This window comes from Marmota monax, unplaced genomic scaffold, assembly GCF_021218885.2.
Source record: "Marmota monax isolate L192 unplaced genomic scaffold, Marmota_monax_Labrador192_F-V1.1 WCK01_AAM20220418_F8-fsc00045, whole genome shotgun sequence".
Classification (NCBI taxonomy): domain Eukaryota; kingdom Metazoa; phylum Chordata; class Mammalia; order Rodentia; family Sciuridae; genus Marmota; species Marmota monax.
The window spans coordinates 3,508,612-3,580,700 of record NW_026692132.1 but is presented as its reverse complement, the minus strand read 5'-3'; positions in this window follow the sequence as shown (position 1 = coordinate 3,580,700).

Sequence of the window (72,089 nt, the reverse complement as noted above, 5' to 3'; positions counted from 1 at the left end):
AGGAAGAGCTAAAGACTCTCAGGAAAGATTTTGTCATGTTTGAAAATTGTGGCTAGAGCACAGTGAGAGCTGAATACAAAATTAGAGAGGTAAAGAGGAACACTTGGGGCCTTGTAGGAAAGAAAGAAGATGCTTGGCTTTATTCAGAGTACATGGAAGAGCCACTGGGGATTTTTTTTAAACTATGTTTCCTTCCTTTCTCTCCCTCTCTCTCTCTCTCTCTCTCTCTCTCTCTCTCTCTCTCTCTCTCTCTCTCTCTCTCTCTCTCTCCCCCTCATCTATCTGTCATATAATAAATTAAAGTATATTATCTGTTTGCTATCACAGAGATGATATGTTATTGTAGAGGTCATTCTTCACCTTTCTGTTTTCACATAACAATATGCTTCAGAAATCTAAGCCACTGGGGATTTTTTTAACTAGGGAAATGTCATGATCTGAGTAACACTTTTAAAATTTTTTACTCTGGCTGGGCATGGTGGCGCACACCTGTAATCTCAGTAGCTAGGGAGGTTGAGGCAGGAAGATCTCAAGTTCAAAGCCAACCTCAGCAAAAGTGAGGCACTAAGCAATTCAGATGAGACCCTGTCTCTAAATAAAATATGAAATAGGTCTGGGGATGTGACTCAGTGGTTGAGTGCTCCTGAGTTCAATCCCTGGTACCAAAAAAAAAAAATTGACTCCAGCTGCAAAAATGCATAGTATGTTATGTGGATTGTGGAGCATGGAGAATGAATAAAGAAGAACCTGGTCCTCAAAAAGCTCAGCATCCTCTTTCTCCTTCTCAGCAAATTCATTCTTGGTGCCACTCTAGTTGCCTTCTACTGTCATCTGAAAAGGGACATCCCTAGAGTCCAAATGAGCATCTGTCTTGCTTCTCTGCATCTGAAACACATAACAAGTTTTCTAATGCTATAAAGATGCCCAATAAACATTTGTGGGAGAGATGATTTGGCAAGGTTAGGTACCTTTATTAATAGGTCATCTTGCCCTGAAGAGCATGACTTTCTTTCCCTGATTAGTCAGTGTCAAGTGATGAAATATCCAGTGTGTGAAGTGTCAGAGGGATACCTTTGTATAATGCAATGACAACCTATATTCAGAGGTTTTTGCATTATCTCTTTGGAATGATGGGCAGCAATCTGGGTGGTGGAGGGCCCAGAAACTAATTCTTATATAAGGGCTAAGCACACTATGACGTTCATGCTCACAAAGATAAGACTTCGGGGAACAAGCCTGCTGATTCAAATACATAAGGCACCATCACATAGAAAAGAGAACATAATTATTTTATCTTGCTCCAGGGAAGAGTCAGGAGCAAGAAGTGTCCATATCAAGTAAAGAAAAATAATTTTCTACAGCTATCCAGTAATAATAGAATAGGTTCCCTTGTGAGATAATGAGCACTTTGTCCCCAGAGATACTCAAACAGAAATTAGATAATAATTTGTCAGGGATGCTGCAGAACTGATGCCTGGATTTTATGTAATGATAACGATAGCTACTGTTGTTTTAACACTTAGCCTGCACCAGACGTTATGCTAAGAGCTTTACCAATATTATCTCTTTTAATTTTGGTAACAACTCTATGTAGAAGAAATAATCTATTTCTTTTAGATTAAAAATTTCAGGCTTGGTAAAGTTAAGTGATTTTTACAAGGTCATATAAGTAGTAAGTGGAGGATCCTGAGTGGGCCCAGGTCTCACTGACTCTGAATCTTCTAATACAGCCCTCTGGGGGATGTATTATTCTTCCACTCCTCAAATGGTTACTAAGCATCAAATGGTTACTCAGCTTACACCGAGGGCACCATTGTGAACCATAGTCCCTACTCTATAAAAGCTTACCTTCTTGAGGATTTAATACTAATGCTGATGTCTATTGAATGACTATGCTACAGTTTCTATATTAAGTGATTTCTATGCATTATTTCATTTACTTGTTCCAAAACCTTTGTGGACTCTGACAGGCCCAGGAAACTCCTGAACCATGTCCTCTTCCCCAAGCCTCCCTAAAGGCCCAGTCATAGCATCTCATGCCACTCCGTCACCAAGGAAGAAGAGTGGTTCTCCAAGGCAAGGACATTTCCTGGCCAGCATTTCTGGGGATTAAAAGCTGGATGGAAAGGAAAGACTCTCTCTGCTTCTTCTCCCTCAAATGCTGAATGGAGATTACTGGGGTGGTTCCTCCTGAGAGAAGCTCCATTCATTCCTTTATCTCTTTGGCTACATCCAGTGATTTCTAATTCTTGCTTGGGTAAGACAGATCCCCAGGTTGCCTTGCACTGGTGCCAAGGCTGAGTCTAGTCCTTCTGGGATTTCAGTGGAAGTGGGCCAGTCAAAATCAAGGACTTGGACTGTTCAAAGCCATCCTGACTTTTTCTTCAAACCTGGCATACCATGATAATAAATTTCCTTTCAATTTTAAGAATTTTCTATTCTAATACTCTTTTAGTATAAGATGATTTTTTTTGCTAAGAATTCAGAAAGGGAAAGAGTCAGAAAAGCTTATTTATTTTGTTTTGATTACTGTGTTTGTCTTTGTGGAATTATTGAATGAGAGGAAGATTTGATTTTGTTTTGTTTTGTTTTCTTTATTGTCCTCCACAGAGAAGAATGTAATGCCTGTGATCTCTGCAAAGCCAAGGAGACTTAAGATTTGGATTTCTGATGAGGAAGCAACCTGAAAGCCTGTCTGATATTTATGTGTGACTACTGGCAAGGTGACACGATGACTACCAGGCCTCTTCTCTTTTCTGTGCTGTCCAGAGCCCCACATGGGCAGCTCTGCTCCCACGGCAGCACTGGTGGGAAATGCAGCAGAGAAGTGGTGCACTTATGGCACTGGAAAAGATAATCCTTCCAGACCATGAAAACCAAAGAACCAGTTTCCCCCAGTCTAGAGAGAACCTGGACCAGTGTATAACATCAAGAATGCCACTTGGTTATGTAGCAATATGTTGGATTATCTCAAGGATAAAATGGTATATTTTCCAAAAGGATAAAGAATATTTGGGAAGTAAGAGGCATGTGGGTTGTTCTGTGGAAGAGAATATAATCGGTATTTACTGAGTGACTATTCTCTGTCCATCATGTCTCTGTTTAGATAATCTGGAGTATGATCTGGATGAAGAAGACAGAGCTCATGTGATCAGTGACTGGCCAACATGGGACTTGAGCCCAGGTCTGTCTGACCTCAAAGCCCATGCTCTTTTGTCAGGCTACTGACAGTGGTAGAAATACTGAGTCACTGGGGCCAGATCAGAGGGAATAGCAATTAGTTCCTACCTAGATTAGTAGAGCTCTTCTGAGAAGAAAAAATTCAAGGAAGACCTGTTCTATAGTGAACGGTTTTGAAATTGCTTATCAAAATGTATCTTTTCCCTTTCTCCTTCTCCCCTTCCTCCCTTCCCTCCTTCGTTCCTCCTTCCTTCCTACAAATATGAAATGTCTTTCAACTATCACAGATGGTGCTGGGTGTTACAGCCAGAATGCAGATTAAAAGTTTCTTTAGATACTTAGTTTGGGGTTATCAAGGGTTGGGCAAGCAGAAGATAAACTATTTTATACTGTTCCGTGATTTTGTCAATATGTATTAAATTTGTAATATTTTCTAGGACATTCAGAAAAGATTATTGTTTCCACCAAGAGCAGTTATTTTTACATTGGCCAAGAAGACCTCTCCCTTTCTTTTGCTATCTCTTGGATGTTTTAGAATGTACAGAAGTCAGCAAAAACTGAGGTGTCTTTCCCTTTTATTCTCAAAGACGTTTTATCCTAAAAGGGCAGGGCCTGAAGGCCCTTGCAACCTGGGGTTGGGATTTCTGAGTTAGTGTTTCTTCAGCTGGTCCTGTTATCGATAAGCATGGAGCACTGGAGTCCCCAGCCCAAATCAAGCATCCACTGTGTTTTAGCTCTTATTTTCCATGCCCAAGTGGACTAATCAATAGTCTTTCAATCATAAGGGTGGGTGAATTGGGAAAGAAAGGACTTGCAAAGAATGAGGATACACCTACGTTATGAACTGTAGTTATTGAGAGCTGAGTGCAAGGCACTGTGAGACCCCCACTCCTGGACAAGGACACTCCTGGAGGAGACAAGCCATGAACATATAATGTCCTTCAAGAACACCAGGGGGACTTGGTTAGCATGCCCTCCACTTGCTCTTCTAACACTTCTGGGAATATCTGGAAGAACATAGGAATAGACTTGCCTTAGAGAATAGACTTGCCTTGACAAGTTTAATAAACATTAAGTAATGACAGTCCAATAGCAGTTACATGTGACTTCCTGGCCCTGTGAGGATTTATTGCCTTGCTCAGGATGATTACAGATATGATGGTGTCTTCTGCTCTCCAGCTTACCATGATTTACCTCTCTCTCTGGAAACTCATTGCCACTCAGAGTGACTGTGTGTCGTAATTACTTGTTACAAGTCATGTCATCTTCTTGCAAACTCTACAGATTAGCACAGAATACAAGCCAGCCACACATCCAGAGTATGCAAAAATGGAATTTCATTTTATAACAAGTAATTTTCTTGGCTCTGAGCCCTTAGGTCTGCCTAGAGCAAAGAACTTATTTGTGTATCTTCAATTCAGTTGAGTACATTTATCCAGTCTAATTAGGCTATCATTACATCTGTTACTATTTGAGTTCCTAAAGACCATTTCGTTTTTCACAGTCACTGTTCAAGTCAAAGCTCTCACTTTCTGAGCTTCCTTCCCTTCCCTCACCCCATTCCACTGTCCAAAAGCCAATCTACAGCTACAGTGAAGATAGTAAAGGCAGGTCACATCTTAGTGCTGATCAGGACTCAGTGACTGAATGTGGAACCTAGGGGAGGGAGGAGCAGTGAGATCTGGAACTTAGACTTGAATCAATGTGCCTTAAATAATTTTTCCAATAATAAACACAAAAGGCAAATATGAAACACACAGAAGAGGAAGAAGAACTTAAAATGGAAACATACACTGCACTTAGTTCAGGACACGGTGAGTCCGTAGTAGGGACAGACATTTTAGTATAACAGCAAGTCTGAGGTTCAGGAAAAAGTTAGGAATACAGATTTGCCTAGAAGGGATAGTGGGTGCAAGTGGAGTTGGATGTTTTTTGAGAGGAAATTGCTGAGAGAAGAAGAGAAAATCAAGCTAAGGCTGGGAATAGCATCACCACATGGGAGTAAAGAAAGAACTGAAGAGGACCATGTGTGTGTGTCAGGGCTGTCCCAGGAAGACAGGGGAAAGGAGAATTTTAGAATGTCTAGACCAATAGTAAAAGTGGACATTGTGCTGTGAATTAAGAAGAAAAATAAAGAAGGCGATACAACATCTTCATAGAAGAATAGGAGAGAGGGTCTGGAACAACATGGTGACATTAGATGTTTCTGTGTGTACCCACTATAGATTGCAAACAAAGTGATGAACCTGAAAGGTAACCACACAAAGGGAACAGATAGTGACACAAGCCCACAGAACTGTCAACAAGGCTTGGTGTGATGGTCCACATGCCTTAGATACAGCCAAGAAGGAAGCCCTGTTTCGAAGAGCCACTGATCCTGGACAGAATTCACCCTGATGGATCTGCAGATCCCAACGTGGGAGTTTCATGTTGCATTTAGAGAAGACAAAAACATCTTGTGACACTGTAGAATGACTGCTGTGGAAGTTTTATAGAAGGATCGGTTGGAAGGAATACAGAGATAATGAAGGAGACCACAGATCTGGCACACAGGAAGATAGTATGAGGAGTAGGCAGGAGCATTTCAATCCTGTGGACTTCTGCTCTGGCTTTCAATTTACTGACGATTAGGACCTGGGAATTTCACCTCTTAAAGATAGAGAATAAGATGGAGTTATTATTAATTTGAGTTTAATTCCTACCAACAAAGCACTAACTGGATGGGCAACCTCCCTTTTGCAATCACCCCTCTTCCCATCTTAGCCCAGGCAGTTTAAGCATCCTGGCCTCTCCTCCTGGGTGTTGGCTGGGCCAGTTAGAGCTGGTTGGGAGATGTTTGTTGGGATGATCTATAAGAAGGACTCATTTTCTGCTGGACTTAGAGCTTTGTGGATCACCACCTGGAGAAATCAGCATGGGAAAGCAGACCTGAGAGAAACATCTTTCTGATCATATTATTTGAACATGTCAATCAACATGCCACTTTAAGAAACATAAAATAGCTAGATTTTTTCAACTAAATGAGTCATTAAATTTTTTTTCTCAGGTTGGTTTTAATTGTCATTCCTATAATTTGTAACTGAATGAAACCTAAATAGCATGGCTTTTTAACTTGGTCTTTCTGATTCTGATTTTCTAGCCCATTTTCTATTATGAGATTGCTAAAGATGTCTTTCTGATCAATAAATGTAAAAATATCACTGCCATATTTAAACACCTCTCCAGGCTGCTTAGTAGTTATTGGATTAAGTTTAGCCTTTTTTTGGATATTATATAAAAATTAGTTATACCTGATGTCAAACTGGTCTTCTCTTATCACTTTCTTCCATCTCTCATAATTTTAGTTTAAAAAGATATTCTCATTTTGAAACATTTGTGTTTTTTTGCCCCCAAACTCATCTATTTTACCATGCTATTTTAATTTTTCATCCTAGTAGTTATTTTAACCTTCAGTTTATAATTTTGTATTTTGAGGTCATCTTTAATAGGGGTATTTTCCCCTGTGGGAGCCATATATAAGCCAGGCTGTAGACATTTCCTTCAATGGTTTTGTTAGGTTCTGCCAGTGTTTGGGAGGACTCATCAGTCTAGGACTTTCTTTTATGTTCATTTATTTGCTTAGTGTTCTTCACAATGGGGATGATTATTGGTTTTGACTGCACCTATTTATGAAGCATGGAGTTCTTTTTGGAGATGACTGTTTTCCACCCAAGCACTGTCTTTGTACATAGAAAGTTTTCTTTTTTCACCCCTCAGCTTGCAGGTAGAATTTTATTAGTTCCACTTTTATGGTCAGAGAAGTGTTTTGAAGATTTGGTTTTATGGAGGGATTTCTGTTCAAAATACCCTTTCTTTTGACTGACATAAGACCATGTTCCTTGTTACTTTATAAGCATTAAAGCCCTAGACCTCTGGCTTTAGGGCCAATAATACTTGTGTGATAACCCAAGAGCTATAGTAATATTGGAGCCTATGAATTCTCTAGCTCTAAACTCCTTTATTTCAGGCAGATGAAATAAAGCATGGCTATTTTCATGAAGATTTTTGTTTACCCTGGATTTCGTATATTTGCTTAATCTTTCTTTCTCAGTTGGAGGAGGCCTCTCTCATGTAACTTCTTTTTACCATATTCCACATCTTCAAACAGGTCATGTTATTCAGTTTTCTAATGTGCTATTAGAATTATTCATTCATCCATTCTATATTTTTTTTGCATATATACTTTGGGCCAGTTATCATTAATGGATTCAACATCAATTATTCACCTCCTACAAATAATTGATATTGATTTCATTTAGTTAGAAAGAAGATGAAGATGATAAAATTCTAAGTGAAAGATAATTAATTACTCTGTTATTCAGAGGGAGCAAAGTTTATTCCATAACTTAGGCCAAAAAGAAATGCCTTAGGTATTCTTCATGGAAGGAAGAATGACTTATCAGTGTGGGGCTTGTCTTTAATCATATTTTTTAAAACAAGATTTTAAAAATTAGATTATATTTTTTTGTATGCTGAGAATATAATAGAAAAATGAATATTTGTTAATGTATTTCTGCAAGGGCTAAAAACTACACCATCCATGTAATTAGCTGTTGGGCCACCTCTCTTGGTGTACAGATAAATTTGAGTACACAAGGATGTATGGATGATTTCACTTTTTTCAGTTAATGTTGCTTTGACTTCCTCCTGTCTCCATCATTCTTCTCCCTACCTAGAGGTTTCTCTGTTGCTATTGACTAAGTACAAGCTGTCTTCATACAGCAGCCTTTAAAAGTATTCAAAGGTAGTTACCATGATTCCCCAAGTTGTCTTCTCCTGTGTATACTACCCAAATAGTATATGATTACAGAATTAGAAACATGTTCCTGTCTGTTATTTCAGTAAGAGTTTGCCACCTGTGACATGAAAAAGGCATATGTTATTTTAAGTCCCATTTGAGAAACTGAGGTACTGAGAGGTTGAATGACTGGAAGAAAGCTATTGAAGGAGAGAGCTAGGATTTAGTTCTTCTTATTTGAATCCAAGTCAGGGCATATTCAACCATGTTTTCAGGAAATAAAAATTGTTGTGCAAATTATGGTATGTCTATCTTATAGAATATCATGCTATTGTTACAAACAATAATAACAGAGACTGATGCTTGTGGTATAACATTAGGAGTAAATACAAAATTACATATATGTCACGTAAAAATGAACATACCCGTGTGGGGATGAGGACTGGAAAGTGACACACAGAAATGAAAAGAATGTTTGTGTTAAGGGTTTTGTTTTTTTCTGGTTTCCTAAATTTTAATTAAAATAATGGTTTGGGGCTGGGGATATGGCTCAAGTAGAAGTGTACTTGCCTGGCATGCGTGAGGCACTGGGTTCGATCCTCAGCACCACATAAAAATAAAATAAAGATATTGTGTCCACCTAAAGCTAAAAAATAAATATTAAAACAAAAATAATAGTTTGTACCTAAAATAAAGACACTGGATGAAAATTACTTGACAATTTGACATATATACGATATACTAGTAAGCTGCAATTTCTCTTAAGACACACACACACACACACACACACACGGTGTCACCATAGCAGTTGCAGAAGTAACAAAAACTTAAATTGAACATGGAGTTTATAGAAGGCAGAGGGCAATTACTTGATCCTCAAAAAATGGGAGCTTATGAAATGCCAGCCTCATAATAGAGAAATCACCTAGATCAGAAAGAAACACTCAAGGGCTATCTTCCTTCTTGCAGACAAAGGGATATGAATGGGAAGGCCTGTCTGTGGATGGGATATGCCCATCTCTTAAGAAACACTAGAGGCTATTCAATCATTCTGGGTCCATGGAACAAAAGACTTCCCATCTAAAAATCTCTCAGCTGACCTTACTGGCAAAACTTTGGGTGCAAATTGTAAGTTGGCATTCTGACAGGACACAAATAGATGGCACACCCATTGGGTAATTTGAGGAGATTTGAAAACAGGGATAATTTTCAAAGGTGGGGCAGAGTTTAGAGAATCACAGGAGTGAGTGGCTATTGCAGTAGCGTGGGGCTAGTCAGAAAGGGGTGCTCTTATCACCCCCAGAATAGAGGGCCAGGAGCCCCTGAGGAGACGATTACCCTTTAGAGATATGACTTTTGCCTTCCCTAGGTGGGGGTGGGGGGGAGTTGGGTACTTTCCTTTACATCACTGTCAGTCAACAAGGTTTTGCTTCTTGGTGTAATCCTTAAAAGGAACAGAGCAGAATGAAGGGTGGAGAGTGGACATAGATGGTCAGAGGGAAGACAGGGCATGAAGGAGGTAGAGCAAGTTTCATCCTGGATCCTGCCTTTTTCATATTCTCTTCTAACTCCATGGACCAGCACTTAGAGGTACAGAAGAAACAGGAAAGACTACAAAGATCTGGAATCCAATACTGACATCTCTGAGACCTTAATGATAAAAGAGCTTAACTTCTCTGAATCTGTGGCCTTTGTTTATAGTAGTGAGTATGGAGTCTGGATCCAGACTACTAGAATTCAGATCTTGACTCTGCCACACACTATGTGATTTTGTATATTATTTTTTAAAAACTTATTTCCAAATAAAAACAAGGTGCTTCAAGAGTACTCAATGAATGTTAACAATTTTGTAAACAGTTTTTTAATACCTATTTCTTAGCTTTGTGATAATTCAACAAGATAAAACAGGAAAAGGTGTCATATTGTAGATCACCATATAAGGACACCAACGTCATAGGCTTCTACTTTCCCTTGCCTCTCCTTCTTTCTTTCATCCATTGAGCAAATCATTCTTGAGCCAGGCACTGTTCTAATCAGTGAGGAGCCATGGAGGAAAGTATATAAGGTCCTTGTGCTCCTGGAACCCACATGCAATGGGAACAGGTGGATAATAAGTAAACCACCAAATCAATGAAGAAGGTAAATTCTAGCAGTGGCAGGTGACAAGAAGAAAATAGAGCAGGGGACCTGGTAAGAGAGCAATAGTGGGCATTTGGGTATAGGAAAGACAGTTCTGCAAGTAGGAGAAATTTGACCTGAGATGTGAATGAGAAAAAAAAAATTATGGCACAGAAAGTTCCACGGTGGCAGTGGTGATAGTGATGGAAAGATCTAGGGCAAGAAAACAGAAGCACAAAATCTAACAAAGGAGCAAGCCATGGTGTACTCAAAGAATAGGGAGAAGACCATAATGTTTGGAGCCTGTTAGGGGCGGAGGTTGGAGGAGCAGGCAGGTGGTGCTACTGTAAAGTGGTAAGTAAAGGTGTGTCATGGTCTGAATTTGTTTCTTAAACTTACGTAGATGCTGTCAAGGTGGGGGTGAGGACTGATATGGTACAGGGAAAGCATCTTGCACTAGAACTGCTCTAGGTGTTCTGAGGAAAGAGTCATCACTGAGGGACGAGACATCAGGAAAAATGGTTCCCAAGAAGGGGGCTCTGGAGCTGGGCCTTAAAAAAAGAGGGAAATGACATATGCAGAGAGCTGGAAGAGGGACATCATCAGCAGTAGGTGAGGAGCATGTGGACACATATGAATGTGTACAAAGATTTGCAGAACAGAGAGCAATAATCAGGGCACCGATATCAAGGACACGTGCTTAGAGTTGACTCCCAAATCCAGGGACTAGATTTGCATGTCTGCATCTTACAGCCAATCCCTGACACGGTCTTATTGTGTACATGCCATGGATACAACAGTCACCTGGTTAAGCATTAAAATCTTAGGCTCTGGGACACAGTCCAGCTATATGTCCACTGGGTCTCTTGACCTCTCCTGCACCCTCAGTTGATCCCCAGAATGACCAGTCGTCATTCAGAAAAGAATGAATCATCACATTTCCCACAATGAAGATATCAGCTTGTGGTGAATGGTGGAACAGTACTTGGCATTTAAACCTGGTTCTGTCTTTTATTTAACATTTTTGACCTTTGGCAAACCAATTAACTTTCTCTAAAGCACAGTTTTCTCATTTGTAAAATGGAGACAAAATTACCACTCCCCACAACTGCTGGGAAAGCTCAATGACATAATGTGTACAGAGTTGTATTTCCTTTCTTGTACTTCTACAGCCTTCTACAGCCATTTACGGTCTGTAAGAAGATTTTGAAGTTTCAGATATCCCATGATTGTCAGTCAGAGCAGCAAGGCCAGAGAAGGCCAAGCATCACAACATCCAAGTGGGTTTCCTCTGGATTAAACCTAGCAGCCAAATAAGCTCCTCAGTCTGATATCCTCTCTGCGAGGTCAGACATCCAAAAGCAACATGCTTATTCTCCAAGGCAACAGCAGATGCTTAATTCAACAGAAGGGAGAGGACCAAATAGTTTAAAATAGAAAACGAGGTCAAAAAGTTCACTTTGGCCAGTGAATACTGACCTCTCACACACATTTTTAAATCCCTAAGTGTAGAATTGTTTTATTTCTGCAAACCTCTACTTCAGATGCAGTTTGTCCTCTCTGAATAGCCAGGCTGAGTGCTCCCATAAACGTACAGAATGATCAAATCTCCGTAAAGCAAATATTTTATGCATTTCAATAGAATATTTTTAGTTTGTTAGCCCCTGTTTGGATATTTGAGTGGATTCTCACTGCACAAAATGTTTCATTCCATCTCCAGCTCAGTGGGTTGCTACAGTGAAAGTGTTCATGATTAATTCTGTTCATAAACACACTAGAAAAAAAAGAGGAGGGGAGCCCTGTTGTATATTGGCATTTTAAATGCTGTGACTTTGATTCAATTTAATTATTTCCTCCCCATGGCTTTAAATTGAAGGGCTTCAAAATCAGAAGTTGCTTCTCATAAACTTAATTACTTTCTCCTGTTAAAAGAAAATGAACTCACAAACAAAAGGCTCCAAAGTGGAAGCAATGTGAGGAGAAAGAGAGAAAGGCACTGGATTGAGTGTCAGGAGCCCTGAGTTCCAGGCCTATCCCCTTAACTATGCTCTGCTAAGCTCTTCCTCAATGCCTTGGTCTCTTCATTATTAAAAATAGGACGGATAATCTCTAAAACCTTTTCCTCTGCTAAGAGGTTATGTTATACAACCGTGGCAACAAGATTGAGAGGTTGTTGCTCTCACCTAACACCATAAATCTTTCAGCAATCTGGAGTGCTAGAACAAGCAGCTAATCTGGTGCATTTACAACATATTGGCCACGAGCATGGGAAGCAGGGTTAGCCTCTCTGGGCTTTGATTTCTTTACCTTTGCAATGAGAATAATTGCATCCTCCCCCAGTTGCCTCTTAGAACTGTTGTGAGTATTGGAAATCAAAATAAGGTAATATATATAAAATAGCTAAGCCAAGGAGCACTCTAAAGAGGTTAGTATGTTGTGACTCTCTGCTTAGGAGTATGAGGTAGGGCTTGAATGGAGGTGGTGAAGGTGGTTCATAGGTTTCCAAGGATATGAGGCAAAATGGCAAATGGTGTTTTCTCTGCTGTAGACTGAAAAGGCACAGTAAAACAACTGAGACCTCTGTAGGAGCATCATCCACTGTGGACATCTGGGTAGGACCCAAAGCAGAGCAGACTCTGCCCCAATTTGCTGTATACAGTGAAAGTGCATCAGGGAAGAATGTGCTGCCCAATGGTCCTTGCCACCCTGAAACTCACACTGAAGAACCAAAGTAGTTTCCACAACATTCATATTGTTAAAATGTTCATACCATCCAAAGCAATCTACAGATCCAATGAAATCTCCATCAAAATTCCAATGTCAGTTTTCACATAAATGGGAAAAAAATCCTAAAATTCATATGAAACCACAAAAATCCTGAATAGCCAAAGCAAACTTGACCAAAAAAAGAACAAAACTGGAGGTATCACACTGTCAGATTTCAAAATATATTACAAAACCATAATAATGAAAATAGCATGGTACTTGCATAACAATAGACACATCTACTAAGGGAATAGGACAGAGAACCCAGAAACAAACCATAAACCCATGGACATTTAATTTTTGTCAACCAATTCTGCCTGTCAACCAATTCTACCAATGGTGGGCCAAGCTAAATGAAAATAAGTTCAGAAATTCTTTGTTATAATAGTAAAGAAGTAAAGATTTTAGGGAGATAGCAGTATTACAATTTGTTACCATTAGGCTCAAAAATACAAACAAACAAAATCCCCATACTCTAACTATGTCCTCCTGAGAGGATCCAGAAGATACCCTTCACCAAACCATTGTGCCCAGGAGAACACTTCATCATCCACTAGACTGCTTTATTATTCCTTCTAGACCATACAGGTTACCTGTCTTTTTAGTGGATACATATCTGATTTCTGGCCAGTGTCCCATGAATGGAAGTGTTGTGTGCCAGCTCTAAGTGTGACCAATAATTTGCTCCACATGTGACCCTTACCTTCTTTGGATACCTTGGAAGCCACATATTGAAGGTAAGAAGATAAAGGAAGTCAGAAGATAAAGGGAACCTGTGTGCCTGACATACTACTTTCTGGGAGTGGCCCACTAATCAGGGGCATCCACCTTGGTGGCAGGATATATATTATATAAAAGTTTACCTTAATAACATGGATTTAAGCAGAAAAAAATGGATTTATGTCATAGTTAAAATGTCCCCAAAGAGCAAAAACCTCTATTCAAATAATGTCAAGAACCCTAAGTAGTGTGCATGGATTAAATTTGTCCACATGATAACTATATTTGGTGGGCAATCCAGACTCAAAGCCACAGGAGTCTGATAGTTCATTCTGAATTTCTTTGAATAACCACATCATCTAGTCCTCAACACTGAGAAGAAAGCAGAGTCACAGAGATGAAGTGACTCACATCAACTTCAGTGCAATACAGTCAGGTCTAACTGATACTACCCCTCTGCTTTCTCTCTATGGAAGTTAGGTCAGAAATTTACACTATTTTTTAAAGCTGTGGAAGATTTTCTTAAAATAAAATCATACTAATAAAACCAATACATACTATGTATAAGCTCATCTATATGCACATATTATTTTATGATAACAGTAAAAGCTGTTCTATTTGGATGAAACAGGTGGAAGCATGCACCTCAACTTCTACCTTCTGAGAGTGGCCTTCTGCATTCCCAGAGACAGGCTGACTCCACCCAGCTTCTCAGCATTCTGAGAAGTACAGTTTGGCAACAAGGGTGGCTTTTTGTTTTCTAGCAACCAGTGCAAGAGGGAAACATGACTAATTACAAGAATAACAGCACCAATAAGATAAAAGCAATCGACTAATCAAGAGAAGTACAATGGAAGGTTACTCTGAATATTCTGAATTCCAGTTCTTTAGAAATATTTTTGGAAAAAGTTATTTAAATGCATATATAATTTATATACATATAAAGATTTATTTCTCAGAAATTATATTCTATAATGTATATTCCATGGAAACTATTTTGTGTGCATTATAAGAAGATCATTGTTCTTAACAACTCAAAAGGATTTTCTCAAATATCTACCAATGTATAAATAAATTAAGGCATATTGATAAATTGAATGATATAATATACAACAATGAAAACAAACTACAGCTGCATTTAGGAACATTGAATGAATCTTACATAAGTTGAACATAATAAAAAAAGTGAAAGAATATATACTGTGATGCTACAATATGTATGCATATAGAGAATTTAAAATTACATTGCTAATGAACATATACTAGGTTTAAAAGTATGAAGGGAAGCAAGAAAGTGGTCATTATAAGAATTAAGGTAATAGTTAACTTCATGGGTCAGGAGAGGTCTAAAAATTAAGGAGAAAGTGGAGTGAGGCTTCACAAGGCTGCTCATTTGCCAAACTCTACTATTTTATATATATTTTCAGTAAATTTTACTTCCCAAGTAAAAAATTGTGAGTGACTCACACATGCACAAAACTAATACCAATGAGAGAAGTCTTTGATGGATTTCCAAACAGATACTAGGGGTATTATGATGAATATCAAATATTCATCAGTATTGACTTTATATTAAGCAGCATTTTCTTTCCTCAGAGCTATTTCTTACAATGAACCTGATGGCACAACACCAAAGTACACTCTTCTAGCTAGTTTTGTTTAGGTTGAGATTAGATTTCACAGAATCTAGAGAAAGGGGGTTGCTGGGTTAACTTCCTATAGGAATTCTCAGATACCTGAATCTTGAAAGGTGTCCTGATGTGAATTCAAGATCAGGTCTCCCAACATGTTCTTAGGGTTAGCCTGCTTTCTGTTACCAGTCATGAGAGAGGATGGACCTCTTCCTCTGAACAATTGAAGCATAAAAAAGAACATGAGCCTGAAAAACTTCTAGTTTTGATTGAAGAGGTCTAAGAAAGTATCTGCAACCAGAGCCAAGATTTTACTCAGAAGCTAATTGAGTCTGCTGTAGTTCATAGAAAAATGGAAAGTTGAGACTCTACAGTTCTTGACCACAGACAAATCACTTACAGGATTTCTACACTTGAGAAATGCACTTCCTGGGATATTCTTCAAGACAAAAGAGTTGTCAAATGTTCATTTAAATATAGCAATGCAGTAACAACTCTGTGGTTATTAGCTCTGTAAGGCATCTTCTTAAAATGGTGCCTTTGGTTTTAGCATAGTTGTTCCAAAGTCTCTCTAAAGGGTGATCATTAAACTTTAGAGTCAGTGGTCCACTGAAACCACTGGTAGCCAAGATGATAAATCATGTCACCTGAATCTAAGAAAATCTTTAACTTTGTGCTTCTTGTTGCTGGTATTTGTGCATCCAGCTCCTCAAAAGAATATCAAGTTATTAACAGATACATTGAAAAGAAGGCCAAGGGCTAGGGATGGAGCTCAGTGACAGAATGTTTGCCTAGTATGGGGCCCTGGGTTCAATCCCTAGTACCAAGAAAATAAAAGGCGTGGAGAGACAGATCAGATTCATGCCACCAGAAATTGTTATCTGATCTGCCAAATGAATTTTCTTGCCATCAGTATCAAAAATGTAGACTGGTGCAGCTTTGGAGGCTGAGACAGCAGGATTGCAAGTTCAAAGCCAGCCTCAGAATGGCAAGGCCCTAAGCAACTCAGTGAGACCCTGTCTCTAAATAAAATACAAAATAGGGCTGGAGATGTGGCTTAATGGTTGAGTGAGTTCAATCCCTGAGTTCAATCTGAGTTCAATCCCTGGTACCAAAAAACAAGAATGTAGACCGGTGTAACTTTATTATGCATATCCATAAACAGACTAACTAATGGCAAATAGTGTAGTGAATACATGTAGCATAGTCCATAACTGAGTCTTTGTTACAGAATTAAAAACCCTTCAAGCATGTGTCCACACAACAGGCATTATGCAGTCTATGGGGGTTTTGCAGCCATGCATAAAGTCACCTCCCCCAAGAGCACAGCCCTAATCCTTCCACAATCCCACAGTGTCTGCCCTATCTAAGTTGACCAGGAGGACTTATCTGAATCCCTGAGTTGTTTCTACTTCTGAACAGTTTCTCATCCATGTATTCCATCATTTTATTTGGAGCTAATTCTGTATTTGACAAACTCCAGGAAGAGTTGAGAAGCCACGACTAGGGAAAAGCCCTTCCATTCACAGTACTCACCCAGACAATTTTTCTTTTTGCTGATTCCACTGTAATTCCCAGGTCTCACTTCCTTGTACATATGCCTTTTTAATGAATACTCTATTTTCTAGCTTCTGCCTCCTGCGCTCTTTCAGGTCATTGCTGGCATAGACTCACTTCTCTGGCTTTCAACCTGAGGCCTCTCCCTCAGACTTTGACTTCCTCCTGGTTTTAACACTTCATCTACGCTCCTGTGGCAGACACTCAGGCCCTGTGGCTTCCTACACCAGCCAGTTCACCCCCACCCACCCCGCCAGGTAAGTATAGTCACATCTATGTATCTATAGTGACTTAATTGCTGTGCTGCGGATCTGCAGTCGTTGTAGCTTTCATAGACAGTGACTTCTCTAAGGGCTGTATTATCATATTGATCTTTGAATTTTCCAGCACAATCCATGGCACAGAGTATCAAACTCATTTGTTAGCAGAATGATATAAAGAAATTTTTATTTACAATCTAGTAGTCCACTGATCAGTTGGCAGAGAAGGTCATCCAGATTGTTATTTCATTCACTTATTAAATTCTTTTTTTCCCCCCTCTATCATGTTCCCAGGTGATTCTGATATATACAGAGCTTGAGAAGCACTGCCTCAGTTCACTACTCTTCCCTTTTCTGTCCCTGTGGGCTTCAATTTATCCTGGTTCCTTGCAAGGCTCAGTCTAAAATAGTCACCTTTCTTGAAGTAGATCCTTGTAGAAATCCTACAAAATCACCAACAACCTGTAAGCTAGGTCGTTTGAAGACCTCTACAGTCATATGGAAATTATTATTCATAGGAGAAAGTTCTAAATTGCTTTCTCCAGTTTTAGTATTCTCTTCCCTTACACAGGACAAGTCAAATCAGGACTCTGGCTGACACAGAGCCTCTGAATGTGCTCTGGGGATCCTTGGGAATATTGTTGATCTAAGACTTTTGGTCTTCCTTGGCTCCAGGATTATCCTAATGCTTGTCACCTGCATGAATTGACTTTCTAAGAGACAGCTCTAGATTAAAATCCTGTTATTATTTCATACATTTATATTATAATAATTGTATTATTATAATATTAGTTCTAAGTTTGTGTTTTCTCATCTGAAAATTGGAAAAAAACCAATCATTTCTTAAAATCTAATGAGGATAAAATGAAATGTAATTATATAAAGTACTATTAAGTACAATATAGAAAAATGCATTTTTGTGTGTGTTTTTCACTCATTTTCTGTTGACTCTAGTACCAACTGGACCAAAGAAAAACAAAGTAAGAGAGCCTTGTGTGGGTGTGTGTATGGGGAGGTCTATGTACTAATAGCACAATCTCCTTCCTTATCTACACGTGCTCCTTGAAGTCCTCCTACCCCTACCCCAGCCCCACACATCAACCCCAACCAGCTTCTCTTGCAGCCAGAGGAATCCCCTACTTTATATGTAAGACTGGCAAAGATCATCTTCAAGGATCCTCCCAATTAGGAGATTTTCTAATTCCATGAATAAGTAAATTTACATCAAATTTTTTAGATGACAACAAAACTACTGTCCTCCTTTCCCATAGGCATTGATACTAAATGCTTTTGATACATGAAGGGCACTTCCCTTGGAAGTATCTTATGCTTAAAAACTGCTGTGTCTTAAAAGCTATGACTTACAAAGCCAAGTGTGTACTTGCAATAGTGCCTTAAAAACAACAGTCAGAAAGAGGAAGTGTTCCCAGTGTCCGTGGAGTGATTGGACACTTTAAGTATCAGAAGTCACTTACTAGTCATTAGTATTCTATGCGGAGGGTTAGTCTCTAGGGTCAAGGGCAGGGTAAGCAGGAATTTAAAAATTCTCCCTCTTTTTCACTTTCCAATTTTCTGTTCTTTGTCACTGGTGCACTTGGCACAGAGTGAATACTAGGTAAACCTTTGTCAGACTAGTGTACATGTTCTAAAATCAGGGACACAGTTCTTCATTAGTCAACAAAGGAAAAACTCTTGCTTAGAAGAATTAACATATTAGTGTTGTGTATATGAACAGGGACTTTGAAAGGATATTCTGCCTAACAAGATAATCAACACACATGGAGAGCAGCCCGTGGATAAGGCTGTCCTAAGGAGAACCATAACTTCTGAAGCTAAACTAGGGACATGGGCTGATACCAGATTTCTGATCTACTTCCATACATTAGATGAAACCTGCTCCAAAGCCCCCTTCTCTTCCAGCTGCTACACATGAACACCAACCTGAACTTCTGCCTATTCCACCTTCATTAACACAGCCTCTAAACCTAGTCCTTCCACCTGTTTGGGTTTCATTTTATCTCAGCTTCCCAGGAAATATATGCTGTCATCACTTGTACATTAAAACTGTTGTTTCATTTCACTCTCAAACATGTTTAGATAATTCTCATCGACAAAAACAAAACATTACCCCACAATCTCCTCAACTTGCATCCTCTTGCAGCCAGATTTCTAAAGAGTTCTCAACCCTCAGTGTTCCCACTTGTAACTTTAGTCCTCAGTATGGAGTGATCTGGTTGCTTCTTTTGTATCATTTAAATTTTTCTGCCTGTATATGTCTCCATTCTACCCATAAACAGATCCCATGAAGTCACCATTGACCCCTCTGTGATTGGCCCAATTATGACTTTCAGTCCTTCCTTCCTTTAACTCTTGCATCACTCAACACTGCAGACCAGCCCTACCTTTTCCTCTTGACTTCTATGACCCTACCTTCTCCCGATTTTCCATAGATCTATGGTCATTTCTTCTTTGTCTCCTCGGCCATCAGGCAGCAGAGTTCACCACTCTTCATTCCAGCACCTCCTTGTTTTTCCCTTCTGTATTTTCTCTAGGACTTGTACCTGGGCACTCATGTGGGAGCCTTAAAAATATTGATTCCCATTCCCTTAGGTTCTTTCCTTAATTGGTTTTGTGGGCAACCTCAGCATTGAGATTTTTAAAGGCCTCCCAGAAGATTTCAAAATGCAGCCAAAGTTGTGGACCACAGCCTGGGTGACATGGGCATCCCCCCAGGGCTTTCCATTACTGTCCTGATTCAGATGACTCAACATTTTTCATCTTCACTCCAGAAGCCCCTTTGGAGTTCCCAACCCAGACAATCTGCTGTTTGTTTGGCATTCCCACCTGGGTGTCTCGCAGGAGGCTTCACACCTTCCCAGGATTCTCTCCCATCACTTCACGCTCTCCCTTGCTCCTGACCTCCTTCACACCATCTTCCCAACTTCTAATTCCCTTTCATTTCAGAACCTCTGTCTCTGTAGTTTTCGCCACTGGGACTGTTCATACTTATCCCTCCTCTCTTTCTTAAGAGGCACTGCCAAGATTTATTGAGGAGAGGAAGAAATATATATTCAAGGGAGAACGGGAGCCACCTTGGGAGTGAGGAATGCATTTTTGGAGTTCCTGGGTCTTTTATTTATTTATTTATTATTAGTTCTTTTTAGTTATACATGACAGTAGAATTCATTTTGAGATAATTATACAAGCATGTACATCTATTCTGATTAGAACTCCATTCTTGTGGATTTATATGATGATGGGATTTGCTATGGTATATTTATATACGTACATAGGAAAATTATCTCAAATTCATCCCATTGTCTTTCCTTTTTTTATCCCCTCCCTTCTTTCATTCCCCATTTGTCCAATCCATTGAATTTTTATTCTTCCCCTCTCCCCACTTATTGTGGGTTAGCCTCCACATATCAGTGAAAACATTCAACCTTTGGCTTTTTGGAACCGTCTTATTTCTTGCAATTCTTATTTCTCAGGCTATTTCCATTTCTTCCAGGAAGCCTTCCTGGGTCCCTAGAAGTATGTACCATTATTTCAAAGCACTAATCACAATTATAATTTTAACATTTTTGCATGACTAGTCATTTAATGTTGTCTCCCCAACTGAGATAAAGCCCCATATTTTCTTTTGTTTATCACCCATATTTTGTGAAGTCTAAGATTCTGAGTATAAGAAAGACCTATCTTTTTTCTATATATTATTACTAAGCAAAAAATAGCACCAACAATTATAAAGTGACTATCTATTTTAAAAGAAATATGTATTTTAGATCTTAAAATGTAAAACAAAACAAAAAAGTGTGTGCCAATGAAATGAGATTGTGTGTCAAAGAGACACAGTAGTACTGGGGCTTCACAGAATGCCTAGTCCATAATAGACATGTCAATAGATGTTGAGAGCCACAGCCGAAGGGGCCCCAGCAAACTATTCCTTTACAAAGAAAAAAGAGATGGGCTGGGGTGTAGCTCAGTGGTAGAACACTTACCCAGAATGTGTGAGGCCATGGATTCAATCTCTGGCACTGAAAAAAAATGGAAAGAATCCTTGGAAATGGAGCTTCTGTTATGGTTCAAGGATTATAGGAATAATGGAAAGAATATTTAAAGTTGGAGAACCTAGACTTTGGATTCATGGATTACTTAAAGCTACCTCATAATTAAAGATGCTGCTTTTTAAAAAATAGACTTTACTTCTTAGAACAGTTTTAGACTCAAAGCAAAACTGAGCAGAAACTACAGAGTTCATACATAGATAGATAGAAAGATAGATAGAACATTTGTCACAATTATTGAAACTACACTGATACATATTGACACATCTTTATCACCCAAAGTTTATGGTTTACATTAGGGATTGTTGGCATTGTTTATTCTGTTTTTTGACAAATATATAGACATGTATACACCCTTATAGTATCCCACTGAGTAATTTCATTGCTCTAAAAATTCACTGTGTTCCTCCTACTCAGTTACTCCCATCCCCCAAAACCACTGCTTAATCTATTGTCTCCATAGTTTTGGCTTTTCCAGAATGTAACATGTTGGAATGTCATATAGTGGGAATCACATAATATGTAGCCATTTCAGGTTGGCTGCTTTCACATAGTAATAGACACTTAAGTTTCATTAATGTCTTTTCAAATCTTGATAGCTCAGTTCTTTTTAGTGCTGAATAAGTGGTCCATTTTTGGATGTACCATAGTTTATCCATTCACCCACTGAAGAACATCTTGGTTGCTTCCAAATTTTGGTAATTGTGAATATAGCTATTAACATCTATGTACATGTTTTTGCATGCACATAAGCTTGCTGCTGGATTGAGTGATAAGAGTAGTTAAACATAGTTTTTTTTAAAAAAAGATTGTTTTCTAAAATGGCTGTAGCATTTTGCATTCCCATCAGCAATTTTTATCCCCCTACATCTTTGCCAGCATTTAGTGTTGTCAGTGTTTTGGATTTTGGCTATTCTAACAGGTGTGTAGTGGTATCTCCTTGTTTTGATTTGCAATTCCCTAAGGATTTATGATGCTGAGCAACTTTTCAGAGTTACTACCTATATATTTTGTCTTTGGTGGAATTTCTGTTCAGATATTTTGCCTATTTTAAATTAGATTATTAATTTTGGAGAACAGTCTTTTATTGGATATGTCTTTTGCAAATGTTTTCTCCTAGCCTGTGGCATGTCTTTTCATTCTCTTGAGATGGTGAATTTTTTTTTATATTTATTTTTCAGTTTTCTGCAGACACAACATCTTTATTTTATTTTTATGTGGTGCTGAGGATCGAACCCAGCGCCCCGCACATGCCAGGTGAGCGCGTTACCGCTTGAGCCACATCCTCAGCCCTGAGATGGTGAATTTTGAAGCTTCCTTTGGGTGTACTTTCTGGAGGCTGGTTGAAAGGCATCTTATCCTCACCTCTTACACAGGATCTCTTAGAGAAGGAGCTTCTGTCAGCTGTTTACCTGTGTCTAAGTGCTCTTTTCTTTCTTGCAATAAGTGAGAGTAATTCTCATCAGATTTAAATTAGAGGAGACATTTTTCATTTCTGTGTCAAGAAGGGCAACACCTCAAAGGAAGTAGTTTAAGACAAACGCCCACAGCCCAGGAACTCAAATCAATGAAGTCTCACACCTCTGTGTAGGCCCTGGCTTATCACTCCAGCATGTTGCCATGTGCTCTTGACAGACCTGATGGATGGCTTGAGATAGACCCACTAGAGTTAGAACTTCCTCAGCATTCTTACCCCAGGCATCTTCTCTGTTTTGCTTATAATGGCAGACTCTCACCATTACAATGATTACCATTTGTCTCCTTTTAATTTCAACCCACATAGCTCAGCAAGAAATGGAAGAAAATGAGGCTTGAGGTTATTTCTATTTTAAAACAAGTAATATCTTGCTCCCCCAAAGCTGAAACCCCTATAGAAGGCATTTTCAAAAGAGAAAAGGCAAGTCTGTCCTCTTAGGAACTTCCAGAAATGAGAAATTTGTGTTAATATTGTTCTTCCAGAGTGGAGCACAAGAACTAAGCAGGTGTGGGGGATTTAAATACTTGTGGATAAAGTTTTTTTGTGTGATTTAATTAGTCTGATTGAAGCAAATTACCAGAAGTTTTGGCATTTACTTTTTCAAATATTAAAATGAAAATAAAATAGGTCAACTGTGTTTTGGGTTTTAGCTTTTTTCCTCCCTCTTTAGTGACCCATGCTGACTTTCTGCATTGAGAACAAAATGGAAGTTTCTCTGGGATTATTGGTGAATTTGACATGAGAATAAAAAAGCCCATGTTACTCTCTTTATGCAGTAAACAATGCATATTACAAGTTCTGCAGAAAATAAATGTCTTCTAAATAACTTATTTCTGTCCCTCCTTCTGTCCATCTTTTTTCTTTTTGCCTACAACATTGTGGCTTCATATACATATTTAATGAGTTTGCTTTCAAATATAAAGAAAAGTACAACTTTCAAGTAGACCTGCTAGACATTTGAAACATGCAAAAAAGGCAAAAAATCAAAAGGTAGAGATTTGAGACAGCCAGTGGGAGGACAGCCTGATTTAAGCAGGCTCCCAAGGTGCTTCTTTTTAAGTCATTTGTGAATAATTCTACTTCATTTTTATTCTTTCTGTTATTTTGAGAAAAAAGAAATTTGGCTCTTGATCAGTAGGGTTTTTAGTTTATTTGTTTTCCCCTAAACTAATAAGTATTAATCATACTTGTTTTATTTGGGGTGGGAGTAGAGGATAATTCATGGGAATTGCAGGTTTTTTACCCCTCAAGTATTGACCTATAATTACAAGACACTTTGCATTTCCAAAAGCTTTTCACCAAAGTCCTGTGAAGAACAGACTGACCTGGTGGGACTGACTTTCCACCTATGTCAGTTACCACTGGGCAAGGTTGTGCTGTGAAAACAAACAACCCCAATATATGATAGTTATTTTATTAAAGCAGCAGTTATTTTATTGTTCACAGTTGATACCCATTGTGGGTCACAAAAGCAATCTGCTCATCACAGATCCTCAGAGCCAGGCTGACAGAGGCGCCATCTTGACATTTGCTTTCATGGTGACGTGTACTGGGAGGACTGAAAGCATAACCATAAGGTCCCTCCCTTTCCACTGGTCAAAGCAACTCACAAGGACAAGTTTGATGTTATTGGTGGGATTTTGCAAACATCCCCCACAGAACGCATGAAATATTTCTGATCAATGATTATATAAGGACAACTTATAGGTAAGGAACTGAAGCTCAGAGACACTAATCAACCTACATGGGTAAGTAGAGGGGAGCTTTGTTTTCTTATATCAGTGTTAGATATTACTGAACCCTGTGTGCCTCCTGATTGCTCCCTCCCTTCTGAGTGATGCAGGGGACAACATCATCTGGTTCTTGAGTGTTATTCCTATCCTGTGTCTTATCAAATCCTTTTATTCTAATGTTAAAATCTTATAGCTTCTTAGATCCTGCAAGGCACAGAGGGGTCATGTGGTTATTGGGCTTAATGATGACTATAAATGTGCCTCTGGAGTTACATAACAGAGTAGGCAGCTGTCTCGTCTAATTTCAGAGAGCTGAAAAGACTCCATGAGAACACCTCCACCCCTGCTCCTTGATGCCTGAAGCTCCCCTAATAGCTACTATTTTTAATAACTTTCATTAATTGAGTTGCTTTGTGTCAGAAATTGTACTAAGTGTTTTACTTTTACAATCTCAATCCTACAAAGTGAGGAGCATTAGTGCCTCATTTAATGGATGAGCTTGATTAACTTTCCAAAGTGGAGCAGTCAATAAGAGATTAAGCCCTGTCCCTTCTGACCTCCAAACCTGTGCTTTTGACTCCATGCTTTATCGCTTCCCCAAACAGGGACAGGAAAGACTCTACATTCCATAATCACATATAAGACTTCCATGCAGAGACTCCTGGGAGAGGGACAAGGCCTTGGCCAAGTACAAATAAAGGCCTTCAAGGACAGTCCAGTCATAAAAGGGGAAGATTTAGGTACGATTAGAGAAGAACAAGACGAGGGATGCCATCTATGGGATGGGAGTAGGAAGAGGCAAGTTCCTTGTGTTATTTTCTTAACAAAGTAACAAAGCACTTCAAATTGGGTGCTTACACACCATTTATTGTCTCACTCTCATCACTGAAGGCTCCAAGTCCAAGGACAAAGTGTCAGCCGAGTTGGTTACATCTAAGGGCTGTGTTCTATGCCTCCCCCAGCTTCTGGTGGCCTCGGGTATTCCAGGGCACGTAGACGATATTCTCATTGTCTTCCCTCTATGCATGTCTGTGTCCAACTTTCCCCTTTTTATAAGGACAGTAATGGTAATTGATTAGGGACTCAACTCTGGGACAGTATGACCTCATCTAATCACATCTATAATCACATCTAAATATACCTTTACTTCCAAATAAAATCACATTCTGAGGTACTTGGGGTTCATACTTAAACATCTGAAATGTAGAGGTACATAATTTAGCCCATAATAATCTTCAAAGAGGAGCTCTCACATCTCTCCAACATTGGATTAGGATGCTGCTATAGCTTCCCCAGAGGCTGCCTGAAGAGGTGGTGTCCCAGCCTGTTAGAAATAAGGGGCTGCTGATATCCTGAGGATGGGGGCAGGTTCAGACCTCTGAGAGGCATGGTATTGTGGATATTGAAGCAACACAAGTCATTGAAGAAGTATGTGGTCCTGAAGGCCAGGCAAGTGGGAGCTTCTTCAAGTCCCTCCATCCTCCCCCTTGGGACTCTGCACCCCCTTTCTCCCCACCTTCCCTTTGCTCCCCAGAGCTAGGTCAGAAAGTCACAGCTCATAAATGCTTGCCTCATGCACTGCTTTCTACCAGAATCCAAGACCAGTAGTCTGCAATGAAAAGAAAAAAGACATTTCTAGTCTAGAACATTTTCTGCCATTTTAAAAAGCCATTTTGTTTCTTTTATAAAGTCCTTACATGTTATGGATGGTACCTCATCCCCAAAATAATTTCTTTTACATTTTATTTGGATAATTAACTGATTGGAAAATTGAAGATAAAATACCTAGGCAACATATCAGTATTCATGGAAGAGAATTTTTTTTCCATGCTGAATATATTTTCTGCTGAAAATCTCCTATCATGCTCCCTAAAGGCAGCATTATTTTGAAGCTACCATGGTTAGGGATATAATTAATTTCTGGGCAATAAGGGATAAAGAACTAAAAAAGAAAAAATCTTTCTGAGCTAGCTTATGCACCTTCATTTTCTTCCCAACCTTGGTATCTCATATGCCCTCCAAATATATAAGAGACTTATGGACAAATGGCTTTTAAAAAATGTACTTGATCTCTTTGGGCTCAAAAGATTTCATAGAAAACTGATGTATGCCAAAGCAATTGCACAAATTCTCCTTGACAGGTTAATTTTATAAAAGTATGATGTGCATGTGACTTTAGTGCCCTGGCACTGGGTCAAACCTTTATCCATTCTTACTGATAGAGGTTCATGATTCATGAGCAGTGTGGTGTGAGGGACTTGAACACTGGACCTCTGGACTCCAGCTTTCTCAACATAGAAGGTGGGGAGAAAGGATGTGGATGTCTTTTTAGTCAAGTACTAATATTTTGCAATTTATTATTCTTATCCATTACAAATGCAGTCAAATGACCGGTCTATTAAGTGAGGAAAGGCAATCAATTCTATTTTGTGTGTAACTAGATCTGCTCATAACTTTGCTGAGAATAGATTTGTTAAGACCAGCAGGGAAATTCTTATTGTCTAACTTGGTAGAAGGAGCCAGTTTAGCCAGAGGGGGTCCTCTTCATAGGGATGAGGTGTCTCTTAAAGATTGCAGAGCTGGCTGCTTGGACTAGTGACAAATGAGAGTCACAGCCAGAAGTAGAAGAGCTGTAACTTGAGCAGGAGGCTATTCCAGCCTGGGAGCCTGGCCAGGACCATGCAAGAGCCAAAAGAATAGGCCCCAAGTCACCTCAGCATTATAGAACATCTGAGTGCCCCATACCCAGGCAGCCAATGTGGCTCTCTGAAAAACTGTATCTTTTAAAAAAGGACTCTTAACTGTTTAGTTTGAAATAAGCTTAGACCTCTCAAGATATACACCTAGCTTTTTCTTCCCAGTTTATCGTCAGATGGCAGCTCTTAGTGGGGATTCCAACATCTATTGACCAAATAAATAAACTGTTTTCCCCTTGTTTATATGAGTTGTGCTGTTATTTTTGTGAGCATTAAAATTAAGAACTCCCACCACAGAGAGATAAGGTAGGTAAGTCTGGAGGGAAGAAGGGGATGCTCTACAAAACAGAAGAAAATAGACTTGACCTACCCCTCCTAGCCCTTTCAGTGTCCCAATGCCCTTCTGAAGTATAAAATTTAAAAACACTGGTTTAAAGCTACATGCCTTTGGCAGGTGTCAATCTTGTCTCCTTTATTTACTAGCTGTGTAGTCACAGGCATGTCACTCAACATCTCTAGCAAGATTATTGAGAGGCTTACATGGGAAAATGAATATATGTAAAGCACAAACAGAGGGCTGTGCACACAGGGGTGATCTACAAATGAAGTGGGATGACAGCATCAGATTGGGAATTATGAAAAGCGTCATGGTTGGTGCTTCTGCAAATTACATTTCACCCCCCTGGGGACCCGACTAGCTCCTAACCGATGTAACCAAATAGCTAGAACTATGGGGAAATCAATCCACTCTCTCAAGAATCTCAGTATTTTGTCCTCAAAGAGAAGTTTTCATTTTAAAAAAATGAATCCTACTATGTTAAATTTATAATGGGTAAACATTCCTGTGTCCAAGCAAATGTCCAGGTTTGAAAATAATTTCTCTGTCACTTCATTTCATGCTCTAACACTTCGCAGTGTGAATGAAATGATTATGTTGAACACCACCACTGAAATCTAATTTCCACCTTGGTGGAATTATTCTTACACCATTCACAAACTCTCTCAAGAGATAACCAGGCAACTAATACAAAACTCTCACTGCTCAGGCACAATGGAGATACCCAGGTAAGGTAATTCAGTTGTATTTTAAAGTAATTTACTAATGCTCAAGGGACTAGGGTGGACAGAACCCTGGAGAATGATGAATGTTTTAGCCTGGTTCTCTCACCAAGTAGCTCAGTTGGAACAAGCTCCATTATTCTTATTTATAGGATGGATTATAATATCAACTTCCCAGGAATTTGTGAGTTTTTAGTTACAAGCATTTCATTCAAGAAAGGAAGTTATAATCTGTAAACCTCTGTTGCTTGTTATTGCACTGGCCACAGAGATAGTCATTGACAGTGCATGATTTCTAAACACCATTGCTATTTAATATCTATAATTAATTTCTGGGCAATAAGGGACTCAGAATGAAAATGGTTTGGAAAGTAGTGGGGGGAAGTTACAGCTTTGGAGGGAGTCAGGGCTGAATAATACTGCCTGCCCTCTTAGACACTTTTTTTTTTCGGTCCTGGGAATTGAACTCAGGGGCACTTAACCACTGAGCCACATCCCCAGCCCTTTTTATATTTAATGTTGAGATAGGTTCTTGCTGAATTGCATAAGGCTTCACTAAGTTGCTGAGACTGGCTTTGAACTTGTAATACTCCTGCCTCAGGCTTCCCAGCCACTGGGATTACAGGCCTGTGCTATTGCACTGGCTCAGCACCACTCTTTACATATGCCCTGGAGTCATGTTTTACCTAGCTGAAGATGTCTTCAGTATACCTAGTTTGTACCTTGCTAGTTAAAGTGGTGACAACATAGCATGTTTGTCCATTACTCTATTTGTCAGCATGATAATCAGCATGAAATAGGTGTCCAAAATACATGCCAAATGAATGAATAAATTTACAGGTTATTCAACACTACATTTTCATGCTTTCCATTTTCTTCCTCAAATGGGCTGCTTCTCCCTTATTGTATATTTCATCCACAGTATCCCAAATACAAACATCTTGACTTTGTCTACCAACCTCTAGACAAGATCTATCCCTGGTACATCTGTCACAGCACTTTGTAATCTACATTAAAATACTATATTTAATTTTGTTACCAGTCTATCATTACTCACTTAAGAACATTTGCCTTTTATTTTCAGAACAGCACCTTGCAAGATATTATACTATTTTTCTTGTAAGGTATAATTTTTCATAATAACAAAAAGAATTCAAATCTTATCTCTATGTCTATGCCATAGCATCCCACCTGGACACTCTAACTGGTGGGGAGAGACTGGGAGTGTGTTAATGCTGGATTAACAGCCTAGACCTACCTCCTGCTCCTGTGTTTAAGCACATTAGTGTCTTAGAGGTCCTCCCTTTATTAGGTGGCATTAGTGAAGAAAGAGTTCTCTCAAGTAATATGGCCCCAAACTCATAAAAATGCAGCTGGTGCCACAATTAATAAATTGATTAAGCAATTATTCACAAAATCACATGGAAAGAATATAAGAGAAGAAATGAGAGACAGAGAAACAAAACCATTTTTTTTTTTAAAAATTACTGTCTTATTAGTTAGACAAAAAATGCTTTGAGGATTGTGTGAATAGATTGATTGCAGATGTCTGTTTAGACTTAGCTTCTTCTCTTCCTCAAACTTTTTTTTTTTTTTTTTAGTAAAGTAAGGGATGAAGTTGGTAATTGGTATGTTAGATCTACTGCTTCACTGGCCTTTCACGGTGTACATCAGAAAAGATGGAGATGAGGCTGACCTGCAGATTACCAGGGAGCCTCAGGATGCACGTGGACTTGTGGGAAGGGCAACCAAGTCACTGGCTCCGCTCACAGGGGTCAGCTTCAACAAAGGCTTAAGAAAGTGAATTATTTTGCCTGTTTCACAACACATGTCTTGCCATTCCCTCCCAGAAACCAAGGGAGGTGATATAGGGAAGGCTGGATGGTAGCTTAATTTGGAGAGTGGAAAGCAGCAACTCTGTAACTATTGTCTTCACTCTTGATTTGGAGATGCTTGGACTCAGAGGTTTTATCAGGTGGTCTTATCTTTGCTTTTGCTGGTTTCTAGAACCTTGGAATAAACCCTAGAAAAGTGCCTAGAGAGAATGTGGCTCTCTTGACATCTCCATACTAGGACTTTGCTTGGTTTCATATATTTCTACTCAGTACTTCATAAAAAGTACAGAAAGCATAAGAATCCTAGGTTGGACGATAAAACTATACTCAAGACACAAAAGGAGATTATGAAAACCTCTATAGTAAAAGGATATATAGGATATCACTGGACAGCAAGTAGACAGTCCAAAAATCAAAGGAAGAAAATGGTGGGTCAGTGTGAATTTGAAATAGCACCTAATCACAAGTTCCTGGCCTTCTGGCTTCCTGTACTGTAGTAGGCTTCCCCCCATCCCATAAGTACTGACTTCTCCCTTTAGACTATCATATTCTCAAGGGTGAGAAAAGTGCCTGAAATTGTATCATGTACGTGTCTGACACCTTTATTGTAGTCGGGATCTCTTACCAAATTCTCAGCTTCAACAGGAACAAATGTTCATGACTGCATCCCCATGGCCAGGCACACAGCTACAACAGATATATATTTTTAAATATCTATTTCTCTCTCTTTTTTTTTAGTTGTAATTGGACACAATGCCTTTACTTTATTTATTTATTTTTATGTGGCGCTGAGGATCGAAGCCAGGGCCTCACATGTGCTAGGTGAGTGCTCTACCACTGAGCCTCGGCCCCAGCCCCTACAATAGATATTTTTAAATGAATAAATTCATGTTTTCTGTTATAGCACATTGCCTAATCAAGTGCATATTCTTGGGAAAGGTCAAACTGAACCTGGAGCCCATCTCCAGGCTTTGAACCAGAGGATGATGATAATTAATGACGGGGCAACAGCTTAGGGGTGGGTCACCTTACTGAGCAGATCAAAATGACATTTCTCCAAGTCCTTCCTGTTGTCAATATTTTAAAATCTCCTTCAACATTTCCAGTGCCTCTTTTACATGTTACTCATCAAATTTGTGTTAGACAAGGCCACCAACTGCTTTCAAATTGATTTCCTTTTCCACACAGGTAGCTTCTTACACAATGCAATCAGGAGGAGGGAAGTCACAATCTACAGAAATGACTTCTCTCTGCTCTTTAGAAAGAAGCAATAGTCATCACAATAAACTACCAGGTCAGTTTTATTTCTTTCTGATCTTTGAAATACACCGAATAGAACAACAATGCAGGAAATTTAGAAAGCAAGGAGGGATTTCCCACTAAATTCTCAGCTGAGAAGAAGGATCATTTGGATGCTATTGCCAATAACATCTTATCTTGTCCCAGGTATTTGTCCAAAGTCTTGTTCTATATATGATAAGAAATAGATTTAGGCCCTATGACATTGTTTAGACTTTGATTTTTTATATTTTATTGTTTCCTTTTATCTCAAATTTAAAAGGACAGGTTAAAAATTATAGTAATTAGAGAGAATTTCAGCATAAACTTCTTTAAGACTCTCTTGAACTGTTTTTATCTAAACCATCAAGCCAGAATTTTGTAGAAAAAGGTCCATTTTTAGTAGCTAGAAATACATATCTCTCATAGCTCTGATCAGAAAAGCAATAAGTGAAAAGACCTGAATATCAATATATAATGTTGTCTTCATTTATTTTTCTGAAAGCAAAACCAATATATATAATAACTTATGGATCAAAGAGACAGCTGTCTGCTAATTACATCTCTCAGTTTCCCAGAAAAATATGTATTACACTGGTGAAATATAAGATGATAAAAGTTGACTTATATTTTCAAATGAGATAAAGATCTATAAAACAAAATTCTCTAATAAAATTATCAGTATTACTTCCATCTTTCAAGGGCCTTCTCAGAAGAGAACTTGATCCATGGAGGTTGGCTTAATACAGACCAAGCTCATTCATAAATTCCCCCCAATTGCCTACCAGCTCCATGAGTGCCTTATTCATCATTATATCCCTAGAACTAGTTATGATGCTTAGCATACACTATGTGAAAATGATCAAATGAATAATTTCCCATATCTTTGTTCATAGTCCTGCAACTGCCTAAAATAACTTCCTCAAATTTTCTACCAGCCCAAAGCAGACATTTCCCAATTTAATGCATGTCTTTTGTGAAGTCTTCCTGAGCACAATCATATTCCCACTTATTATGTCTTTGTTACTAATTTTTGTGGAACTCACTCTCTCCATTTTGGTTCTATTTATTGTCAAACATTGTTCTCTAATTACTTCTACCCAACTCAATTGCAACTCCTCTATTGACTGAAAACATTTATCATTCTACCCCTATGGGATTAATAATGCCACATGCTTAGTAGATATATCATAAACAGTGGTAACTTGAATGTAAATTAAACAAATATTCAAACAAAATGTACCAATAGTGAAATCTGGTATTAAATTGGGCCATAATCTCTTTGAAAAGATTCCCTCTCTCACTTAGTCACAAACTACTTCCTCCTCCTTTCCAAATCTAATTTTTTTGGGGGGTGGTATACAGGGGATTGAACTCAGGGACACTCAGCCATTGAGCCACATTCCCAGCCCTATTTTTTGTATTTTATTTAGAGACAGGGTCTCACTGAGTTGCTTAGTGCCTCGCTTTTGCTGAGGCTGGCGTTGAACTCACTTTCCTCCTGCCTCAGCCACCAGAGCCACTGGGATTACAGGTGTGCACCACCGTTCCCATCCCAATCTATTGTGTGTGTGTGTGTGTGTGTGTGTATGTATACATATACATATATATATATATATATATATATTTTCTTTATCAATTCATCTGCTGATGAACACCTAGGCTGGTTTCATAGTTTTGTTATTATAATTGTGCTGGTATAAACATGGGCATGCATCTATTTCTACAATTTGCTGACTTTAATTCTTTTGGATATATACTGAGGAGTGGCATAGCTACATCATTGAGAGCAGTTCCATTTTTATTCTTTTGAGGAACCTCCATATTTATTTTCAGAGTGGTTGTTCTAATTTATAATCCAACCAACAGTGTAAAAGTATTCCTTTTTCCCCACACACTCTCTTGCATTTATTATTGTTTGTATTTTTGATGAATGCCATTCTAACTGGAGTGAGATGAAATGTCAGTGTAGTTTTGATTTTTACAAATGTTGAACATTTTTTCATATATTTTATGGCCATTTGTATTTCTTCTTTTGAGAAATGTTTGTTTAGTTCATTTGCCTATTTATCTCTGCCTAATCTTCTAAATCATAAGGTCCTAATGTTCCTGTCAAGAGAAGTTAGGTATTGTTGACTTACTCTCAACCCTATTTCCTTATTCATGAAGTTAGTGAGCCAGCTTATCTGTCCAGGATGTCTGCCAGATGGGCTATAGATTCTACAGGAAGGTTGTGCTAAGGTTACCAAAAAAATAAGAATTCAATTTTAAGTGCTCAATAAAATAGTCAAACGCTGAAAACAAAGTACCATGTATAGGAAAGTGGTATTATTTTGTGTGTAATTGCAAATATTTGATTATCTGTGAGAAAATTTCAATGATTCTAATCTGTCATTGAAATTTAAGTTTTAAAAGATAAGTTATGATCCTATTTAGGGACCTGAGCAAGAAGAGTAAGCCGATTTAAGAGGACAATCCTGGGGAGTTGACTCAGCCTGTTTCCCCCAGTAGCTACAGAGGCTTCTATGTGAGTAGTTGACTTAGAGAATGATCTCAGGGAGTAGGAGGCAGAGACAAGGAAACAAAGCAGGGAGGGAGAGAAAAAAGATAGATGTTGAATTGACTACATTATGCTCCATCCTGTGGGGCCTGCTGAAAAACCTACAATCACCTGAGGAATGCAAGGGGATTTCAGTTGCCCATCAGCTCCTCCTTGTGTCCCCATACTTCCAGAGGGACTCTAGGGCAGGTAGCAAGAGTGGGAGGGCCCAAGGTAGGTGTTGTCAGATGTAACCTGCACCAGGCGGGTGAAAGCCTGTCTAGAAGTGGGTGCCACATCATGGGTGCAGGAAGAAGAGCAGTTTAGAAGACCTAAAGCTGTGCACAAGGATGGCTCTCCTCAGGGAACATTCTCTTTGCTACTAGCACTCGCAGTAGGTGAAAAGGACCCTAATGGTGTAAAGAGGCCTGGCCTCTGACAGGTGGGTTCACATCAGGTTCTGAAAGGGCTTCAGTGAGCTATGACCCAGACACAGAGCCTACTTAATTTTTTCTTCTTTTTTATAAATTCAGTTTGTTATACGCCTTTCTCCTTTCAGCTAAGGCATCAGCCCAGCTTAGAGAGGAGGTGATTCAGCATTGCTTACTTACAGCCTGACACCGACAGAATTTGTTATAATATCTCCTTGGAAACCATTCCTGTGTCTGAGCATCAGAGCACGCAGGCACCCACATACATCAGAGAGAGAGAAGAGCTCACAGGGATAACACAGGACAGAAATCAAATGCTCCAGTTCAAGTAACATTTACATACAACGCCTAACTAAAAGTTTTGGTATTTATTAATTTTTCTTCTAAATTCATCCTACCCATTTGATTATGTCCTTCATCTACTGAAAATTAATTTTAAAAATCCATCTAGACTTTTCACCCTAGGCAATTACATAGCAAATTTCAAATAAATATTTAAAGTAAAACAAATTTATCTTCCAGGGCAGTGCTTAGGAAAAATATTATTGTCAAATAAAATTTAGAGTTTATATATTCTTAATCAATGATAACAAGTAAACCCCAAGTATATAACATTAAAATCTTACGAATCTGAATCTTGTCTCGTAGTTCCCATGCCTAAATTTTAAGTTAACCGTACTTTGAAGCAAAAAAAGTGAAGGGCATTAGTCAAAGCCATTTCCAGCTGGTGGGAGAGTAATTGCTTCCTTGAAATAACTCGGTCAGAATATTATTATATGGTAGTAAATGGTGAAAACACTAATCTATAGCTTATAGTTTAAGCTTTTTGACTATGAGCCACATACTTCTCCCTAATGATAGGTAGTTCCTGCCCCTCACCATGTCAGAGTTGATTTGCTTCCTATCCATGCTAAGATCTGTTTCTCTATCCTTTCCTTTGCTTTTATATGGGTTGTCCATGATTTTCCAAGCAATGTTCTTTTAGCCGTGTAGTTTCTATTATTGGCTTCCTTATGATCAAAAGGTAATGGTTAGTAGTCACTGATATTAAGTAAATTTTTTAAAAAACAAAACTATTGAGAAGTTTGTGCATAGAAGTTAAGCACTTTACTGAAATCCACCTGCACTCCTAAAACACTGACTTGAAATTTAGTTTATTTTTTAAAGAAAATTTGTGTGTATTTGTGTGTATGTGTTTGTGTGTGTGCTACAGAAGAAATGCTTCTTAGCAAAAATGCTTTAACACCAAGCTGCTACCAAATTCTCCAGGTGCTGGGTTAAGCATTGTTAACATAAACTAATTCTCACAGTAACCTGGCAGGTAAAGCTTGTCACTGTCTTTCTGAAAGTGAGCACACCCAGGTTTACAATGCTAAGCAACTTTGACTAATAGGAAAGTTTTTGCAGATTGTTTGAGTCTCATATTCCAAAGTTCATACTCTTTCTGCAAAATTTAAAAAAGACAAAGAAGTTTAAATGGGGACAGGAGGAAAAAACAGCTGTTTTCAGAATAACCACTATTTAGGTCTCTGTACAGTTTTGGTTCATCCAAATGCAAAACACATTTTTCACAGAGAACTTTTCCCTTTAATTTCAAAAATTTACATAACTCATGAGGAATGCAATCTACAGATTTCTAATCTGTCTACCTGAACATCAAAATATCACATACTAGAAAAATTTGGGGGTCTGATATGCCTCTTGTCTTTTTAATCCTTGCTTGTTTTTCCTTAATCCCAAATTCCTTATCAATAAGAATTGATACTGAATTCCAAAAGATGTAAATTTGATTCAAAACCACCACCTGCAAAATTTGTAGTTTGTTATCATTAACATGTTTACTGCATTAGAATCACCAGGATACCAATGAACTAGGCTGGGGTTGATCCCCTTCCTGAACCTTTTCCCAACTATTTCTCTTTCCCACTGATAATAATACATGTTCATGGAATAAAATCCCACATCTGGAAAGGATCTTGAAAGAGCTTCATATCTTTAAATTTTAATGACATTATTATTCCTTTTTTACCAACATGGCACCTGGAGCTTAGAAAAAACCATGGTGGATGATATAGATGTGCCTAGTTGCCTTGAGCTACTTGGTTAGTAGGGTATTCAGGCACATGAGCATGCAATCACTGCACACCCTGGTGATTGATCTGATAGGAGAAGTTAAGGTGCTCTGAGTTGCAGAGGAAGATCACCTAACCCTGACCTGCTATTGGGGAGGGAAGGGGAAGTCTTCCTAGAGGATGAAACACTTCTAAGACTTAAAAGACAAATGGAGTACTAGGTGAAGAAGAAATATGGAAGAACAATTTGGAGGGAAGTAATTCAGAAAGAGGTAGGACATGAAGAGATGAGCTCTGAAAACAAAGCAAGGAAGTTTAATATAGAAGGTAAGGGCCCATTCCCTAGAGCATGGAGTCAAGGAAAATGGGTCTCACCTAGAGGAAGCATCCAGCACTGGCTGTGCCTAGCTGGTAAAAGCTCACTCAGAGGTCTGGTAGAATCAGCCCAGGCCCAAAAGCACTTTCAGAAAGTGCTGCAGCCCAAGAAGGCCATAACAGTCTTGACTAGTGTCTGCTATAACTAATCAAGGACTGCTCTGAGGCTTGCTAATTGGCTGCATATCATTTTGTAGGCCATGCAGAGTAAGGTACTTGAAAGTGCCTTTGGATGGTCAAAGTCAACTGATGATATATTTTTAGAATGAGCAGGGGGTAGTTGGAACCAGGGGTACTTGAAGAAGCAGAAGAGGACCACTGTAGCCCTCTTGGATTTCTAGAAGAAGGAATGTATTGGGGGGCTCAGAAAGGAAAATATGATTTTCAGGCCTTTTGGGGGGCAGTGAAAGACCTATTCCTAAACGCAAGCTGTAGAGGTATGTGCCATTTACTTCCAATGGCAGCTGTGAAGGGATTACCAGCTGGAGGAATCCTGTGACTTCCCCTGCAACTGTCTGATGGACTGTCTTACAGAATTAGGGGTTCACTGCCACTCACCTGCCAGCATGTGCATACGGGGGCAAGCAGTGGCCTGGGCCTCTTCTTTGGGCAGTGGGACTCAATGTGCCCACTCGAGTTCCACCTTATACTTAAAAACACAACCAAATCCAATATATCTACAACACAATTATTTTTTTTATGTAAAAGAGCAAAAACAAACATCTTTTATGGAAAAGAGAAGTTTGCAGATTAGCCAATCGTCCCAGATTTCCCCATAGTGGAACATGAGTTAACTTTGACATCTTGCCTAGTGCCACATACCACCATATAAACAAACAGATAAAGTACTATCTTTAGGCATTTGATATGTATGAGGCGCAAGCATTTTTATCTTTTTTGCGTTATTTAATCCCCACAATAACACTAGGGGCCAGATATTACTTCCCCATTTTATGGAAGAAGCAACCAAGGAAGAGAGAGGCTAAATAATTTGCCCTTGATCACAGCTGGAGAGAAGCTGAGGCAGGCAAGACAGAGCCTGGCTGATTCTAAAGTCCATGTGCTTCTCATTACATTATACGGCCTCCAGAAGGGGCAAAAGAGGTTTTGGGGTCACAGGAAACATAACACTCGAGGAGCAGTCACTTTGGGAAGACTTAGCCTTGGCCTCTATTGGCAAACTGATCAAGAAAGGAGAGGAAATTAGTCCACAATTTATGTTTTTAAAAAATGGAATAAAAGCTACTCTATGATGAATAAAACTCCTATTTCAACAACTCATTTCTTTAAAAAAAAATCACATCCTGAACACTGATGACCTACTTATTTCAAGGAATTTTTGATCCAACAATATTTCAGTACAACAAAAGTTGACAGTCCTTGATGTTTAAAGTAATAGTGTTTCACTTATGTCATGAAGAATGAATCTAAGCCCTCCACGTGAGCCAGTGGAGCAGAGCTGCAGTGGGCATGGGGGTGAGGGGGTGGCAAAGGCCTTCTGCTGGGTGGGCCCAAGGCCCCCGATCCTGACAGAATGCACGGACTCTATGCTGTGTGACTTGAGGCACTGGATGCTGGGCCAAAACATCTAAGTAGTATGGTCAACTCAAGGACAAAAGATGACAATTATGTGAACACATTAACCAATCAAGTCAGTTACAACAGTTGCTCCCATAATCCCTATTCAAAAGCAAGGCCTAAAACAGAATTGGAATGGGAGGATCCACACTAACTCAGTGCCTTCAGGCCAGCTCCATCTACATGCCAGTAAACTCTGGGCCTGCTTTCTGTCAACTCACAGCCCTCTTCCTGCCCTTTGAATCCACTCTTGCTATCCTGGGCAGCCTCCAACTTGGAGGTGGGAACAACACACAGGCTTAGTGAGCCTGTATCCTCACCAGATGCCTGGGACACCAGTGCATGTGGACTGCACTTGTGCTTTTCTTATTATACAAACATAAGAAGGCTACTTCGACGAATTGTCACATCCTTAAAAACTTATCGCCTCATTTTACATAGATGGGGCAAACCCCACAAATGTGGCAATATTTATTTTTCTTTTCCCTTTGGTTTTTATTTGCTGAATATCTTCCCTTAATCTTTAATAGTTTTTCCTCAACATCTTCTAGTTAGCTTTTATTAGACCTATTGTTCTATAGTGTTACTTTTACCATTCATTAGGTTACCTTTTGTGCACAGGTATACAGGTAATTTATTCTGTTGTTCTACTGGTTTGTTTTGCACTAGTACTACAATGTTTTTGTTACTAGGTTTTGCTGTATGATCATAACTGAAAGGCAAATTCTCTCTCTTCTCTTTGATCTTCCTTTTAACTAAGTGATTTGGCTATTCACAGAATATATTCTTCAATATGCATTTTAAAATAACATTTTTACATTCCTTAAAACAAAACTAGCATAAATTGTTGTTAGTATTGCATTGAATTTTAGTTGAATTTTGGCAAGAATTGACCATTTTTACAAAACTAAGTTGTCCCATGCAAAAGAACAAACTCTCCTCGTTTAATCAGAATTTTTTATAACATTTAACAGAACATAGAATTCTTAGATGTTCCTGGTTTTGTCCTATATGCTTTGTAATGTTTGTTGCTATGGTGAATGTTATCTAATTTCTGATTGTATTTTATAGTTGGATTTTGTGGCTAAAGAGGAATGCTACTGACATTTCATAAGTCCTCTCTCTGGCAACCTTGATCTCAAATTAGTTAGGAATCAATTTTTAGAGATGGAATTTCATTTTTACCATCTCCAATTAAGATTGGTCCTATTTCATACAAATGGCCAGCTGGTATATTAAAAGGTGCTCAAACTCATATTTACAAGAGGAATGCAAAACAAAACCACAATGAGATATTACCTCATACTGGTTAGTATGAATATTGTCATAAAGAAGTTTACAAGTGTTGATGAGGATATGGAGAAAAGATCATTCTTATGTGTTGTTGGTTGGAATTTAAATTAGTACAGCTCTCATGGAAAACGTTTCTCAAAAAAATTAAAAAATAGGGCTACCAGCAATCTCCAGCAATCCAGCAATCTCACTTTTGGGCATATATCCAAAGGGTATGAAATCAGTATCTTGAAGAGAGCTCTGCATCACATTAGCATGTTATTTGCAATAGCTAAACTATGGGGACAACTAAGTGTCCATCAATGGATGACTGGATAAAGAAACTATAACACACACACACACACACACACACACACACTCGTACGTGCATACACAATGGAGTACTTACTATTCAACCTTTAAAAACGGAAGGAAATCCTGCCATTTGCAGCAACGCAGGTGAAGCTGGAGGATATTACACTAATTTAAATAAGTCAGACACAGAAAACACAAATATTACATGATCTCACTTATGTGCAGGATTGAAAAAAGTTGAATACATAGAAAAATAAAGTGGAAGAGCAGTTACCAGGAATCAGTGTTAGGAAAAATGGGGAGATTCTGGCTAAAGGATACAAATATGCATTTGTAACATGCAAATATTTTCTAGAGACCTAATGCATAGCATGGTTACTACAGTTAATAATAATGTACTATATGCTAAGAGAGTTGATTTTAAGTATTCACACCACATGCACACACAAAAGTATCTATGTAAACCAACAGCTAGTGTGAGTATGGAAATCATTTTAAAACATATACATATGTAAAAGCACTGCATATACTTATACACTTATATATAATTCTTATTTTCTACTTATTTCTCAGTAAAGCTGAAAAAAAGATTGATTATGTTTGTCTTTATGATGAAAATTTCTAAAAATCTAGGCATTTTTGTTCTCCTAAGGTCCATATGGTTACAACTAAGACTTTTCTCTGAAAATGCAAAAATCCAGAAGTAAAACCCTGGAAATCAAGGTGGAAACACTTCCTCCCTGGGGTACCAGAAGAAGACGACCTGGGACAGGGCTTCTAAACCCTGGGAGACCACCTCACCTTTCATGATGTTACCTGTGCATTATTTGTCCCATGGAATTACCAGTAGCATCTATTCAGGCACAGTGAAAGAAAGAGTTAGATGACACACAAAAGTTAAGTAATTTGTTCATTTTACAAGATAGGAGAAATATGAACTATCATTCTGGAATTCCATCTTTTAGAGAGACTACCTGGTAGAAGCTGTGGATCTCCTTTCCTCTTTCAATAGCAGGATTTTTAACCTAAATTAGTTAGACATTTTTAAAATCTTTTTTTTATGTTGCAGGCACAATTAATTAGTCCTCAGTTCGTCAACAAGAACAGATAATAACAACTCTGAAAGCTATAGAAGACTATTATTCGTCTGCAATGCCTTAAAGGGCCACAGTTAGTAAGCACATTCCCAGCATTTGGATCCAGGCCCTGTACTCATTGCTTCCAGTAATAATTTGTTTCAGATAATTTTGCTATTGGAGTGTGTTTTGTGATAGGTGCTCTGACACCTCTGAAGACAAATTCCAAACTCTTCTGGAAACTATTTTGTAAAAGAGAAACAGTCACAAGGAAGGATTACCAAGAGGGATTTTGGAAACTGGCCACCCAATTAGGCAACTTTTCTTCTCCAAGGACCTGTAACTTACGCTCACAGTTTCAGTATTTATATGGACACAGCCCTTGCTCTCTGACATTTTTAGAAGAAATTAAGCTGTACCAGAGATCTGGGCTTAGTGACAACTACATTGGTCTCCTTGGAAAGCAAAAGTACTCCCAGGAAAAGACATGGACTCACCCCTTAATCATACTGCCAGTCACTTCTCATAAGTAGGATTGCTAAATGGATGGGGGGTGGGGGAACCTTTGTTCTAAATTTAAGAAATTTAGGAGGAAAAGGCAGAGGAGAGGGAAAGATGAAGAGGGGGAGGAGGCAACAGAAGAGAGTGGGATTCTGATTGAAAAGTCAAACTAGGGGGAAGGAGAAATAGAAAGAAAGAAGAGTTAATAGAGTAGTCAGTGAAAGGACTCAATGGAGCATCTGGCAGATAAGCAGAAGGGGGAGACAAGGGCTGTTTTAAGTCACAGTTGGTTTTACCTGTAGCTATGTGGAAAGGGCAGAAAGGATTAAGTTCAAATTCTGTGTCTATGACTTTCCAGCAGAGTGATCCTGGGCTTATTACCTAACTTCTTTGGACCTTGATTTTTCCATCTGTAAAATGAAATTAGTAACCCCTACTGTGTAGAGCTATGAACAGAATTGAAAGTAATGTGTATAAAGATCCTTGCACTCCACAGCTCCTAGAGTGTGGGATCTTCATGAAAAGAGCTCCTTTGTCTCATTCACCTTGAACTACTGAGGCAGAACTGCTGTGTTCCTGTGTAGTTTAATCGTCCAGATAGAAGCAGAGAGTAAGACCACACCCCTGTGAGTGGGTGTGAGGGGGGTGGAGCTTCCCTGAGGGAATGAGCGTCACAGCTGATGTCTATTCTTGGAGGAAGCCAAGGTCAATCCTGGGACAGCAAATGGAAATCTTGGAGGTGAGCAGGGACTGCAAGGGGCATTTCTTTCTCTGTGGAGAAGGCCTTGGTTGCTCTTGGCTTGACAAAAGAAAGGTATTCCTTGCCAGCTAGACAAGAGGGTGTCTAGCTGGCACTAAGTCAGGAATAGCTTCCTCAGGACCTCCTAGGCCTGTACCCCTGAACATCAGGATGGTTAATCTCTGTTTTACGTTTTCTTCTGCCATCCCCAACTTTCAATAAAGCTTTTCCAAGAATTACAAATTATTCTCCACCATCCTTGTGGGTGGGTGAACCTAAGAGAAGGCTCCAGGAGAACAGGTGAGAGTAAGTAAGACCAGAGAGAAGCCTTTCTGCAGGTGCAAGAGGAGAGCTGAGCAATAGATGCTTGTGGAAAGTGAAGGGTGGCATTTTAAATCCTGTGTTGCAGTTGACAACCAGGGAGGGGGAACATGTTTGCCTGCTTCAGGGTGCCCCAAAGATAGGACATTCTGATAAATGTTGGATTCTATATAGATAAATGGGGTAAGATTTCTAAAAGGAAGCATAACTTCCTTTTAATTGCTACATTTCCCAGTTATCATTTGCTATAGTCTCATATCAAGACATTAGTAAATTACCTTCCAGCCTAATAATAATAATAATTATTATATAATAATAATTATTTATTCTACCATTACTGGCTTTTTAAAGAAGTATTTATTTTCTAGTTGTAGTTGGACACAATACCTTTATTTTATTTATTTATTTTTTATGTGGTGCTGAGGATCGAACCCAGGGCCTCCCATGTGCTAGGCGAGTGCTCTACCACTGAGCCACAATCCCAGCCCCATTACTGGTTTTTGATGTGAGACACTTCCTGCCAGGTGGTCAGCTTCTCATGAGGACCATAAAGAAAGCACCCTATTGATTCCCACTTCTTCCAGGAAATGGCCAGGCCGCAGAAAGACCTTAACTCTAACAATGAACAACCTTTCTTTTTTGAAATGTCCCCAAACTGCTCTCTTGCCCCTTTGCAGCTGACCAAGGATTGCTGAAAGTACCCAAAGATCAGAGTCTCCCCAGCTTCTACATCCCACCTCACAATAGAGAGCTTGACCATCAGATTCTTGTAGTTCTTTTTATTATATAAAACTTACCCTCTTTACTCACAGCCTGAAACCCCCGCTGAAATGCAAACAGCAGCAGATGGGTTCCCTCGCTGCAAGTTTATGAATAAACAGACTGTGTTAATTTTGTCTTGAACTTAGTTTGTCTTTGCAGATGGAGTCATACACAGAAATGTGGCTTTTACCAAATGGGCTACTTGAAGGAGAGACCCTACAGTAGTAAGGTTTTTCTATTTCTTGTAGTTTTCTGGTTAGATGGGACTCTAGAGGAAAAGGGAAAGAAAAAATTGGGGAGGAGAAGGAGGAACTTGTGAAAATGAGGCCTGGAACCCAAAAGAAGTTCCAAGACCTTCACTTTTTCTTCCTGCTACATTTCCTATAAACCTTTATGGGAGGACCATGGGGCTTCACTCTAGGTGAACAGGCAAGAGGTTCTCTTAATGTTGTGAATAGCTGGAGAGGTAGAAAGAAAAGTGTTTAGGATGGGAAGATGTCACTGGTCCTCATGGATGTAGCTAATGCAATCTTCAGAGTTTAATCTAATTTCAAAATATAAAATGTAGGCATCGTATCAACACATCAAATTAGACCAAATCAATGTGTCATCATCTGTCATGTTCAGGGTTCAATATATAACTGACAGTAAATATTGTTCAATGGGAGTTTAATTCAATTAAAACAATTCTGACTTCCCCTTCTAGAAGTAAGAAATCCAGATTCTAATTTTGAGATTTCCACAGGACCTGGCTAGCAGTACCCAACTAAAACTCCCCATTTAATCCCTGTTATGAGGCATTAACAGGACCTTTAGGAGGTGGTTAAGTCTGAAGAGCTTATCTCTCGTGAATGGATTAGTCCAGAATGAGTCAACCCATCCATGGATTAATGGGTTAATGGATCATCTTGAAAAAATGGATCTGTTATAAAACCCAGTTTGGCTCTGTCGCTTGTGTGCACTCTCTTGCCATGTGATACCTCAGGACACTGCAGAGAGTCCACACCATCAAGAACATCTCACCAGATGTGATCTCTTGATCTTAGACTTCTGGCTTCCAGAACTATAAGAAATGAACTTTTTTTATAAGTTTCCTAGTGTTAGGGTTTCTGTTATAGCAACAGAAAACAGAAACTATACAAGTTTCTTTTAAATTGTTATTTTCACTTAATATATTCCAAGCACTGTTCCAAGGCAAAACATGTTACTTTAATTATTTTTAAATAACTGTATAGTATTCCATAGTATGAACATCTCATAATTGATTATTTCCTATAAAGAGACATGCATACTTGTAAGTTTTAGAAGTTACTAATGATGTTGCACTAAATATCCAAATATACCTTTATGTGCTGAGGTTTATATTTCTTTAAGGTAGTTCCTATAACACAGACTATTGGTTCAAAGAGGATGTATATTTTCAACTTTAATATGTAAGCCCAGATAATTATTTCTGCAGTACTAGTCCAGTTCACAAGCAAGCAGTATATCAAAGTGCCCATATGCCCACACCCCTACCACCTTATCAAACTTTTACATTATTTATAGTCTGGTGGGCAAAAAAGAAAACATTTTGGTGTTTTGATTGGTCTTTTTTTATAGCTAGTGAGGTTAAGTGCCTTTAATATTTTTTTTCAATGAATTGTAGGAAACTTGCTGTAAGTAAAATTGCTAGATTAAAAGATGTGAACATTTTAAAGGTGCTTGACAGTCAGCCAAATTGCCTTCCAGAAGTGATGAAACAACTTACCCTCCCACCAGCCGCTCATGAAACCTATTTCACCAAACTAGGTAGTGTGATTCTAAAAAGAAAACAAAAGTCTTTGCCAGTTTGAGAGCCTCTGTTGATTTACTTGGGCATTTCTCACTTTCCTGTCAGAGGGCCAGGTGGGAGACCCTGGTGGGGAGCTCCATTCTGCAGAGAAAGCTGGGGTAGAAGGAGGGGCCTTGGGCTGGAAAGGGTAGCCAGGGGCTGTGGTGGGAGAAAGTTAAAGAAGCTTCTAAGAATGCAGTGGAGTCGTAGGATGAGCACTTGTCTGTGTCCAGAAGAATTGAGAGCTGATTCAGACAGAGAGGGTGAGTTTACCTTGGCCATGAATGAGGACTATCCAAGATTCTATAGGAGCATGTATTGAGTTACTTTGGCTTCTCCTGTCTGTCACATTCTAGGAGCAGTAGGCCATAAATGGGAATAAGTGACTTGAACAAAACTGAATTGAACAGATCCTGCTCAACTGTAGCTATAAGCAAAGCTTCAACCTAGGGAATGGAATTACTGCATTAACTCTGTGATACAGAGGCTGTTCATGCAAATCCTAAAGCAGGGTAGGGTGTGAGTGACTTGAGAGGCACACTGAGCAACAGCGTTGAGACAGAGTGTCTGCTTGCAGGTAGTCGAACCAGGAATGGCTTTCTGGAAAAAGTCAGGAGGTGAGAGAGGTGCCTGAGTCCTCATGAAAAAAATATTATGTTTCCGGATCCCCAGAGCTTCAGGCATCAGGTGGGAAGCTCTTGCCAGTCTGTGGTCTTCACAGATCCATTGGTAACTCTCATATTGGTCCTAGATTAATAAGGTGATCAGATAAAATAGGAAGTGAATGAAATGAATATGAAGGATATATCCAACCTAGGGTGGAATAAACTGTGACCATTGTCTAAATTAAGACATACATAAAATAAGACTGCAGATGAAACCCCAGTCCAAGCTCCGAAAGAATTCTAGAACTTCATATTCTATCTTGAGGTCATTCAAAATATAGTAGTAAGTCTCCATTTTTATTTGGCAAATACACATTCAATTTTTCATTTATTTTTTTCAACAAATGTTTATGAAGGCCTGGCTCAATAAAGCACAAGGCACTAGAAATGTAACAGTGAGAAGTACAGTTCCTGATTCCTAAGGGCTATTTATTCTTAGAAAATTTATAGAAAGAAAATATATGTGGAGAAATTCTGTAAGAGAGGGAAGGGAGAATACTCATTTTCCTATACCCCTACATTTCCTGAATTGTTTCAATGAACCTGTACCAATTTTGTGATTAAATTTAAAAATTCACACACACACATGCTACCCTGATGAAATAATTAGAGAGGTACCCCTGGACTTTGCTATGGGAGATATTCTCAGGCAGAGGTTTTAAGATTGGCTTTTGATTTAGGCAGACTCCAGTGGTTCCACCTCTACCACAACTAGCTGGGAACCTGGTGAAGTCGTTTGACTTCTCTGTGTCTCAATTTGTTTCTCAGTGGAATAGAATTCATAACGAAGCTCAGCTTGAAAGATAAGTGTGAGGAATAAATGAGATGATGTATGTAAAGCATTTAGCACAGGGTCTGGCATATAGTTAAGTGCTTAATAAATGGTAGTTATAAGAGCAATAAGAAATCATTTAAATCAGCAACAAATGTATAAAAATTGCTGTACAAATAATGAACATTCTTCTATGGGAAACTATAATGTTATTAAAATCACATTCTCAAATAAATTATCATAAAATGAGAAAACAATAATATAATTTTGTGGCAAGCACAATTTACCATAATTCCCATTTCCATATAACATCTATCTGTATACATGTATAGGGAAATGCCCTGGAAGAAAATGTTCAGAATATTAATACATTTTCTGGAGTTTGTGTTACTTTCCCTTGTGTTGTTTCCAAATGATGAGCAATCAAACCTTGGAAAGTGAAAAGGGCCTTTGTGCTTGCCTCCCAGTTTAGGTGGTGGGAGAGGACACACTGTCCAGCTTCCAGCTCCATCTGGCTAAGGAGGAGAATCCCAAGTGATCCTAGGAATAGTGGCTTTGTGGACTTGGGAAGGAAGGAAAACTGAATCTCTGAAGACAGAGGCCAATCTAGGCCAGAACCATTGATCATATCAACAAAGAGATAAAGGACCAAATTCAGGGGAATAATCTCAGAGGGGTTTATGCCAGAAGGTGAACATTCTGACTTAGGAATCAGAATTTTAGATCTGGAAAGGAATTCTGAAACCATCTGAGTTCTTGCTTCCCCTAGTGTTATCTAGGATCACCCAGGAGCTTGTTAGAAAGTTTCAATCTCCAGACTCACACAGGAGCCCAGGCCCAGGTCAGGGTCAAGACTGCCCACACAGGCCCAGGCCTATGATGACCCTCGCTGACCCATGCAGGAGCCCAGGCCAGGTTAGACCCAGGGCCACCCTGCCTCCACTGACCTGCCAACCCATGCCAGAGCCCAGGCTCAGGCCTGGAACTGCCTGGCTGACCAGCCAGGGATCCCAGACTCATGTCATGCCCAAAACTTCCCCTGCTGACCTGTGTGAGAGCCCAACCCCACACAGAGTGGAGGACCACGCTGGGGCTCACCATATACCAATGTATTACACCCCCAGCCCGCCTCCATCTTGGGACACTGCATGCATCACCATAGCCCTCCCGCTATAGTAGCCTCTACCTTGGGACAATAGACAGGGCCTGGACACAGCTGCATCTTCGAACAGGCAGCCCAAAGCCATTGTAAGCCCCATCTCTGAAAGTGGTTCGTCCATCTTGGGACACCCCCACTGCTATCTTGAGTTACCTCCACTATTGCCACCAACACCTTTAGTTGTAGTAGCATTCATCTTGGGACACGGGACAGGGATTGGAAACCCAATACCAAGATGAGGTACAGATAATCTGCAGGGATGCTACAAGATTATAAGGCAGAAACTATGATACCTCAGATCTGCACTGCAAGAAAGGAAGACACATAGACAACACGAATAAACAAGGGAAGAAAGTGCCCCCAACAAACCAAGATACTACAATAATAGAACATGGACAGTGCAGTTGATGAAATGTCAGAGAAGGAGTTCAGAATGTACATAATTAAAATGATCTGCAAATTAAAGAATGACATAAGAGAGCAAATACAGGCAAAAATTGATCACTCCAACAAAGAGAGAAGAGAGCAAATACAGGCAACCATTGATCATATCACAAAGAGATAAAGGACCAAATACAAGCAATCACTGATCACGCCAACAAAGAGATAAGGGAGCAAATATTGGCAGCAAAAGATTACTTCAAGAATGATATAGAAATTCTGGGAAAAAATTTAGAAATCCTTGAAATGAAGGAAATAATCAAATAAAAAACTCAATAGAAAGCATCAACAACAGACTAGATCACTTGGAAGACAGAACATCAGATAATAGACAAAATGTATAATTTTATTGAAAATAAAATTTACCACACAGTGAAGATGCTAAGAAACCATGAACAGAATATCCAAGAATTATGGGATAGCATCAAAAGACCAAATCAAAGATTTATTGGGCAGAGGAAGGCACAGAGATTCAAATCAAAAGAATGCACAATCTCTTCAGTGAAATAATATCAGAAAATATCCTAAACTTAAAAAGTGAATTGGAAAATAAAATACAAGAGGCTTAAAGGACACCAAATTTACAAAATTGCAACAGATCTACACCAAGTCACATTATAATGAAAATACCTAGCTTACAGAAAAAGGACAGAATTTTAAAGGCCTCAAGAGAAAGAAATCAGATTACATATAGGGGGAGACCAATTCGGATCTCAGCATATTTTTCAACCCAGACCCTCAAAGCCAAGGAGATCCAGGAACAATATATACCAAGCTCTGAAAGAAAATGGATGCCAACCAAGAATCTAATATCCAGCAAAATTAAGCTTCATATTTGATGATAAAATAGAAACCTTTCATGATAAACAAAAGTTTAAAGAATTTACAGTGAAAAAAGCCTGCTGAGCATTCTCAGCAAAATATCCCAGGAGGAGGAAATGAAAAACAACAATGAAAGTCAGCGAAGGGAGGAGCTACACAAAAGGAAAGGACAGTCAAAGGAGAAACGAAGTCAAGTTAGAAACCAAAAAATAAACCAAAATGTCTGGAAATACAAATCATATTTCAATAATAATCCTGAATGTGATTGGTCTAAACTCATCAATTAAAAGACATAGACTGACAGATTGGATTTAAAAAAAGACCTAACAATATGCTGCCTTTAAGAGACTCATCTTTCAGGAAAAGAAATTCACAGACTGCAGGTGAAAGGATGGGAAAAAAAATACCACTCACATGGACCATGTAAATAAGCAGGGGTTTTCATCCTCATAGCAGATAAAGAGGACTTCAAACAAAAGCTAGTGAAAAGGGATAAAGAAGGACATTTCATACCACTTAAGGGATTCATATAACAATCATAAATATCTATGCCCCAAACAATGGGGCATCAATGTATACCAAACAAACCTTTTCAACTACAAAAACCAAATAGACCACAGTACAATAATACTGGGTGACATTAATATAGCTCTCCCACTACTGGATAGATTTTCCAAACAAACTATAGAACTCAATAAAACAACCAATAATTTAGACTTAACAGATATATATATATATATATATATATATATATATATATATATATATATATCTGTTAAGTCTGAATTTTATATATATATATATATATATATATATATATATATTCCATCCATCAACAAATGAATACACTTTCTTCTTAGCAGAACATGGATCCTTCTCCAAAAATGACCATATGTTATGCCACAAAGCAAGTCTTAGCAAATGGCAAAAAAAAAAAAAAAAAAAAAATAGAGATACTACTCTGAATTCTATCTGACCATAATGGAATGAAATTTGAAATCAATGATAAAATTTTTAAAAATACCTGGAGACTATGCAATGTGCTATTGAATGACACATGGATAATAGAAGACATAAGGGAGGAGATAAAAAATTCTTAGAGGTAAATGAGAACTCCAATATAACTTATCAAAATCTATGGGACACTATGAAGGTAGTGCTAAGAGAAAAGTTCATTGCATTAAATTCATTCATTAAAAGAAGAAAAAGTCAATAAATAAACAAGCTACATTACATCTCAAAGCCCTAGAATAAGAAGAACAAACCAACACCAAAAGTAGTAGAAGATAGGAAATAATTAAAATCAGGGTAGAAATCAATGAAATTGAAACAAAAGAAACAATTCAAAAATTACAAAGCAAAAAGATGGTTCTTTGAAAAAATAAATCAAATTGACAAACTGCCAAATCCTTAGCCACCCTAACGAAAAGGAGAGAAAAAACTCAAATTTCTAAAATTCGTGAAGAAAAGGGAAATATCACATCAGACACTATTGAAATACAGAAGACAGAAACTATTTTGAAAATTTATACTCTAGTAAAATAGACAACTTTGAAGACACTGACAAATTTCTAGAGGCATGTGATCAACTCAAACTGAATCAAGAGGACATATACAATTTAAAAAGATGTATTCCAAGCAAGGAAATAAAAGATGCCATCAAAATCCTACCAATCAAGAAGAGCTTGGGACCAGATGGATTCAGAGCTGAGTTCTACGAGACCTACAAAGATGAATTAATACAAATATTCCTCAAATTATTCCATGAAATAGAACTGAAGGGAACCTTTCCAAACTCATTCAATGAAGCTAGTATCATCCTGGTACCAAAACCAGAGACACATCAAGGAAAGAAAATTTTAGGCCAATATCCCTGATGAATATTGATGTAAAAATTCTCAGTAAAATTCTGGCAAATTGCAAACAAAAACATAGTCAAAAAATAGTGCACCATGATCAAGTTAGGTTCATTCCAGAGATGCAAGGTTGGTTCAACACACGGAAATCATAAATGAAATTCATCACATCAATAGACTTAAAGATAAGAATTATATGATTATATCGATTGATGAATAGAATAAAGCATTGGACAAAATACAGCACCTTTCATATTCAAAACAATAGAAAACCTAAGGATAGTAGGAACATAAAAGCTTTCTATGCTAAACCCAAGGCCAACATCATTCTAAATGCAGAAAAATTGGAAGCACTCCCTCTAAAACTGGAACAAGACAGGGACGCCCTTTTTCTCCATTTCTATTCAACATAGTTCTTGAAACTCTAGCCAGAGCAATTAGACAGACGAAAGAAATTAAAGGGATACAAATAGGAAAAGAAGAACTCAAACTATTATTATTTGCTGACAACATGATTCTATACTTAGAGGATCAAAAAAAAAACTCTGCCAGAAAACTTCTAGAATTAATAAATAAATTCAGCCAAATAGCAGGATATAAAAACCAATACCCATAAATCAAGTGCATTTCTATACATCGGTGATGAATTCTTTGAAAGAGAAATTAGGAAAACTACACCATTCACAATAGCCTCAAAAAAAAAAAAACTTGGTAATAAATTTAACAAAAGAGGTAAAAGACCTCTACAATGAAAACTACACAACACTAAATACAGAAATTGAAGAGGACCTTAGAAGATGGAAAGATTTCCCATGATCTTGGATAGGCAAAATTAATATTGTCAAAATGGCCATACTACCCAAAGCACTATACAAATCAATGCAATTCAAATTAAAATACCAATGTCATTCCTTATAGAAATAGAAAAAGCAATCATGAAATTTATTTGGAAATACGAGACCCAGAATAACCAAAGCAAACATTAGCAAGAAGAATGAAGCAGGTGGCATCACAATATCAGACCACAAAGCTATAGTAACAAAAATGGCATGATATTGGCACCAAAATAGATATGTAGACCAATGGTACAGAATAGAAGACACAGAGAAAACCTACCTAAATACAGCTATGTCATATTAGACAAAGGCACCGAAAACATACATTGGAAAAAAGGTAGCCTCTTCAACAAATGGTGCTGGGAAAACTGGAAATCCACATGTAACAAAACGAAATTAAACCTCTATCTCTCACCATGCACAAAACTCAACTCAAAGTGGATCAAGGATTTAGGAATTAAGCCAGAGACCTTGCTCCTAATGGAAGAAAAAGTAGGTCCAAGTTTCTATCATGTTGGATTAGGCCTCAACTTTCTTAATAAGACTCCCATAGTGCAAAAACCAAAACCAAGAATCAATAAATATGATGGATTCAAACTAAAAAGCTTCTTCTCAGCAAAATAAATAATCAGTGAGGTGAATAGAGAACCTGTAAAACAGGAACAAATATTTACCACAAGCTCATCAGATAGAGCACTAATCTCTAAATATATAAAGCACTTGAAAACCTTAACATCAAAAAACCAAATAAATCAATATATGGGCCAAGGAATTAAACCGACACTTCTCAGAAGAGGATATACAATCAATCAACAAACATATGAAAAAATGTCCAACATCTCTAGTAATTAAAATGCAAATCAAAACTACATTGAGATTTCATCTCACTCTAGTCATAATGGCAGTTATCAAGAACACAAATAACAATAAGTGTTGGTGAGGATGTGGGGGAAAAGGCACACTCATACATTGCTGGTGAAACTGCAAATTGGTGCAACCACTATGGAAAGCAGTATGGAGATTCCTCAGAAAACTTGGAATAGAACTACCATTTGATCCAGCTATCCCACTCCTTGGTCTATTCCCAAGCATACTATAGTAACACAGCCACATCAATGTTTATAGCAGTTCAATTCACAGTAGCTAAAGTGTGGAACCAACCTAAATGCCCTTAATAGGTGAATGGATAAAGAAATTATTGTGTATATACACAATAAAACATTACTCTGCATAAAAGAGAATAAAATTATGGCACTTGCAGGTAAATGGATGGAGTTGGAGAATATCATGCTAAGCAAAGTAAGCCAATCCCCAAAATCCAAAGGCTGAATGTTCTCTCTGATAAGTGGATGCTGAAATGGAGGAACTTTAAATTTTTTTTTTAATTTATATGTGACAATGGGATGCATTACAATTCTTATTACACATATAGAGCACAATTTTTCATGTCTCTGGTTGTATACAAAGTATATTCACACCAACTTGTATCTTCATACATGTACTTTAGATAATAATGCCCATCACATTGAAATGGAGGAACTTTAATTGAGCAAAGGAGAGAGAAGGGAGGGGAGGGGACATGGGGGCAGGAAAGATGGTGGAAGGAGAAGGACATCATTACCCTAGGTACATATTGTGCGACGCTACATCATGTTCAGCCAGAGAAATGAAAAGTTGTACTGCAATTGTGTACAATGAATCAAAATGAATTTTTCTGTCATATAGACCTAATTAGAATAAATAAATAAATATTTTTAAAAAAGAATTCTGGGGGAAAAAAATAAAATTACTATCTCCTGTCTTGTCCCAAGTCTACTAAGTCAGAATCTGCATTTTAACAAGATTCCCAGGTGATTTATATTTTATATTTTTTATACATTGTAGCTTAAAAAACAAATAGTATCACTGTGAGTTTTTAAAATGAAGACCTAAGACTCTTAAGAGGCAAAATGAAATATTTAAGGTCACACAGCACTTTCAGTGGCAAAGACAGGACCAGATACAGGTCTCCTGGCCCTTGGCCCATTGTTTTCTCACAATATCTTCCTGCTCCGCACTACATTACCCAGCTCGTTGCCCTGATATCTATCACGTGATTCTCCCCACTCAAGTCTTTTCCGTGTGTGTTTTATTCATTAGTCCGTAATGCACTGAGACAAATTGTTGTAACAAATAACTGGATGGCAATGGGTAAATCCAAGGTCAGCTTCCATTGCAAGCATTATTGAAAGTGCCTTGGTCTAATTCCTTGAATAAGACTTAAATGTTCATTGACATTGTTTATAAGTCTCATTTAAATTTTCTGTCACTAGATTCAAATGAAATCATGGCTGAAATGACAACTGCAAGGCTTGGCTTTTCTGTCCGTAGACTCCACACACACACACATCTTCTTTCCTGTTCTCTCCTTTGTTCTGTGTTCTCCTTGGTTCTGTTCCCATTTTCTTTCACTTTCATCAAAGGTTTAATTATGCTCCAGGATTCTGATCACAGATTATTAAATGTTTAAGTATATGTTCCTAGAATGATGGTTTCTCAGTAATGAGATTCATCCAGAAGGAGACCAACAGGTCAAACATGGGTATAATTTGGAAGAGTTTGACATCAGCCATTTCATTTCTGATAGGATTAATCAGTTTGGATTTTTCAAGACCCAGACTTACTGGACTGTGCCTGTGAAGATCAGCTGGGTTTTCCCATATTAATTTTAAAGACACATGGCTACTTGGAGTTTGGAGTTTGCTACATTTGCTCACAATATTAAAAAAAAACAACTCAACTGACTCCCCCTTAAATTACGGACCAAAATATAAGTCACCTTGAAATGATAGACAATAATACACTTACAGTAGAAAAATAAGATCAATAGATATTGTTGTGTTTATAAGCCAGGACAAATTCTTAGGGAAATCTGCCTGTTTAAAGACAACATAGAAGATGTGATAGGAAAAGTGATGAGTATTGAGTTAATTCTATTCAATAAAGAGTTAATTAGTACCTCTTCTGTATAAAACATCATTTTAGATGCTGTGTGGGAAGCATGCAAAAAATAGCTCCTTGGTGGATTGATAGTGTGAACATAGGGATAGGAGAATTAGTCAATAGCTATTATTTCAGGCAAAATATCAGAATCTACATTCTATGGAGGTTCAACCAGAGAGCTCATTTGTATGTGGCAGCTGGAGAGGTCAGAAATGGTAGGATTTGAGGCAAGCTTTTAAATATAGAATTTAGAGTATCTTTTTACTCTATAAACTTAAAAAATAATTACAAAATGGGTTTTCTAATAAGTTAAATCATTTAGAGGCATATTAAAAATATTGAGTATCTAACTACCTTTTCCCCTCTAATCCTACCTTCCCTTCACCAAAATAGTCAATTGTCTGGTGTTCTTTATTCATGTATACATATATTTATATCTTAAACTTTGCTTTGCTATTGTTATTGCTGTTTTTTTTAAAAACAAAATAGGATAAAATAGATATATCTTATTTTGAACTGTTTTTGTTTCATAAAATCCTGAATATGTTCTCACTTTCACACATACTGATCCAATGCCTTCCTTTAAATAGAAGCACAGTGTTCTATAGCATGAAGGGCCCACCATTTCCATAGTGATGTACCTTCAGATTTTGATGGCAAGAGATGGAATCAAAGAGTCAAGAATGCAAAGAAACATAATCGGGTTAAAATAATCATAGTCCTGATTATTACTCTCCATAGGCATTTCATTTTTCCATCTGTGCTAATAGATGATCATTTTGTTTGCCCCCTCTGGTTTCTGGGCCCTCTTCACCACCAATTCTCATAGGCTTTCCTGGGTTGCATGCTATATCAGAGAATCAATAATTTCCCCTGGTAATCATGTCTTTTCTGTCTTTACATCCTATTTTAAAAATCAGCTCATATATATTTCTCAGAGAGCAGAGATCAATAGAGCAAGTCACCTTTCCCTATTGTCACCTTGGATTGAATTGAGGTAAATATGTGACACAGGCTAGGCCAATCAGATGTTGTCTTCTGAAAATTTAGAGCTGGGTCCTTAGAGATATGATAAGAACCATGTGAGGTGCTGGAATTGAGAAGTGGTGAACAGCTGAGGTGAGGGCTCACATGTGGGCCAACTATGTGCCAAAACAGAGAAAGCTGGACTTATCATGGAAAGAGCATGGAGTAGATAAAATACAAAGCCAAACTATAGAAAGAGTGAGGGGCAGAGACAGAGGGAAGGAGTCTTTCCTCACTTCTGATCAATCCCTGGTTCCAACCCCTTACAAAGTCTGACTTTTCTCACCTTAACTTCTGTAGCATATCTCTATTTCCTTCCAATGAGTTTCCCTTAGTCTAAAAAAGTTTGAACAAGGATTTGTTGTTGTTTGTTTGCTTGATTTGTATCAGTATTTTTCAGCCAAATGATCTGTATCTGAAATATTTGGCCAGGAATGGAGTTGAGGGAGTTATTCTTCCCCAGCAAATTTAAGCCAAAAGCGACATAGCATAGCTGTCACACTGGGAGAGGTGATAGCTTACCTTCTTTCTGTAGCAAGAGGTATGGATTATATATTAATAGCAGAATGTTTATTGCTACTGAATGCATCCCCAAAGTGTGAAGATTAGTTATTTTCTATTTTTGATAAATATTTTCCTAAGATATTCCAAAAAATCATCCTAAAAATATTCCATTCAATAAGCTTATTTGAGGCTGATCCTCTGATGAGAATGGAGTCATTAGAAGAATCAAGCCCCAGCCTGGTATCAGGGAAAGAGAATGGACTTAGGAAGCAGAGATGGCTGGCTTGTATTCTGCCACATCTCAGTTGAGTGATCTTGGAAATAGAGCTTCAATTTTTCTTCCATAAACTGAGAACAATCAGGTTATTGAGGAAATTAAAGGAAACACTGTCTGCAATGCTGGGCACTTAATGAGCACTAAAATGTAAATTCCATCTCTCCCCACTCTCTAGTTCTTCCTCCTGCCACTGTTTAGGAATCAGGTCTCTTGGGTGCCCATATTTTCTGAGGCTGAAGTTGCTCTTCCTTCCTCCTGGTGCCATGGAATGAGTACAGAAAGAAGTGTACAAGAGAGCTTAGTGACCCAGTCAAAGAAAGATGCCAGGGAAAGTAACAGAGTCCTGAAGTGTTGAGAGAAAGGGGAACGGCTGCACATGTAGCAAAATTCTTGGGCATACTGCTGAAATTAAAAGCTATTAGATGAACAGTGTAGGACCAACCATTGAGATCTTTTATGACTACAGAAAAAAAAAAAAAACCACCTCTGCCAAATCATTAAAATGCTGGGTTGTTTGGAGACACAACCATAGATAATGGCATGTAATCCATCCCTGAGCTGTCTGTTCATTAGCTAATGGTTATTCCCTAAGCAGTTCTCTAAGTTGACAGCTACAGCTTCTTATAATTTAATGTTGATTAAACTCAGCCATATGTTAGAATTATATAAAGATGGACCAGTCCTCTCTATCTGAAGAGTTTACAAGCCAGGATGAGTAGAATAAAAGTGTGTGTCTGTGCACACACACACACACACACATACACACACATACTTGAGGAACAATAAAACAATTTAAAAAATTAAGCCATGAATAAAATTACAGATTAACATTAAACAATAATGTTCTTAGCATCAGTGTTCTCTGTGTAGAACAAACAGGTTTTTGTTTTTTTTTCCTACTTAATTTCAAAAACTTCCCTTCTAAAAAGAACAAAAAGTTTTCTTGGAAGGACTAGAACTGATTAGTCTTGTCTAGGTAGAAGGTAGGGTTGCATTGGAGCTTTCTGCTACACACCTGTGTCCTATAGGATTGTCATCCCTTAATAATACAGGTAATTGACTTACTGATTATTTGATTCATTAATTCATACAGCAAGCGGTTTTGTATATATACTACATATTAGGGACCAGAAATCAAATAAATAAGTCGTAAGCCTTTTTATCCATAGGAGTTCTCAGGTTTGTGGGGAAGATAAATATATGGACCCATAAATTGAACTAAAATTTTAAGTTATGACAGAAGTATAAATATGTTCAAGGAAACCTAAAAGGCAGAGCTGTTAAGTCTGTTTAGGGGAATTAGAAGGTTTCAAAAAAGTGACATGAGAGCTAACCATTGCAGTTTATAGGTCTGGAATTAGATGTACCTATGTGCAATCTAGACTTACATGTGTCTACATATGTATGTGCACACATATATATGTACACACAACAGTGATGCCCCTTTCCCTGCCCCTTGGTGTACATACTAACACTTAGGGGGAACGGAGACCTTTGTGAGGGAAAATAAAAACAAACCTCAAACATGTCTACAATAGGGGTTCAGATGTAGATTGTCTCTGAGACATACATGTGTGAATGGCTTCTCCTGGAAGCTAAATTTAATAGCACACCTAGAACCCTGGAGAGAGAAGTCACCAGAAGAAAAGGAGCCAGGCATGAACAGTTAGATTCATGATCACCATGGGGCTCAGGAGTGTGGCACTTCCATGACGACATGCAATCATGTTCCAGCCCGGTCATTTTGGAAACACACAGCACATCAGGGAGAGAACGGTCATCTGTGTGGACACATTGGCTGCTTCACTGATTCTCCACATTCTGAAACTCAAGTGACACACTTTGGGGCCCTCTTAATTCTCTCTCTCTCTCTCTCACACACACACACACACACACACACACACACACACACTACAGTTCTCATTGATCCATGGGAACACTGATGTCTGGAAAAGGTCAGGAAAATTTTTGCTGTAAGGACCTTTTAAATATATTTCCTAGTGTACCCAACTAAAGTTTCATTCAGTTACTTTTTTTCTTTTCTTTTTTATTTTGTTCTAATTAGTTATACATGACAATAGAATGTATTTTGATATATCATATGTAAATGGAGTATAACTTCTCATTCTTCTGGTTGTACATGATGTAGACTTATACCAGCCATAAAATCATATATGCACATTGGGTCATTCAGTCACTTTTTGAGAAGCTTGTATCAAGTTCTTATTATGTGCCAGTGACACAGCCTGGATTTGACTTCCTATCCTACCACTCACCTTGGGCTACTTGACTTTTCTTGGCTTCAAATTCTCCATCTCTAACATGGGCATGCCAGTTGTATTTATGGTGTTTTGTAAGAATAAAATGAGACTGTATCGCAGTATTAATCAATGTTTTCAGGGTAAAACAATTCCATATTTGTGTCTTTCAACTCCAAATTTTTACTATGAAAATTTTGAAATACACAGATGCCATTGGTGATGTCCTGTGTCACCCAGATCCTCCATTCATAACCAAAGGGTTTCTTTTCCTCGCTGCTAATTATTGTCTCCATTGCTTGCCCGACATCATGGCCCTTCCCAGGATGGCCCATGTACAATGACTATTGATACCCTGAGTTGTCGGCAGAAAGAAAAATAGCCCTGCCCTCTCACCCTGCATGGGCCACAGAGGAAGGGCCATCTCAGCCTAACCACCCCATAGATGAATGCTAATGCTTGCTCTACAGTTACATTTTCTGACCATTTCCTCACTCCGTCAGCATTCCCTAAATCTGTGATTCAATGTCCATCCCAGAGTTGGCTTCCCAGAGATCCTGACTGGTGGCAATAGAAAAGTGCAAAGAATAACACAGCAAACACCCACAGGTCCTCCGCTCAGATTCAATGATTCCTAACATCTTGTCAGAGCTTTGCTTTCTCTCTCTCTTTCTGTCCTTCTCCTCTTTCTTTCCTGATGAATCATTGTTTAAAATAAGTTGCAAAGAACATGAGACTTTACCCATAAATACTTGAATATGTTTATCCTGAGAAGAAGGACATTTTCCTCCAAATCACAACATCATCATCCTAGCAATTCCTTGTAATTATATATAAATCAATCCAACTGTTCAAAAATGTGTTTTATAGCTATTTATTTTTTAACTAGGACATAATCAAGGCTCATAAACTATGCTTGGTTGTTCTGAGCCTTTATTCTCTTTTAATCTAGATTTTCTTCCAATGAGTTTTTGAAGAGTCAGAGCAGTTTTCTTGCAGAATTCCCCACACTCTGGACTGGTCTGCTCTTAAATGTCATGTAACTGTTCCTCAAAACTGTTCCTCATAAACTGGTGTACACTTTATGCTGCACACTATCAATAAACCTGACATCTTTATCAGGCTGTCCCATCACAAATGATGCCAAGCCCGACCCCATGGTTAAGTTAATAGTAGCCACTAAATCCCTCTATCATGAAGGTATATGTTCTTTTTTTTGAACTGGGGATTGAACCCAGGGACATTTAACCACTGAGCCACATCCCCAGCTCTTTTTATTTTTTGTTTAGAGACAGGGTCTTGCTGAGTTGCTTAGGGCCTCACTAAGTTGCTGAGGCTGGCCTTGAACTCACGATCCTGCTGCCTCAGACTCCTGAGCCACTGGGATTATAGACATGCTCCACCCTGCCTGGCTCTTTTATTAAATTAGTAATTGAAATGAAGAAGAAATATAATTGATCAACAAATATATTAAAAATGTTCAACATCTCTAGTAATTAGAGAAATTAAATCAAAACTAAGATTTCATCTCACTCCAGTTAGAATGGCAGTATCAAGAATACAAACAACAAGTGTTGGCGAGAATGTGGGGAAAAAGGTACACTCATACATTACTGGTGGGACTGCAAATTGGTGTAACCACTATGGAAAGCAATATAGATTCCTCAGAAAACTTGGACTGAAACCACCATTTTATCCAGCTATCCTACTCCTTGGTCTATACTCAAAGGACTTAAAATCAGCACATTGCAGTGATACAGCCATGCCAATGTTTATAACAACTCAATTCACAGTAAGTAAGCTATGGAACCAACCTAGGTGCCCTTCAACAGATGACTGGATAAAGAAAATGTGGTGTGTGTGTGTGTGTGTGTGTGTGTGTGTGTATGAATGATGGAATATTATTCAGCTTTAAAGAAGAATGAAATTATGGGATTTGGCAGTAAATGAATGGAGCTGGAAAATATCATGCTAACCAAAATAATCCAGTGTCAGAAAACCAAAGGCCCAATGTTTTCTCTGATATTCAGATGCTAATTCACAACAAGGGGGTGGGACATGCTAGGGAAGAATAGAGTTACTTTAGATTAGGTAGAGGGAGTGAAAGGAGGGAAGGGGGTATAGGGATAGAAAGGATAGTAGAATAAAACAGACATTATTACTTTATATACATATATGACTGCATGACCAATGTGATTCTACAACATGTACAATAAGAAAAATGAAAAATTATACTCGATTTATTTACAATATATCAAAATGCATAAATACATTCTACTGTAAGGAATAACTAATTAGAACAAATAAAAACTATTTTAAAAAATTAAAGAAAACAAAAGAAATAAACCAATCCCAAAGGGGGTAAAATGTAGATGGATGCTTTGGTATGGGGCAAACATTCTGCTCCCCAACAATCTTCCAGTTCATGATTTTAGGGTTCAAGGTCTTTGCCTAAAACAATTATATTGAGGGCTAAAAAATACTGATTTTCTAATTCTATCATACATTCTACTTTTATAAATTGGAATTCTTCTATAAAGGGGGATTTTCCTGCTCATGCATTTTGTGGTGCCAGGGCAGAATCCAGGGACTCTTACAAGCCATGACAGTGCTCTCTACCACTGAGCTATAACCACAGATCCCTATTTCTCTCTTTTTCTTTGTGTTGACTATTACCCTAAATATATGATACATATATTTAAGAATTTTGATTTGGCCAACATGGGCCCACCCCTTCAAGGTAGTCTCTTTTGGGCATGAACCCATTCATCTTTGAGCACTTCCTCACTTTTCTGGCACCAGGTATCAGAGGTTTACCGAGTAACTTTCACTTCCCCAGTCCTTGAATAATCATTATTTTTAAAAAATTATCCTTGATTCCTGTTAGTAGAAAATGATACTTACAATTTATGATCCAGTAACTAGTTATGCTTTTTGCTACTGACAAGAAAACACCTTTTAAAAAATTAAATCTTTGGGCTGGGGTTGTGACTCAGTGGTAGAACGCTCACCTAGCATGTGTGAGGCCCTTGGGTTCAATCCTCAGCACTACGTAAGGATACATAAATAAAGGTATTGTGTCCATCTACAACTTAAAATTATAAAAAAGAAGAATTAAATCTTAGGATTACGAAAGTCAAACATCTTCCATTACAATTTTGTTTTGCAGCTGGGAGCTCAGATCCAACCCCTGTCCCTAGAATTCCACCACAGAGAGGTGAGACAATGAACAACTTTTGCTTCTTAAACTGTTACTGTTTTTCAGAGCTGATATCCATGTCCTATTTTCTAAAAATGAGGGTCCCATTATTGCGCTCCAGGGATCAGAGAAGCTTTGCTTTCATCTCAAGTAGAAAGCATTTATTCATTGAAATTGATGAATACAAATTGAACATAAGAGAGATTTCAATTAAGAGGTTCCTGATTCTGGAAAATTCTCCTAAACTTAAAAAAAAGGCAAAGACATCCACCAACAATTTTTTCCTTTGTTTTGATATTGATTTTTTTCTTTTGCTGAGAGAAATACTGGTGTTTGCATACGCAGACAAAAGGCTTCATGTGGATTTTTGTACACAGATTATTTTTTCATCAAGATACAAAAGGGAATATATATTTTCATAGCAATGAAAAAAGCGTTCTTTTCCTGATAATTGAGACTCCAGAAATATGAGAAATTATACCCTGTTCTTTTGTGACATGAAGCAGAATACCAGGACTCCCATTACTGTTTTACTTAGAAGCACTGAGTCATACAAATGAACACTTTATTAGAGACAATTAAGCTGTGAGGCTGTTATAGAAAAAAAAAGAAAGGCAGAGGAGTCCAGAGATTCTCTTGTGCCATTTGAATCCTTGGTGACGTTACAGAAAGCACTCAGAGTCATCTGTGACTCTGAACACCTGTCACCATTTTATAACCTTCTTGAAATTCATGGACTTTTTGAGCATAACTCAGATACAGTGATTTCTATTCTCTATCAAAGTAAAAAACAAAACACATAGAGAGCAACCATAATGCTAAGCACTATGATACATGCAAAATCTTCCCTTCAAGATCAGATGGTCTAGTCCATACACATGTTACATGGACACATGAAAATGTACATGATAAAACAAGGTCCAGAGTCAGCACAATGTAGAAGGAGCACTGGCACAGGAGTCCAGAAGACCAATGTTCTAGTCCCAACTCAAAAACAAACAAACAAAAACTATATTGTTGTGTGATCTTGGGCTGGTCACTCTTTCCATTGAGTGGTCTTCTTAAGCTGTAAGATGGAAGTCCAAGCTATCTCTAAGGTCCCTTCTGGTGCTAACACTCTGTAATGCTTTGATGAATGGACTTGATGACCTGCACAAAGTCTTACTCATGATAGACATTCCATAAGTACTTTGTGATTAACTATCGGTATCTGGGATGGGAATCTCAAATGAGGGGCACAGGCAGTAAGGCGCAACAGAACTTAAAAGGTATGAGAAAACATCATGGCCTGTGTTTGTAACCTCCAGGCCAAATCACTAGGAGCACAGCTGCAGAAGAACAATCTGGGTTTACTCCTCATTTTAGCAAGAAAGGAGACACCATGGAGAATCATGGAGCAGCCCCGAAAATTCTTAGAAAAGATGTATTGTAGGATTTGGACTTGTGTTGGCTGATTTGAGGGAGAGTTTAAGGAAGTGATGTTTTGCTTTAATTAGATGCTGTCAATAAGTAGGAGTATTTCAATGAGTAGTATCTTAAAATATTTTTATCTTGAAATGAGAAGACTAGACCCAGCTGTCATTTATAGAAACAGTGGCCACTTATGTGAGAAGAGTGAGGGATGTTGGGTCATTTTTGTAGTTGGACATGGTCATATTTTGCCTGGGTTCAGCCTTGACTATGGTGTGGTCTGTTTCTGTCTTGCTATAGCGGTGCCAGAGGGCCCTTGTCTGTTGCTGATATCATGGTGAAACTATTCATGTCCAACAGGAGAGTAGCATGACCTCACCAGTAGTACCAGGTCAGCCGGGCAGAGGGCTGTGTGCTCTTCCTTACCTGGAGCACTGCTTACATTCTCCCTGTAGTAGCATGTGCAGGGCCCATTGATGCATTTCCTGTTGCAACATTGATAGTGCTGTGTTCCATATTGGGTGGGAAAGGAGATGAATGGAGAGAAGATGGGAGGGGAGGGGAGGGGGGGATAGTAGAGGATAGGAAAGGTAGTAGAATACAACAGTCTCTAGTATGGCATTATGTAAAAATGTGGATGTGTAACCGATGTGATTCTGCAATCTGTATTTGGGGTAAAAATGGGAGTTCATAACCCACTTGAATCTAATGTATGAAATATGATATGTCAAGAGTTTTGTAATGTTTTGAACAACCAATAAAAAAAGGTAAAAAAAGAAAAAAGAAAGGAGATGAATGTCAGTAACTGATTCTTACCTCTCTTTCTTACTTTTTTTTTTGTGTGTGTAGGAACCAGATATATCCTTCTCTCTTAAATGTATGTGTTAGTTGAAGCAAGCACCAGAGATTGACAACAGTTTCTGAATCCTAACACTAAATTTCTTGGAGAGAGAATGTGATTTACCTGCTTAGGTCAGATGACTACACCTGTCCAGTAAATTTTGATTGCTCAAGACAAATTTCGTTTGCCAGGCTCTCTCTGTAAAGATGGGTAGTCCTGAGAGACTGAAGTCATAGCTGGGTCTTGCTTAATGCAGGGACAATTTATCAGGGGACACATTAGGGCTCTCAGCAATGTGTCAAAATAATAATAAATGTAACACCTTGCATGGCTTTAATGCTTTACAGAATCAAAGTATTTCCATAATTATTTTTAACTCCTCTAACTACCCTATGAAATGGGTAATTTCACTACTTATTTTCACTTAAAGGTGAAGAAGGTGAGGGTCAGAGGAATTAAGAGATTTGCCTAAGCCTATACCAGCTGTTAGCCTCTCACTGAGACTAGAATGAGGGCCCATGATTCCAGGACAGCCATCCCCACCCACCCATTATTTGAGTGAGACAGTCTTTCCCACACCCTGGGGCACAGTAAAAGGGATCGCTGGGAATTTGTTCTAAGTGAAATAGGTAGTAAAAGGCAGAGCCAGATTTCCACTCATTTGTCTGATTCTAAGCCCAGTATAGGAGTAGTGAAAAACTAGTGGAGTGCAAGTAGAGGCAATTGGAAACCATATAGAGAATGAACTGTTTTTCTCTTCTCTAGAAGGGAGAGAGGTGGTAGAAAAGCAAAGAAGGATACATAAGATTTAAAGGAGGCATTTCCGATGAATGGAGGGCTTTGATAAAGCATAGGAACCCTTCCTGAGGACATAAAACCCATGAAGCTGAGGGCATATGGATAGGAATGGAGGAGAAGGAACCCAGGATGATGAAGTTCAATTCAATGTCCTGTTAGTCATGTAAACTCCCCTCCCACAGTTCCATCTTTTATGCAGGGATTAAAGTGACAATGTTACCTAGGGGAGTAGAGGGAATAACGAAATTATGGCTGAAAGTCCCCTCCAGCCTTCTAGGTCTATGATCTATGATTTTAATAAGCTCCACAATGCCAGGAGACCCTATAAAATTATCGCTGATGCTATACTCTATCCAGTTCCCAAGGGTGGCAGCAATTGTGCATTGGACTCATTTAATAGATCTGATTATTTCCAACAGGGCTATACTGGGGGGAAATGCCCTGCAGGGTATGGCTCTGCAGCCATTAACGTGAGTCATAGTGCCTGCCTCACCAAGACTCTCATGAGATACAGGCTTCCACTTGGCTCCTGTGGTCTCCCAGTGAGTGTTTGGAGGAATGACAAGCCAGTTAGGGAACTCCTAGATTTAGAGCAGGTGGATTTCAAAAAGCATCATAGCACTTGGTAAAGTTTGGTATAAGAAGGTAAGAGCCTTCAGTAGGATGCAGGACACATTTAGTAGTGTGCAAAATATATTTTTTTTAATCTTCATGCTTCTGTTTAAAATAGTAATAATAATAAAGAGGCAATTTGGTATATTTTTGGTTTGTCACTCTTGGAGCCAGAGTTGATTTTCAAGTATTAGTAAATTAATCTGTTCAGTTCTGGCCTCATTTCAGGTCACAGATGTTCCCTGGCTGCTGAGAGAGGAGAGCCTCAGGCTTGGTGGGTGGGATGGACTCAATGGAGAGGCAGGAGATAAGTACTATAACTCTCAGACAGCACCCCTTTATTGGAAAGTGTTGGGGGAAGACCCTGCTTCTCAATCCCTGCATACCCATAGTCCTTACTGGGGCAGGCAGGCGAGCACACTCCAGAGTGTCTGTGGTCTATTTGCAGCACGCTGACCACAAAGCACAAGGCTAATCGATGGATGGACAACTCCACCCAAATGATGCCCCTTCCTGCCCCTTAGTGCTCTCAGGCAAATGTTCAATGTTTGTCTCTGGTGCACCCCTACTCCTCTGCTTAGCTCTCTCTCTCTCTTGCTTTCTGTAACTCGTGCACATCTGCAGCACAGTGTGTTTCCTCACTCACCCACTTTCTCCCATCTGTAGTCATTCTCTGTCAAGCCACTCACACATAGAGGCCAAATTTTGGTCCCTGAACCCTCAGTCTTGCTCTGTTAGCCTGGAGTCAGACCACTGAGTGCTTTGTCCCTCGGGATCCCAGTTCCCTTTTGTCTTCTGCTGTAAGCCCATGGTTTACTTATTTAGCTTGTCCCCCTGCATCGCAGCACGAGTCCTCAGGCTCAGTCCCTACGATGGAAGTCAGAAGCTAATTTTCCATGGTGTGAGGAGATTTTACATCCTCACATTACTGCATAACCCTCTGACTTCGGGGCTACTGTTAACCTGCCATCCTAGGTGACAATAGGAACTCTGACCCTGACAAATCTCCTTCCTGGATGTCTGACCAACTTCTTCCCACCCTGGATGCTTAATTAACAAACATGTCAACTTTGCTGAGGGTCTCAGGTCCTGACTGCCTCACATTTGTCTTATCCTATCCCTGACTGACCCAGAAGTAGGGGGACAGGTCCCCGGCAAGGGGTTAGGCCTTGGGTAAGTACCTACACTCACAGTCATTCACAGAGAAATCATATTTATTTCTGGAATCCTTTTCCACAGCCCTCAGAAGAGCTCCTTCCTAAATAGGACTACAGTTTTTCCTTCCAAGGAATTTAAAATGAGATGTCATTGTTTTACGGTCAAAGACTTGCTTCTTACCTCATGTAATGATGTAGACAGAAGTTGTTGCCACTTTCTTCATTCCAAATTGGCTGTAGAAACAGTATTTTCCTGATAATTTTCCTTTTAACACATAAAATACAGCATATCTCTTTCCACCGACATTTGAGGTTTTAGGTTTCTGTGGGATTACAAAAAGCAGATGTGCTGTAGCTTATAAAAAGAATAGATTTAGTAGAATGTGTGTGTGTGTGTGTGTGTGTGTGTGTATGTGTCTCCATCCTTATTCTCCTACTATAAAACTTATCCTGATATTGTGGCAGGAACTGTGGGGGTTTCCAAAGCACAAAAAGGTGATTTTGCCTGGTTTTGTCTAATTGTCCTGAAGAGAATTCAAAGTCTGATTTGGGCCTGAGTGAATGACATAAAGGGTGTAATAAATAATGGAAACTGCTCTAGAAGGTACCAAAGAGAGGATGCCTGGTATAGAGTTGGATGGTCATTTCCACTGCCCTCATTGTGGAAAGTGTTTTTGATCCTTAACATTAGGATCATACTCTGGGTGGCCATTATCTTCCTATATCCCAGGTTCTTCAGGTAGCTAACAAATCAACTGAGCACTGAATTTATAAGTGTAGAGGGCAGAAATTATTTCAAGTGTCAGGCCAAGTAAATCAGAGGGTACACTCTACTCTCAGTAGGTCAATTATAGGAATAACTCTTCCTTTCCTTACCCTTCTTGTCAATTTTCCCACTGTCCATATTGGCAATTCTAACCTAAGGATTCCTGAGCCCACCACCTAAGATTTTTATCTTAATACTTGGGGGAGCATTTTATATTCTTTGATGAATCTCATGTCATTTTCTATGTTCAAGGAAGGTGCTATCTTCTCTTTAGCTAGCATCCACCAGTATTTATCATCTGAAAGAATAAAGACCCTTATGCATAAAGCCTGAAGTCCAGGTAAACAAAGATGGTTCTTAGACAGCACCAGATAAGCACGGGTGGCATGGAGCTGGACTATCACACACCTCATCAGTGCAGGGCCCTGGGGACTGAACTCAGAGCACACGTACCTTGCAAAAGCCACCATAAATATTTAGTGGGCTGATAATTGAGGAAGGGTTGATGGAGAACAGAGGCAGTAAATTCTACTCTAAGGCGTATGAGAAATATTTTTCTTGGTTGAAAGAATTTATGAGTACTGTGGGGGTAGAAGCGATGAGGAGTGAAGAACTGAGCTCATGTTTTGTCATAATACTTATTTTCAGGACTTGAATTTACTCCAGAGTGTTTTCTGCCCACTGCAGCATTACGTGCATGGGCGTGTGTATGATCGTCAGTCCTGATCCTCGCCTGTGAAAACAAAATACAATTTTGTGGATTCTCCAGCCCTGGTTATATTTCAAGGTTTGATTGATTTTTGATTTTACATTGTTCTCACTTCGAGTAATTCATATAAAGGTCTTTACCACAGCATTTTCTTTCACAGTACAAGATGACTTATCTGTCTCTTTGCAGAAATCTGGGAAGGTCAGTGGTGGTCAAAGAAGAGACAGTATTAAACTGGCCCAGGAAGCCAGGCAGAGCCCTCATTGTTAGTACTCCCCAGTGCCACTTAAAGACAGCTGCTAGGGGAGAACTAATTTAGTCTAATATGAAATGATTCATTTGTTAGCTACAAAGTTCTAGAAAAGGTAAGAGTTATCCATAACTCTGAACTTCCTCCAAAATATCTTTGTTGTCTGGTAAACATCAACATTGGTTAAAACCTATATGAATTCATAATAGCTGCCATTCTGACTGTAATGAGATGATACTTTAGAGTATTTTTGATTTGCATGTCTCTAATTGCTAGAGATGACGAACATTTTTTCATATATTTGTTGATTGATTGTATATCACCTTCTGAGAAGTGTCTGTTCAGGTCCTTGGCCCATTTGTTGATTGGGTTATTTGTTTTTTTGTTTTTGTTTTTGTTTTGTTTGTTTGTTTGTTTGTTTTGGTGCTTAGCTTTTGAGTTCTTTATATACCCTAGCGATTAGTGCTCTATCTGATGTGTGAAGGGTAAAAATTTGTTCCCAGGATGCAGGCTCTCTTTTCACCTCACAGATTGTTTCTTTTGCTGAGAAGAAACTTTTTAGTTTGAGTCCATCCTATTTATTGATTCTTGATTTTAATTCTTGTCCTATAAGGGTCTTGTTAAGGAAGTTGGGGCCTACTCATCTGATGGACCTACAACATGTTGGGAGCAAGTCAAACTTTGATTGCTGGTATTTTAATCCTTCTCAGCTACTCTCACCACTACAAGGCCTACTCTTTCTTCTATTAGACACAGAGTCTCTGGTTTAATTCCTAGGTCCATGATCCACTTTGAGTTGAGTTTTGTGCATGGTGAGAGATAGGGGTTTAATTTCATTTTATTGCATATGGATTTTCAGTTTTCCTAGCACCATTTGTTAAAGAGGCTATCTTTTCTTCAATGCATGTTTTTGGCACCTTTGTCTAATATAAGATAATTGTAATTTTGTGGGTTAGTCTCTGTGTAATCTATTCTATACCATTTGTCTACCAGTCTATTTTGGTGCCAATACCATGCTGTTTTTGCTATTATTGCTCTATAGTATAGTTTAAGGTCTGGTATAGTGATGCCACCTGCTTCACTCTTCCTGCTAAGGATTGCTTTAGCTATTCTGGGTCTCTTATTTTTTCAGATGAATTTCCTAATTGCTTTTTCTATTTCTATGAGAAATTCCATTGGGATTTTGATTGGAATTGCATTAAACCTGCATGGTGCTTTTGGTAGTATGGTCACTTTGATAATATTAATTCTGCCTATCCATACCCATTCTTTTTTTTTTAATTTATATTTTTATTGGTTGTTCAAAACATTATAAAGCTCTTGATATACCATATTTCATACATTAGATTCAAGTTGGTTATGAACTCCCAATTTTACCCCAAATGCAGATTGCAGAATCACATCGGTTACACATCCACATTTTTACATAATGCCCTATTAGTAACTGTTGTATTCTGCTACCTTTCCTATCCTCTACTATCCCCCCTCCCTCCCCTCCCATAAGTGTTGGCGAGGATGTGGGGGAAAAGGCATACTCATACATTGCTGGTGGGACTGCAAATTGGTGCAGCCAATATGGAAAGTAGTATGGAGATTTCTTAGAAAACTGGGAATGGAACCACCTTTTGACCCAGATATCCCACTCCTCAGTCTATACCCAAAGGATACATTAAAAACAGCATACTACAGGGACACAGCCACATCAATGTTTACTGCAGCACAATTTACAATAACTAAAGTGTGAAACCAACCTAGATGCCCTTCAGTGGATGGATGGATAAAAAAATGTGTCATATATACACAATAGAATTTTACTCAGCAATAAAAGAGAATAAAATCATAGCTTTTGCAGGTAAATGGATGAAGTTGGAGAAGATAATGCTAAGTGAAGTTAGCCAATCCCCAAAAACCAAATGTCGAATGTTTTCTCTGATATAAGGAGGCTGATTCATAGTGGAGTAGGGAGGGGGAGCATGGGAGGAATAGATGAATTCTAGATAGGGCAGAGGGGAGGGAGGGAAAAGGAGGGGGCAGGGAATTAGCAAGGATGGTGGAATGTGATAGACATCATTATCCAAAAAACATGTATGAAGACAAGAATTGGTGTCAACATACTTTATATACAACCAGAGATATGAAAAATAGTGCTGTATATGTGTAATAAGAACTGTAAAGCATTCTGCTGTCATTTATTTTTTTAAAAATTCAATTAAAAAAAAAGAATGGTTAAAAAAAAACCTATATGAATAGCCCAATGTTTCCCAAGGATGCTGAAGACAATTCTTGAATGAGATGTTCTGAAATAAAGGGACTCTGTACCATGAGACTGGGAAGCCTGCACAGGATAAACCCCCTGGGAGACTTAGGGGTGGGAGAACATACCAAAGGCTCTGGGATGCCCTGAAGCAAAAACCATTGGTCCAATTTTATTTAAACCAGAATTTCTGAAACTAATTAGATTAACCCTTATTAGTAATTTCTTACAATTCTCCAACAAGCAGGCCTGCACCAGCCAAACAAATTCTGGGGAGTTCCGAAGACAAATTGTTGTCCCTCAAACTTCCATCTCATTGCTCACACTGTTTCCCATGCTTGGAAGGGGGTCTTTCTTCTCTCTCTTCTCAGTCCATCTTGGTAATTCCTACTATTTCTTTTTATATTAATCTTTTGTTATTTATATATGACAGCAGAATACATTATAATTCTTATTACACATTTAGAACACATTTTTTCATATCTCCGGTTGTATACAGTGTATATTCACACCAATTCGTGTCTTTATACATGTACCTTGTATAATAATGTCCATCACATTCCACCATCATTTGTAACCCCATGCCCCCTCCCTTCCCTCCCACCCCTCTGCCCTATCTAGAGTTCGTCTATTTCTCCCACGCTCCCCCTCCCTACCCGACTATGAATCAGCCTCCTTATATCAGAGAAAACATTCAGCATTTGGTTGTTTGGGACAGGCTAATTTCACTTAACATTATTTTCTCTAACTCAATCCATTTACCTGAAATTACCATGATTTTATTCTCTTTTATTGCTGAGTAATATTCCATTGTGTATATATGCCACATTTTTTTATCCATTCATCTATTGAAGAGCATCCACATTCTAGCTATTGTGAATTGTGCTGCTATAAACATTGATGTGGCTGTGTCCCTGTAATATTCTGATTTTAATTCTTTTGGGTATAGACTGAGGAGAGGGATAGCTGGGTCAAATGGTGGTTCCATTCCCAATTTTCCAAGAAATCTCCATACTGCTTTCCATATTGACTGCACCAATTTGCAATCCTACCAGCAGTGTATGAGTGTACGTTTTCCCCCACATTCTTGTCAACACTTATTTTTGTTTGTATTCATAATACCTGCCATTCTGACTGGAGTGAGATGAAATGATTTGCATTTCTGTAATTGCTAGCGATGATGATTTTTTCATATATTTTGTTGACTGATTGTATATCCTCTTCTGAGAACTGTCTGTTCAGGTCCTTGGCCCATTTATTGACTGTGGGGTTTTTTTGTTTTGTTTTGTTTTTGGTGCTTAGCTTTTTGAGTTCTTTATATACCCTAGAGATTAGTAGTACTCTATCTGATGTGTGAGGCCTACTATTTCTTTAAGATAGGAAATAATCAAGAACATAAAGAGAGAGCCTACAGAATGGGATAAAATCTTTTCCACCTGCACCTCAGAGAGAGAATTAATCTCCAAGATATATAAAAAACTCAAAAACATTAACACACAAAAAAAAACAAATAACTCAATCAATGAATGGACAAAGGAACTGAAAAG